The 72,089-nt window shown below is 36.3% G+C and overlaps 3 protein-coding genes across 3 annotated transcripts; all 3 read left to right on the top strand.

The window, feature by feature from the left end:
- Window positions 1-26,246: 26,246 nt before the first annotated feature.
- LOC110114012 (premnaspirodiene oxygenase-like) lies at window positions 26,247-28,216 on the top strand. The gene is made up of 2 exons (XM_020846761.2): window positions 26,247-27,165; window positions 27,528-28,216. Exons 1-2 carry the CDS (start codon window positions 26,275-26,277, stop codon window positions 28,149-28,151), a joined length of 1,515 nt encoding a protein of 504 aa, XP_020702420.1. The 5' UTR covers window positions 26,247-26,274; the 3' UTR covers window positions 28,152-28,216.
- Window positions 28,217-42,061: 13,845 nt separating this feature from the next.
- Window positions 42,062-44,253, top strand: LOC110114006 (premnaspirodiene oxygenase-like). Its single transcript, XM_020846755.2, has 2 exons — window positions 42,062-42,952; window positions 43,572-44,253. The coding sequence occupies exons 1-2, from the start codon at window positions 42,062-42,064 to the stop codon at window positions 44,178-44,180; spliced, it is 1,500 nt and encodes a 499-aa protein (XP_020702414.2). The 3' UTR covers window positions 44,181-44,253.
- A 2,801-nt stretch (window positions 44,254-47,054) lies between these two features.
- On the top strand, window positions 47,055-47,873 carry LOC110114008 (probable xyloglucan endotransglucosylase/hydrolase protein 25). The gene is made up of 2 exons (XM_028695049.1): window positions 47,055-47,321; window positions 47,407-47,873. Exons 1-2 carry the CDS (start codon window positions 47,055-47,057, stop codon window positions 47,602-47,604), a joined length of 465 nt encoding a protein of 154 aa, XP_028550882.1. The 3' UTR covers window positions 47,605-47,873.
- Window positions 47,874-72,089: the final 24,216 nt, after the last annotated feature.

The following is a 72,089-nucleotide window of genomic DNA, read 5'->3' as shown; positions in this document are numbered from 1 at the left end:
ATTACAACCCATATTTGCATAAAATAAAGTGGCCGGGCACCACTACCAACAATCCGGATTTCTAAGCCTATGACAGAAGCAAATGACTTTGAGTGGGATATTGGTCTTTAGGTCTTCAGTCTTCTTTGTATCACTTCTCCTTGGATTCCTTGGATCTCCCTCCTTGGACTCCTTAGATCTCTCCTCCTTGGACTCCTTGGAAATGTCCTCCTTTGACTCCTTGGATTCGTCGTGGCTTAAATATCCAAACGAAGAGACAATTCCCCCTTCGTAGGGGGTATTGCCTTTTCTCTTTGGATATTTAAAGCCATCCCGCTCGATCTCCCAAATGGAGGAAGACTCTCCCCTATGAGGATGCCTTCTTCTTTTGGGATTCAAGTGGGACAAGAATATCCCAACTCAAAGTTGCATTTTCACAACTCTTAACAAATTTTACAAATATTACATCCATTGAATAAAAAGAAATTCTAGACTTCATGCATGGTTATACTAATAAAAATCACAAGTAGTTTATATATGAAAATAAAATACACCCATTGAACCTGTGCCAAGCCATGCTCTTACTTATGAGGGCTAAACAGTCCACCTATAGCAGTTATAATTATTTTAGCCCTCATTTATTTAGGGGGACTGAGCAAGCACCTGCATAAGACAATATTAGAAATCATGACAGTGCCCCCCTTTTTATTAGCTTGAGCATGGCCTCCTGCATAGAAGAACATTATATATATATATATATATATATATTTATATATATATGACGTTCCTATCATAGGGGTAAATCTAGTGCTCATCACATCATTCACAGAGTGCATAAAAAGTAAGCAAACACACCAATCCAATTTCATACAGCATGTAGTGAAAACCATCAAAAAGCTCCGGCACACAGTAGAAAAATAAAATCCAGCGGCCTAACCTAGATCTAGAAGTGGTGCCCTAGCAAACAATTCTATGTGTGTGTAAGGCTGGTGTGGCTGGGATAGGTCCTAATTTAGGTAGTTGGTTAAAATTGCCTACAGTTCAGGTTTGTTATAGGCCAGAAAAGGAAATTTTAGTTCAAGTCAAAGTTTTAATAAATTAGGATCCATTTTAGTAAATTTAGTTTATTGATCAATTTTAAAAGCTTAGGGTAATGATATTTAAAGTTAAAGTGGTATTAAACAATTTTAGAAAGTCTCGGGTCCTCCTTGGAACTAGACTAAGGGTCCAAAAAGTCACTATGTGAAATGGGCTAGGTTTGGGTCTCCTAAAACCTTAGGAAAATACTAGACCTTAAGAGGAGTAGTTAGACAGGTAGTAGGCTGGAATTTGAGTTTTCTAGGCAAAGTTATGAATTTCCTAAGTTTCGGGCCTTAAATGAACTACAATTGACCAAAATATTGACTTTCTAATCTAGGCCAGCTCCTGGAAACCTAATATTTTTAATAAATACTAGACCCTAATTGGAGTCTAATATAAGTGAGTTTTCCCAATTTGGACTTTTCTACAATTAGTTATGAATTTTCTAAGTTCAGGGTATTTAAGGGAATTTCTAAATTTCCTAATAAAGGGCTGTTTTTATTATTTTGCTCCAAATCAGCTCCAAAATGATTGGAATCACTCCCAAAGGTCAGGGATGACCTGAGAAAGTGATCCCAAATGTTTGAGGAAAATTTAGGATTTTTAATAATTTTTAATGAATTATTAGGGGAAAATAGGTAAAATCCACCTATGGTCAAATTAGGGGTCAATCTGAAGTCACACTAGGGATCCATATTTATCTAAGGTCAATCATTAGATTCTAGTCAGTTTGAGGTATTATGGGTAATTTTCTGAACTAAAATGGATTTATTGTAATTTTCAGAAGGTCTAAGAGCCCTATTTAGCAGGTTAATTATGGTTGGTTAATTATGGGGTCTAACAAGCCCTAAAAATTCTTAGAAAATTCTGGAATGTTTCAGATGTTACTAAGTTTAAGTGTTGAAGTTTTCATGTCAATACGTGGTCTATTTTAGCCCCTAGAAAATTTCTAAGTTCGCTAGACGAGTCCTTAATTTTTGTCCTTAAGGTGTGACTACGTTATATGGGTTTAAATGGAGTTTTAAACTAAACCTCAAAGTAATAATGCATGGGAAACATATAAAAGTAGTAAACACACCATGTCCTTAGATCTAGGAGAGCCTAAACTAAGTGCTCGTGGTGCAACCTACACATGAAGGCTACGAAAAAAAAGTAAGTACGACTAATGAAGGGACCCGTGAATGATTGGGACTCAACCATTCACTAGTCCAACTCCCCCATGATCGCTCTTCATGCATAGGGCCCATGTCTAAAATTTCATGGGTAGATCTCTCCAAATTAGAGATTTAATAATATGTATAGTTTTAAAATAAGTTAAAATACATATATATATATATATATATACAACCATAAAAAAAAACTTTTTATATTTAAATAATAAGAATAATAGCAATAATAATGGCAATAAAATTAAAATAAGAGTAAAACAGTTAAATAGTATAGTAGTAATATTTAATAATATAATAATAGTAGTAATAATAATAATACTAAAAATAATAATTAAAATATTAATAAAATAGTGATTATCCACTATTTTTAAAATATTTAAATAAATAAAATTATTTTCAAATACAAATAATTTTAAAATAACGGGGACGAAAAACCGAGCGATTCGATATATTATATGTCGAAAGCGGAGCGAAAACGGATTTTTGGTGATTTTTTGATTGAAAACTAGCTTAAAATAAATTTAAAAATAAATTTAAATGATATAAATAGGTGGCGGGACCCGCGGGACATGTGGCGGAGCAGGATTGGGTCCGCGGCTGCGGCCAATTATTAGCGGCGGCTCAATGATTGCCACAATCATGCGGCAATCAAGCCGCCTCCCACTTATCCACGTGGGCAACGAACGGCTGACGTCAGATCCGCGCGACTGCAAGGAGAACGGCCCAGATCGAGCCGAATCCTGGGGTTATCCGCGGGATCGTCCAATTTATCGGACGGGATCTCCGTCCTACCGAATCCGAACCGTTAATCATGAAATCAACGGCTTAGAACACCCTACGCGTGCAGCCAGCCGGACCGAAACTAATAGGAAAAAATGGGGGATGTTTTATTTTGAAATAAAAATTATGAAGAGAATCAATGGGGGATGTTTTATTCGAATTAATAAGTGCTAATGACGATGCTAATTAACCCTAAGTGTTCTAACTAGGGTTTGAGATATACCTCAATCCACACGGTGGATTTGGTCGATCTTGGTCTTGTTGGACTCGTGGACTCCCCAAGCACAAGTTCCTAGTTGACGTCGAGCTCCAACTCTCCTTCGATCGAGCGGGATTCTCCTTGGAAGGGTTTCACGTTTGGGTTCGCTGGAGGATCGATGCCGGCGGGGTCTGGACGTCGGGATTGGGTTGGAAAAGGTGAAGGAAGGTCGTGGGAGCGCTCTTACAAAATCTCAGAGCCTGGGGTCGTCTCTTGATCAAGCAAGAGCAAAAAGTGCTTCAATTGGACTTAATTGTTCCTATTTAAACGCACTAGACCTAGAGTGGACGGTCTGAATCGAATCTCCTTATTATTTGGAGGGAAATTGAGTTGATTCCACGGGATTTTGAATTCCAAAACGTTTGGAGACTTTTAATTCCCTTAATTAGTATTTAATTCCAATTAAATGGGCTAATTTTGACCTATTTAGGGCTTGGGTTGACCAAGTCAATGGCTGACCTGGTCAACCCAGTCAAATGGGTCAAGGGGCAAGGGAATTAGCCCATGCTATGGATTGGATTCGATTTGGGCTCTTAGTGGGCTTAATGGGTCAATTTTGACCCATTAAAACTTGGGTTGACCAAGTCAAAGATTGACTTGGTCAACTCAGTCTACCATGCCCTGGTCTGGGCAAAATCGAGGTCAACAGTAGATGGACTGAAACACAACTTGCTCAGCATTAGTCAGCTTTGTGACAAGGGCTTCATTATAAAAGTTTTGGCAAATTCATGCATTATCAGCTTAAATAATAATACTGTTTTGTAGGGAAAATGGATCAACAATGTTTACATGCTTGATTTAAATAACATTGAATGTGCTGCTTCATTTTGCTTAAAAACTGTTGTTAATAATTCATGGTTGTGGCACAGGAGATTATGTCATTCCAGTATGAAAACCCTTAGGAAAGTGACCCAAAAAAATCTAGTTAGAGGTGTCCCTGAGCTTAAGTTTTCAAAAGACCACCTTTGTGATGTTTACCAATTAAGAAAGCAAGTCCACTCTACTTTTTACTCCATTAAGGACATTAGCACCTCTAGACCTTTAAAAGTCTTTCACATGGATTTTTTTGGACCCATTAGCACTGCCACCTTGGGAGGAAAAGTCTATGGTTTTATTATTATCGATGACTACTCGAGGTTTACTTGGATTAGATTTTTGTCACACAAAAATGAGTCTTTTGATGAGTTTAGAGCATTCTTCACTTAGATTCAGAAAAAGCTAGGTTGTGATATCTTGACCATCCGTAGTGACCATGGGGGAGAGTTCAAAAATGAGAGATTTGGAGATTTTTGTGAGGACAAGGTGATTAGCCATAACTTCTCAGCTCCTAGGACCCCTCAGCAGAACGGGGTAGCTGAAAGGAAGAATCAGACCTTAGTGGAAGCCGCGCTAGAGCCATGCTTGCTGAGTATTCACTTCAAATATACTTTTGGGCTGAAGCGGTTAACACAGCTTGTTATGTGTTGAATAGGGTGAATGTTAGAGCCAAATTAGATAAGACACCTTATGAGATCCTTAAGGGTAGGACACACAATCTTTCCCACCTTCTTATCTTTGGTTGTAAGGTTTTCATTCACAATAATGAGAAGTCTTACTTAGAAAACTTTGACCCAAAATCTGATGGAGTGTTCTTAGGATATTCTAGTGTTGGAAAGTCTTTTAGGGTGTTTAATAAGAGGACTTTGGTGGTGGAGGAAACTACTCATATAGTGTTTGATGAGTCTGATCCTAGAAAGTCTAGAGTTGAGGATGATGATGATGTTGGAGAGATTACCAATGGAGTAGAAAATTTAGAGAAGAGGGTAGAGCACCAGAACACTAAAGGAGTATGAGATGTTATCTAAGGAGTAAAAAATGTAGATCTGGATGAAAGGGCTGAACCTTCACACACTTTGCATAGAGATTGGAGATACTCTTCGAATCACCCTAAAGATCTGATCTTAGGAGACCCTTCTAATAGAGTTAGGACTAGACATAGACTTAGAAAGGAAGTGAACCACTCTGCCTTTATCTCAATAACTGAACCCACCAACATAAACCAAACCCTTTCTGATGAGTATTGAATCTTAGTCATGCAGGAGGAGTTGAACCAATTTGTTAGGAATGATATTTGGGAGTTTGTAGAAAGACCTAAGGGATAAAGTGTAGGTGGAACCAAGTGGGTCTTTAAGAATAAGGTGAATAATTCTAGAGTGGTGGTTAGGAATAAGGCAAAATTAGTGGCTAAGGGGTATAAACAAATAGAAGGGGTAGATTTTGGGGAGACTTTTTCCCCTGTAGCTAGATTGGAAGCCATTAGAGTGCAATTAGCATTTGCCTATTATAAGAGATTTAAGCTTTTTCAAATGGACGTTAAGAGTGCCTTTTTAAATGTGGTAATAAAAGAGGATGTGTTTGTAGAACACCCCCAAGGTTTTGAGAGTTCCCAATTTCTAAATCATGTTTTCAAATTAAAATTGGCCTTATATGAATTAAAGTAGGCACCCAAAGCTTGGTATGAGAGGCTTAGCACATTCTTACTAGAAAGACAGTTTGTTAAGGGGAGTGTAGACAACACCCTTTTTTTGAGGAAAGTAGGAGATGATTTACTCATTGTTCAGATCTATGTCGATGATATACTTTTTGGATCTTTTGATAAGAGACTATGTGATGAATTTTCTAAAATAATGAGTAGAGAGTTTGAGATGAGTATGATAGGAGAGTTGTCTTACTTTTTGGGATTTAGCATAAGACAATTAGATGATGGAACCTTTCTAAATCAATCAAAATACATAAAGGATATCTTGAAGAAGTATGAGATGGATAAAGCCAAGCCAATTAATACTCCCATGACCTCTAGTGTTCAGTTGGATAACCCAAGTGGGAAGTCTGTTGATCAAAAGAAGTACATATGGATGATTGAATCTTTACTTTACCTGACAGGTAGCTGACCCGATATAATGTTTAGCATTTGTCTTTGTGCTAGATTTCAAGCGGACCCTAAGGAATCCCACCTGACTGCAGTTAAGATAATTTTTAGATACCTTTTAGGGACCAAAACTTAGGAATCTGGTACCCTAGGCACAACACTTCTTTTGAGATTATTAGATATTCTGATTCTAATTTTGCAGGATGTAAGGTGGATAAAAAAAGTACTTCTGGAACTTCTCAATTCATAGAACAGTCTATAGTCTCTTGGTCTAGTAGAAAGCAAAACTCTGTTGCACTTTTCACTATTGAAGCCGAGTACATTGCTTTAGGAAGTTTTGTGGCCCAAGTCCTTTGGTTAAAACAGCAAGTACTGGATTTTGGATTACCTGTAGGCACCATCTCAATTCTTTGTGACAACACTAGTGACATCTGTATTTCTAAGAATCCTATCCAACATTTAAGGACTAAGCACATTGACATAAGGCATCACTTTATTAGAGACCACGTGACTAAAGGAGACATTGAGTTACACCATGTGGCAACTAAGAATCAACTGGCTGACATATTTACTAAACCACTGGCCTTCGACACTTTCAACACATTAAGAACCAAATTGAGTGTGATTGACATTAATGCATGAACTTAATTTCTAATGATTTTTTTATCTGTTATCTACTGGTTACTCTGCTTTATCTTTTGTTAGTTTTTTAGTTATTTATTTTTTTAATTGTTTTCATTGCTTTTTGATACTTTATTTTTTTGTATGCCTTAATTTATTTTTCTAAATCATCGCTGAATTGATATCTTATGCCTTATGTTTATCTTTTTGAAAATTTGTAGTCAATGTTTAGCATCTCTAAATCAGTTAAAGGATAAAAACACCGATGATTATGTCTCTTTCTCTAACCTATTTTGATGGTGAAATTTTCTTTTCTAAACAAGAGCTTATCTCAAATTAACAACTTGATTTTACAATTGATATCTTTTCTACCTTGCTACAGTAATCTAGCTTATATTATAATAATCAATTTTTTTTTTTACTTCAAGATTTCTCGTTATCCAGTCAATGCATCTCTCATATAATTTTTTATTATATTTTGTGGTTTGTTCTTCCATATATTAGAGAGTGAGTTTTTCTTCTCTAATATCTAGAATATATACTCACAACTAAAAATATTTAAGAGTTTTATGGAAAAGAATCTAGCTTGCAAAAAATAATAAAAAAAAGTGGCCAATGATGCCAAAAGCAAAAGCTGCACAATGACACCAAATTGTGTGTGTGTGTGTATACACACACACACACACACACAAAGTGTATCAAAAATTAAAAGATGCGCAAAGTGCATCATTCAATGGACAAGAGGTATAAAATGAGCCCATCAAAAAGCAAGCTATCTTCATTTCTTCCAACTCTTAAAACTTAGAAGATTTCATGTATAACTTGAGATTTTCAAGGACTTGATTTTGAATTTTGCGATTGTAATAAACTACTTTGTTACATTATTTTCTAAGATATTTTTTTGAATTCAAGTCTTGATCGGATCTCTTTTTCTTATCCAATGTATTTTTCTTAGTTAAGCCTTTTGATTTCAAAAGACAATTTTATCCTAAAAGAAGTCTGAGCTTAGGGTTAACATGAACAAATATTTTTCTATTTTTTGGATTTTTGATGCTGTTAATTCATTAACTTATACATTTTTAAAATCAATCACATGGAGACTATATCATGTTCATGCCTTAATTTAAAAAAAAAAAACTTTATTTCTTTGCTAGTTTGTATGCCTCTTTCGTGTTTTGTCGTTATTATTTTTAGTTGAATTTATTATTTTTGAGCCTTCTATGTTCATCTCCATCCTTCCTCTGATTTCAAAATTTTTGTCACATCGTCCTGGACAATATCGTCCTGGATGATCTGCTCATCTTTCTTCAAAAACTCCATCTGCCGAATATTTTGACTTTTCTGCTCTTCATCATCCTGGACGATCCATTATTATCCTTGATGATATGATCGTCCACTACTACAATCATCTTGATCGTCCTAGCCGATACCTTTTCATCCTGACCGATGTGTTTATTGGTAATCATTACGTCTGATACACTTGTTTGTCCTGGACGATACACATTTCAGCATATTAAAAATCTATAAATTCGCCCGGGATGATTCATTTTTGGACAATCATCCTTGACGATCTACTATTCATCCTGGACGATACACATGACATATGATTTAAAATGTTTTAAATTTGGCCAATATGATCTATTTTTTGAGCCATCCAGCCATTTGTTTTCACACCAATCTCTGTATTTAGTTTTCTATTTCATGTTCCTTGCTTTTTTCTGCTAATGGATGACGGCAAGCGTTCTCGTCACACGTTTGGAAGCTCCTTGAGGGCCAAGCTGGACCCTCAATTTTAAGACGCAGACGATTAGACTTCCTACCACCGATACAAAGATTGCAGCATTACTCTCTCCAGATCAATCAATCCAAACCACCTCTCCTATCCGGTACTTAACCTATTCACTCACACCTCTTTATATTTTATAATCACTCTTGTAATCCCTTTTAATTCAGAAATTCTCTTTGAATTTTATGCCAACCTCCGAATCAATTCTGCCTACACTGCTCTCACCTCGTATGTGAATCGATGCCCTATTGAGATCACATACCAGGATTGTGCAGAATCGCTACTGCTTCCCCCCACTGGGGATAAGCTGCATACCCTGGTTTTCGATCCTGATTTTAACTATGCTACGGCCAATCACTTTCTTCATCACCCCAATGCCCCTTTTATGTTGGAGAGACTAGCTCTTTACTTAAATATGCTAGGACGATCCAGCACGTCTTTCACACCTCTATGATTCCCAAAGCCGGCGACCGAATCCATATCACTCCCCTTCTTTCACTCACCACTTTTTACATCATGGACAATCATGAATTCAATGCAAACGACCTAATCTTTCACTACATTGAACATTTAACTACAATTTCGAGATCCAGGTCATAGAAGGAAGCCCAATCTTGCTCTAGGACACATCATTGCATATGTTCTAGAATCAAAATACAACCTTCAATATCCTGCTTCTCCCGACCTTCAGCCACCCTTCTACTCAAATAGTTTCTTCAACGTCCTTCACAGTACTCATCTCCACCCAGGGGATGAGGAAGCTCAGGGGGTCGAGGAGGAGGAGACTCCCGCTCCTCATCCTGCACATGTTACTCTCCGCCAGCACTCTCAGCAAGATTAGTTGGTGGAGAGATTTGATTAGTGGGAGGCATGATTCGAGGCCTACGTTGCAACATAGGAGCAGTAACATAATGAGGAAATTACCCGCATGCAGCACCAGCACGACCAGGATATGGCCTGGTTCGGATCTCAGTTTACCACATTAACCAGTTACTTTCAGCCACCACCACCTCCTCTGTCTGATGATCAGGGTCCCTCATTTTTTAAGTTTTTTTTATTATTAAGTTATTTTTCTATAGTTTGTTTTTCTTATGGTTGTTTTAGTTTCTGTTCTATTTTTTAGTTTTCACTTCCTTTTTATGATGTCGAAAGGGGGAGTAGTCTGCTGTACCTTGTACTTTGATTCTGAAAAATTAGTAAACTGTTTTTCATTACACTGTTTTTCATTAGACTGTCGAAACTGCTTAAACTTTTCTAATTATGTTTTTCATCTTAAAAAAGGGAGAGATTGTTGTAAATCAAAGTTTATGAATTAGACTTTTGATGATAGCAAACATTCATAATTATCTGCGACTGCCTTGCCTGCTAACTTTTTAGGTCCACAAGATTGAGTGCAACTCAAGCCAGCTTAAGATTAGGTAGATTTAGTTTGAGTCAGTTTGTAATTTTTCATTTCTTGAGACCATTGTAAAAGTGGTTCCTGATGCTAAGTAACCTTGCACACACACACTTGAGGGTTTTTTTTTATCATTTTCTATTTCGAGTACATCATCCTAGACGATGATCATATCAACCAAAACGATCAGACTAAAAATAAAAACCCTAATTAGGGCATCCTGGTTAAGGTAGCCATCATTAACCACATCGTCCTGGACGATCCTTATATCGGCCATGACGATAAGCTCAAATCAGAAAGAATCAGCTGCCAGATCTATTTAGGTAAGATTTATTTTTGGACATCATCTAGGCCATTCCATTACATCGGCCTGGATGACTTAACACAATTATATCTAAATTAATCTGGTAATTAAGAAAAATAATTAAGGCTTGATTGATATGATCACATCGTCCTGGTTGATCACAGGATTGTTCGGGATGATCAGTTAAAAAATCCTTGGTTGCTCCTGGACGATCAAACATCGGCCAGTTCTTTTCTGAGCAATGTTCTAGACAATTTTTCTTAGTTTTAAACTAATCGTCCGGGATGATCATGAGATCGACATGGACGATCAAGCTAATTTTGGATAGTCCAGACCTCCTTTCCGAGCGATTGTCTGGACGATAATCTGTGATTTAAACTAATTGTACAGGATGATATTTTATTTTCCTAGATGATATGAACAAAATTTCTACTGATCGTCCCATGTCGTCCAGGCTGATTGAGCTTAATTCTACCGATCGTATAGGACGATAAAAATATCGTCCTGGATGATAATGTTCGTTCTTGAATTTCTATTTAAAGGACCCAAATTTTCTCATGCAAAAGACCTTGAATGCTGCTGTCTTGAACTAAGAGAGCCTAGGGAGAGGGAGAGGGAGAGAGAGAGAGAGAGAGAGAGAGAGAGAGAGAGAGAGAGAGAAACTTGTGAGGGGGAGTTTGTGAGAGGGATTACAAAGGTTACTCCAAGCAAGGTTCTAAGTCATCTTCTCGGTTCTTCATCCTTTATCCTTGGGAGGTTCTTGGGAGGTCTACTTCAGCAAACAGTCTGGTTCTCTACCCGCTTCAGGAGGAAGCAAAAGGAGTTGGTTCTCTGTCGCACCGAGGTTGGTGAAAATGAGTCTGTTGTACAGGCTTCTCCGCCTAGCTATGGGATCTAAAGGAGAGACACTTAGTTAGTGCAATACTCAGAGGATGCCTCCGAGGAGTGGACGTAGGTCAAGATTTGATCGAAACCACTATAAATTCGGTGTGATCTTTCTTTAATTTTTTTTCCGCATTTATTTTTTCGTACGTTGGTTTCCTTGTGGTGATTTTGGTTTGGCTTTTTTTTTTTGCAAAAGATTTTTTAAAATCACCAATTCACCCCCCTCCCTCTTGGTTAGACTCGAGATAGTTCTTAAGGGCTTAACATCCCTAACGAACTTTCACCGATAAATTTGAAAACCTCTGAAAAATGATTAATTTCTGCTGAAAAATTCTGCCTATAATAGATGATTTTCCTGTAGTGTATTGAGAAAGAATTATTTGATTGTATTGATAATAAAGTAAACTCTTTCAAAATAAAAGAGTATGTATTATTATTCCATGTCAAAATAAATTATTGTGGCATATAGGTATAGAGTTTAGTGTCCAAGCTTTAGATGAAAATATATCACAAACAAAAATAAGAGAGAAGGGTGGAATAATAATAAGACACTAGAATTTTTATGTGAAAACTTTGAAATGGGAGAAACCATGGGGCCTAGCATAGCTAAATGATTCCACTAGTATTTGTCATTGATTATAAATGATATCCTTCCTTACGGTAAGGTGATGGCTCAATGTAGTATATATATATATATATATTGTATAAAACATATTATGTTGTTTGAGTTTGAATAATCCATATGACATGAGAACAGTTCTCAAGAGAATATTTGCCTGTTCATTTGGTCGATAGGAAAGTAGTTGGGCGTCGAAGGTCATGGAGGACCATAGTTGATATGTGATATAGGTCATAAGGATCATAGTTAGGAACAATTATTACATCCTCCGACCAGACGTAGAGGAACGTCCGGTCGGAGGCAAATTCCCGCCAAAAAATGAGTTGTACCGAGTAAATACCGAGCAATGCCAAACAATAACGAAGAATACCATCATTTGAAGACCCAATACCGAGTTATATCGGGCTTTACCGAGCAAATACCGAGTTATAACAAAGTTGTACCGAGTTTTTCCCAGAAAAACTCGGTACAACTCGGTATTTCTCGGTACAGCTCTGTATAACTCGGTATTGTTCTTCATAGAACGGTATTTTTTTATTATTATCAAATAATACCTAGTTGTACCGAGCAAATACCTAGTTTTTGGACGGAAAATTGCCTTCGACCGGACGTTCCTCTACGTCCTTGCACCGAACGTAATAAAAGTTCCATAGTTAGGCGTATGAGAGTAGAAGGACAATAGTCAGGCGACTGAGGTTAGAAGGACCATAATCAGGTGATACGGGGGCAAGCTAATGGTTACTACAAATAGATCTAGCAAGAAATAGTTTGATATAAAATAATGAAAGTCCCCTACATATGTAAGTATACATGCTAATCATGTCGTAAAGTTATAGGAAAGATTGTTGATCTCACGAGGAAGTGTTCTGCTTTATTACAATTAAACTACTACTGTCTAATATAGTTGTACAAGATATCCTACTGACTAAAAATGATTCTTTTTGGGTTTTTGTCACATAATGGGGACTTGCAACATAAAAAGGTACAAATATAAACAAAATATTTTTGTCTAAGACTTTTAATTTTTAAATGTGGATCAAAGCATATCCTTAGATCTCTATTGAGCTTGTTGGAGTCAAATGGAAGGTTTATGGCCTTCCTTGAATTATAATTCTCCATAAAACCTAGAAATTTAACATCTTATGCCTAGGTATGCTAATATTTCATTTTAGTACTCTTATTTATTCCAATATTTTTCCATTGAGGCAATATCACACACTAGATATTAACTACACACATGGCCATTACATGTATTAAATTAAGAATTGAAGATATTGAAAACATCTGTAAACTAATTTAAGGCATGAGAGTCTAAATTAGTACTTGCTATGTGTTTACATCATTAGCCAAAAACTCAAAAAATTTGTCAAATACAGATATCATAAAAAAGTAAACACATATTTATTTTATTCATATAAAAATATATAGTATAATTAATATGAATAAATGCCACAAGAAAGAATCAATTTATATTCTCCACAATCATTCTTCCTCCAACAATAGGATTGCTTACACTACACAGACTCAGATCTCCAATTGAAGGTATCTTGCCCTTCTCTAGCTTCCCTTAGATTTTATTCTAAGGCAGAACTAAAGAAAGTCACTATAAAGTATAATACTCAACTAAAGATAATAAAACACTGATAACACACTTTCCCTCTGAAACAAAAGAATAGAAAATTGATTTTATAAAAACTGCAGAAATGACCTCAGGCACTGCAGCACTCATAGTGTGGGCATTGTAGCATTATAAAATGAACTAAAGTCAGTGATGTTAGGCATACTCCATTGTAGTGTTAAGATAACCTAGCTCAGTTAATAGTTGAATCGATGTGCCTTATAGCTGAGTTAGTCAATCTTCTAGGGCGCTGATTTTACCTTAAGTTCTCAAGCAATCGGCACTGCAATGTCTGAATAAGGCACTGATGCATTGTAGATGACAAGGCTATGGCATAAAATATGTGGGCACTGCAGTGCTCTTTCAATAATTATGAATATTTTCCTTCTCCTGACATTTCCTAAACTAACAAAACTAAAATAACACATTTTTATTGAATTTTAAAATAATAGATAGTACATAATTTAAACTTAAAAAAATTCCCTAACTTAAATTCTTGCTTGTCCTGAAGCAATGGTAAAATCACCTTTAATTAGTTTAATAGCCAATGTAAAACTTGATAATTTAAAATTACTAAATTGTAAAATTATATATATATATATATATATATGTTTATGAGTAATTTGGAGTAATCAAAATTATACTTCTAATTTGAAAGTTCATAATAATTATCCAAGTCTATTACCCTTGGTATTGCTTACATTAATCCTATCCACTATGAGGGTATGTGTAAAATTGGCTTCTGGTTTCAGAAATGAATAATATATTTCTTAGGGGTTAGTTGTATTTATAGCTAAATTGGAAGTTCTTTAGTGTACTTTCATATGTATTAGTACACTCACATTATCCCATTTAATTTAAAGTATTTGGATGCCTATTGACTTAAGCTTTTACTAATACTAATGTTTAATGTACTCATCGTTTTCCTTTATCATTTTTTTTTTTTTGACTTTTTATATTTTTACTTTTTTCATACTTATCAAGTATATATTTAGGAGTAAGCATTGAATTTTGTAAGAGTAAGCATACAAATAAGATGCACCTAAGTTAATAATAATAATAAAGCAACTTTATTAAATAGAAATCTCATATACCATATATGAAATACAAAACCGAGATAGTTATCTTTCAGAAAACTCTAACAATATTGGGGGCCTAATAAAGAAGAACCGGTGAAGATAGCAATGCTACGATCACACATAGGAAAAACTACTTGGCAAGGCTTTGATTAGAAGGCAAGAGCCTGATGAAGGTCTACCAACCAAAGATCTGACACAGAGGCAGTCGGTAATGAAACGAAGGAAAACAACCTTCTTCTCAAAGGCGAGGAAGGATGCAACCATTAAATAATTGATAATCATTTTATTTATACATATAGTGTTAAACCATAAGCAATAAAGTACAATTCTTGATAGTTGTAAAGGTTAAAGCCTATAACGGACCTTTGGCTTTCTCTATATATACTAGATTCCTCTGTACACTTTTACATAGAAAATAATAAAATGTTTTCCATTACAGAAACTCTGTCGTATTCTATTCTCCTGCTTGCCTCATAGCTCTTTGCAGGCTAACATGGTATCATAGCTGCATTGAGGTTTGATCTTTCCTATTTCGTCTTTCATTTTTTTTCAGTACCTGTTAGCACAGTCCAATAAAATTGTTACATGTGTACCTAAGAATACATTTTCTTATTTTTAGCCCTCTATTTAAATAGCCACTGTACTAATCTTGAGATAATGAATAATTGCTTTTTCCTCTTCTTTGTTTCTCTGGTTCCGCGTGGTCTCCTTTCTCCTTCTTGATCTTCAGCCGTTCTTGCACTTTCATGGTATCAGAGCTCAGGAATGGCAGAACAAGACTCGATGGCTTCACACCCTTCTCCGACCACCAACGCTGCCCACCACTCAGATCTTGTCATACCCCAACCCCTCAATTTCCTCATCTCCATTCTAAAAACTCTCGTTCCTACTCAGCTCTCGACCGACACTTATGCCATTTGGCGTTTTCAACTTCTTCAACATTTCTCTGCTAATAGCTTCGCCGATCATCTCACCGGCGACTCTACGTGCCCGTCAAACACCTCCTACTCCAAATTCAACCTCTGGAAACTCACTGATCGCAATTTAATCTCTGCCCTTCTCTCGACCATTTCCTCCTCCATCCTTCCCTACGTCCTTTCCGCGAACACTACTCAAGAAGTCTGGCAGATTCTTGAGCGTCGGCTTCAACCGTCAAATTGCTCAAGGGTGATTCAGCTCAAGAACGAGCTTCATAATATTCAAATGAAGAAATCCTCCATGCAACAATATATGTCTTAGGTAAAGATTCTTGTAGACAACATTGCCATTGCCGGCTCAAAAATTGACTCCGAAGACATCATCATCTTCATCTTGAACAGACTTCCGTCCACATACAATGCCTTTAAATCCGCCATTCGCACAACCCTTAGCTCGATCAATCTTGATACCTTCTATTCCCTCCTTTGTAGTGAGGAAACTAATATTAAAACCCAGCAACAAAAAGATCTTCTCTCCATCGCTGACTCGACGGCTCTCTTCTCCAACCGCAACACTAACTCCCGGGGCCGCAATTTCTCACAGTCCTCCAAAAGCAAGAACCCCTTCGCTCGATCCCCTCTCCCCTCCTCATCTCAGTCGCAAGGCCCGAACAGCAACTCTGACCGTCCCGTATGCCAAATATGCGGTAAAACAAGTCACTCCACCTTAAATTGCTGGCATATATGTAATTCTAAATATGCACCCACATCTTCTTGGTCGCCGCGTGCTATGTTCACCCAAAATATGTCCATCCCTTCTTCCGACTAGGTTCTTGATTCCGATGCCTCAGCTCACTTGACTCTAGATCATACGAATCTTCATCAGTCTTCTCCCTATCATGGTTCCGACACAGTCTTCAACGCTAATGGCGCAAATCTTCCCATGCAGCACTCCGGACAAGGCTTATTGCCCCTACGCGACTCGGCACGTAAGTTGCGACTCTCTAATTTGCTTCATGTACCCTCCTTATCGCATAATCTCATTTATATTTCCAAACTTATCGCGAACAATAATGTCTCGATCTCTTTTGACTCTGCTGGTTTTATTATAAAGGATCCACAAGACCAACGACCTCTTCTGTGTGGTTGTCTTCATAAAGGGCTATACAAACTTCAACCCCACCCGTCCCGGCACCTATCGCTCTTCAAGCTCAGACGTCTTCCAATCAACTCTGGCACAATCGCCTCGGCCATGCAACCTCCTCATTGCCTACTCGCATCTCTAGTCAATAACATTCCTACGCTTTGTAATTTCAATTCTTCGCCTTACATTTGCATTTCTTGTAACACGGCTAAAAGCCGTAAGCTACCATTTAATAAAAGTTTGTCTCTGTCTGCCAATCCATTTCATCTAATTCATGCCAACGTTTGGGGTTCGGTACCACAACTTTCTTTCAATGGATTTTGATACTATGTCGTCTTCATAGACGACTGTACTAGATTCTCGTGGCTGTATTTGTTACATTCCAAAGACGAAATCATAACCAAATTTAAGAACTTCTGTCTAATGGTTAAGAATCAATTCAATACCCAATCCAAGATTTTCAGGTCCGACGGTGGCGGTGAATTTACTAGCCACTCATTCACAGCCTTTCTCAACGACTCCGGCATCACTCATCAAATAACTTGTCCTCACACTCCCGAACAAAACAGAATGGCAGAACAAAAACACATACACCTTCTTGAGCTTACCCAGACTCTCCTTCACACCGCTAAACTTCCTCATTTCTTCTGGGCCGAAGCACTTTCTACAGTGAATTACCTAATCAATAGGCTCCCATCAACTGCTCTCCAACTACAAACTCCATTTTATAAGCTCCACGGCAACCATCCCAACTACGCCCACCTACGCACCTTCGGATGCCTGTGTTTTCCCTGGCTAAAATCATATACTCATGACATGCTCTCCCCTCGCTCCCAAGAATGCATATTTCTTGGATATTCATCCCTTCATAAAGGCTACCGATGTATCAATATCCACACTAACAAAATTCACATTTCACGTCACGTTGTTTTCCATGAACAAATTTTTCCTTACTGTTCCCATATCCAACCTCTCACTGCATCTCCCCATCAAACTATAATCCCTCCTCGGCTTCTTACGCCCACTCCAGTATCCGTCACTCCCTGTCCCAGCCACATCCCAGCCACATCCTCACACTCCTCTGTCCTAGCCACATCCACATCCTCTATACCCAATTCTCCTTCTATCATGACTCAACACAACATTCCTCCGTGCACTCAGCCCGTCATGCCTTCTCTTCCCCCGGCTCACACATCAATTCTCTCCTCCCATCACATGCAAACAAGGCTTAAGTCTAGCATCTCCAAACCCAGGACAATCCTCAATCTACTTGCCACCACTGAATCTGTTACCCATCCTACATCCTATAATCAGGCAAATCAACATCCGCCCTATCAGAAAGCAATGTCCCAAGAATTTATGGCCCTTCAATGTCAAGGAACATGGTCTCTAGTTCCTCCACCCCATGATAAATGACTGCTCGGCTACAAATGGACGTACAAAACTAAGCTTAATCCGGATGGCACTATGGCTCACTATAAAGTGCGCCTCGTCGCTCAGGGCATTACTCAAGAGTATGGCATAAACTACACGGAAACGTTCAGTCCTGTAGCCAAGATTACCACTATATGAATCCTCCTTACGATTGCATTGAATCGTCACTGGCCGGTCTCCCAATTAGACATCTCGAATGCCTTTCTTCATGGCGACTTACCAGATGACATTTACATGAAGAAACCACCTGGATTCCCTGACAAAATGCTCTCGAATTTCGTATGCGAACTACACAAATCAATTTACGGCCTCAAACAAGCCCCACGTCTTTGGTTTCAGAAACTCACCTCCTTCCTTCAAGCTTTTGGATTTGGGTTTAGTCATTCTGATCCCTCCCTCTTAATTTACCACCGCAAACATATTCAACTATACATACTGATCTACGATGATGACATTTTGCTTACAGGAAACAATCAAGAATGCATTGCAGATTTTCTCAATCAACTACAATCCAACTTCCAACTCAAACAACTGGGAGCAGCGTCACTCATTCTAGGCATACAAATAACAAAGTCCCCGTCCGGCCTCTTCCTCTCACAGCAACATTACGCAGAAAATCTGCTGCACACGGCAGGCTTCTCGGATTGCAAACCTGCCACCACACCCATGGTTCCGCCGTCCACAACCAAAACCGTCTCAGATCAAATATATGACAACCCGCAGCTCTACCGTAAGCTCGCAGGCTCTCTCCAATACCTAACAATCACTCATCTAGATATCGTGTTTGCCATCAACAACATCTGTCAACGTATGCACGCGCCATCCCAACATGATTTTCTAAAACTCAAAAGACTTTTGCGATATGTAAAGGGAATTATCTCCTTCGGCCTTCCCCTCACCACCGGTAATCTTCAACTCAACACATTCACAGACGCCGACTGGGCGGCTGACCCTGTAGACCGGAAATCCACCTCCGGGATATGCACCTTTCTCGGCCACAATCTCATCTCCTAGAGGGTTAAGAAGCAACCAACCGTCGCCAAGTCCTCCACCGAAGCCGAATACCAGGCCCTCGCCTTCGCCACCTCTGATGTTATCTTGCTTCGTCGATTACTCGCCGATTTTCAAGAGCCACAGACCAGTCCTACCACCATCCATTGTGACAACACTTCGGCCATCGCCCTCGCCAACAACCCCGTCTTCCATGCCCGCACTAAGCACATCGAAATTAACTTTCATTTCATCCGACAACATCTGGACAATGGTTCTATTGCACTTCAGCATGTCAGCTCTTCTGATCAAGTCGTTGATATCCTAACCAAGTCATTTACTGCTTCTCGCTTCCAAGCTCTCTGAAACAAATTAACCATTTGAGAAATGAATTCTTAATTTGCAGGGGGCTATTAGCACAGTCCAATAAAACTGTTACATGTGTACCTAGGAATACATTTTCTTATTTTTAGCTCTTCATTTAAACAGCCACTATACACTCCTGAGATAATGAATAATTGCTTTTTCCTCTTCTCTGTTTCTCTGGTTCCACGTGGTCTCCTTTCTCCTTCTTGATCTTCAGCCGTTCTTGCTCTTTCAGTACCCTCACTGATTTTCCATTTCTTCTTCTTTCTCCACTGGACCCTTTAGTGTTCAGTAATGGAAGGCTCTACAACTTCTCAACCCACCGTGGATTCAAACCCTTAATCTTCCACAATCAACATACCGCCTCAACTCAAATTATTGATTAGCAACATCAAGAATCTCATCCCAACTCTTCTCACCGCAGATAATTACCCAATCTGGCGGTATAAAGTGTAGAACTACATGCTTGGCAATGATAGGGCCTTCACGTCAACCTTTCCTTCTCATATTAGATTGTTAGGCTCTATGATTCCTATTTTATACTAACCGAATGTCACCTAGGATGGCTCTATTTCTCCTATTTTTAAATCTTTCACTTCCCTTTTTTATGCTCTCTATGATTTGGTGTCTTGGTTCAAAATTTTTTGGCACAAGTAGTACTCTTTGAGGTTCTTTGTCTATGTTTGGATGGCGATTTTGAGGTAGCTTAAAACGTCTGACTTATTTATTAGGAGGTCCATTGTTGAACTTCCAGGGTGATGTTTCTACCAAAACTTTTTTGAATCTCACCACCACCTCTTCTTTGAATGTGATTTCTCTTTTTTGGTGATTTCTTCACTCTTACCTCCTTTGACTGCATTCCTTTTAAGGCCTACTTTGCTGCAAGTTTTTAATTTTCTGGATAATTCCTTACATTTGCATGCTTGGGAGAAAAACTTTTGCTTCATGGTGGTTTGCTGCTCTGTTTGTTTCATTTTGAGAGAAAGGAACAATCAGAATATTTCTGGTACTTGGAAAAGTCCTCACCATGTTAGTTTCACTATCAAGATTGCTATTTGACTTAAAATTAAGGGCTGGAAGAAGTATGCTTAGATTTATGAAAAGTCTCTTGAATTTTTTTGATGCTGTGGTATTTTTGAATGACCGGATTTTGATGGACATTCTATTGCCCTATTTGGATCCCATGGAGGGCCTCGTGCCTTTTTGCGCTTGTTGGTTTTGGCTGGTTTTTTTTTTTTTTGGAATCTGGGATATGCTGCTGTTTTGCCTCTTGGATGGTCGTTGGTTGGAATTTTGCTTCACTGAGGTGTTTCAATTGCTCACTCGAGAATTACAGAAAGGTTTTTGGATGGACAATGATGAGTGTTGGTGTACCCAGCTTCTACTTGGATAGTCTTTTCGGCAACCAGGAGAATTTGATGCTCTTTATGTTTGTTGGACATTTCGATTTTGTTGAGCATTATGAGTTCTCCCTGCTCTTTGAGTCGTTTTTTATTTTTTTCTCCTTTCCTTGTAGTTTTTCCTAACAGGTTTTCTATTTTGTGCAACTACCTTTTTGTTTTGGTTAATTGATGGTTTCTTTTCATTTATACCTGTAATTCTGTTTTTTCTTCATATTTTATAAAATAGGCTTTGGCCTCAAATTTCTCCAAAAAATAGAAAAAGTTGTCAAATAGAAATTATGGTTGCGATTTCAAAATCAATGTAGTAAGAAAGCTATCTCAAACAAACCCTTAGTCATTGAGCTAATTTTAAGTCGTCAGTATTGAATCAAGTTGCCAACTGCCAAGCCCACACTATAAATTGAATCAATACGATGCACAAGCCGGTTTCAAGTTGGTTTATACAATCTCAATACAATTCAAGCTGGCATTGAGGTTTCGTTTGGTAAGATTTTCTTACTGCTTCTTAAAATATATTTTTAATAGAAAAAATTTAATGTTTTAACTAGAAAGCTGCTTTAAGAAGAAACCGCCCCAAACAAAATTTGAAACAACTCAAAATCAAATTATTCATACCTTTTTCGCATCAATATTCATGCTCAAGTACAGTCTTATTAAAGTAGTTTAGTAATTGCACAATTATTATAGAAACGTATGTTTTACTGTTTCATATTATAAAATTTTTAAATAAGAATTTTTTTTTTGTTGCAGATAATATATATAATTATCATAATTTATTTTTATTCATAAAATTTAAAAGAGATTTATAAACAATATATAGCCAAATAAAATTATGATAATTTTCTTTAAAATAAAATAATTAAAAATTGCGACTAAATAAAGTCCTTGTGGGCGAATAATTATTACGTCCTCTGACCGGACGTAGAGCTACGTTCGGCCGCCAATAGCATGTCGTCACGTGCTCTTACAAGTGCGTGGCCCGATGACTTGACCCGGAGCGGAACCCGAGAATGCTATGTTCGCGATTTTCTCGGTATTGCTCGATATTTGCTCGGTATTTGCTAGGTATTGCTTTGCAAAAATGAGAAATACCGCTCTGTGAAGACCAATACCATGCAAATACCGAGTTGTACTGAGTTTTTTACAACTCGGTACAACTCAGTATTTGCTCAGTATTGCTAGGAATTTGCTCAATATTGCTAGGTATTTGCTCGGTATTGCTAGAAAAAACTCGGTACAACTCGGTATTTGCTCGGTATTGCTAGGTAATTGCTCGGTATTGCTCGGTATTGGTTATTGCCGAGGAAAATCGACCAATACCTAGCAATACCGAGCAATCTTGGGTCCGTTCAGGGTCGGGTTGTCGGGGCGCGCGGTAAATAATGAAAACGCGTGGCGCGATTCTACTGGGGGCCAAACGTAGAGTTGCGTACGTTCACCGGACCAAATAAAAGTTCCTTGTGGGCACGTCTTCACCTCGGTTTATCGGTCGCTAAAGTTGACTTTTAATAATAATATTTTATCTGTATTTTTGCAATAGTACCCATCCCATCGCTCATATGGGTGTGATTAGCGTTGATAAATATGATTATGAGAGGAGTGTGACAGGTCTCATCTTGCTTGATAGCTACACTATAACATAAATATTTAATTAATAAATACTTTCATAATTGGGGTAGTTTGGCCTGCTTAAAAAAGTTTTGATAAGTAAAAATAATGCAAAATATTTAAATTTTTTAAATTAATCGTAAAGAATGTAAAATAATTATTTATGTTTTTTTTTTTAATTTGAAGTTAATGAATGCATTATAAAATTTAAAGATGATGATACTTAGTGGCCTAAAAATGATAGGTAGTTGTGATGATCTGTAGTGATGGTCGGTGATGGCCACTGGCGACTAATGTGATTAGCACCTCCGCAGTGATTAAGAGTAGCAAGTGATGCTTGGTCGACAATGGTGGTCGGCGACAGTGGTTGTGGTCGTCGAAGATTTCCGATAACAATAGCAGAGATTTTGCAATAAATTTAGGAATTGACTAAATCTAATGATTTTTATATATGTGTGTGTGTGTGTGTGTGTGTGTGTGTGTGTGCAAGCAAGATATTCAAAAATCTCGAGTCACGAAGCCCGGTAAACGCCATTAAGGCCAAAAAATGAAAACCAAAGCACACAAAAAATAAGGAGACTAGAGAGGAGAAGCTTCCCTGAGGCAAAAATGACGTCTAAAACCATCATTGCAGCAAACGCCGAAGTAGGGGAAAAACCGTGGCAGAGCGAACATCTCATTAATTCAGGAACTTGTCCTTGAAAATTTTCATATATATATATATATATATATATATATATATATATGATTTAATTAGGTATTATAATTCATCCCCGAATATAAGACCTATATATGTTTGATCAGAAATCAACAATTTACTATATGAGTTAAATTTTAGACCTAAATCAGGCACCACTCAAACTTGTCTGTACCATATCCAACCCTTTTGATTTGTTACTATATTGATCATATGTGTGTGTATGCACTTGTGCGCGCTTCTGTGTGAGTATATCTATCAACATGGTATATTTAACCCAAATGTGATTTGTTTAATTCAATCATTAAAGACAATAGGTTCAATTTTATATTTTCAAGTCAATCTAAACCTAACTTTGGGTCACGTTTGTAGACCCAAAGCTGACATGAATAATGATCAGAAGAACTAAAACCCATTATGGGCAAACCGTTGCCGACGATTGCAAGACATGCATTAATTGATACTTAGCTGTGAACTTACCTTTTCTCCATTTTGCGGCATGCATGTGTCACATCCTCCCCATTTTGATGAAGAATGAGCTTCATAACATTTCGATGAAGAATCAATCAATGTTATAATACCAATACTAGTCAAATCTTGTATAACCTTACCTATGTAAAATTTCATATTAGTGACACAACTCATGTTCCATTTCTTTTGATGGAAATGGATATCTTGTTAAGGATCTTCAAATGATGATCTTGAGATCCTGTTGTGACTTGATTTATTCTGCTCAGTTTCACTCTACATCCCATAAGAATATCAATCATACCACTCTCATCTCCATTAATAACGAAGCTGATGTGCATTGTTGACATTTATATTGTTACATGACATCATAATAAATTTAATGCCCATCATCATCTCTACAATCAATGTACGTTATTACAAATAAGATGGTCACTCATCATCAATGTCAATGCTAGTTCCTACAAATGATGCTTATATCGACATCATGCATGGACACTAAGGTTTATCCTCATTTCATTGGTCTCTAGTCTCCCTTTGTATAAGAAGAATGACCAAACATAACACAAATATTCTCTTGAAGGAAACTCTAATACCTCATGATTCCTTCAACTTCCATCATGGAAGCCATCCTTCATAATTAATGTATATACTAAAATTTGAAGGAACGAAGAGAATTCTATAATGTAGAATGGTTGACTTCATATACAAACAATTATGCCAAAGCTAGTGCCTCGAACTAGTTTGAGAGCACATAGACCACAGGCTCTTTCACATGCAGTACACACTCTTTCTCATGACAAAGCTTGGTGCAAATAATAGAGACAAATTTTCCTCTTCTTATATTCACCCAGTGGAGATATTTTGTGTCCTAACCCAACCACTATAATCAACAAATAGAACAAGTCATATTGTGTTTGATGGGAACAATCAAACCCAAGATCTATTTTGGAGAACTAAGGTTAGAAGGACCATAGTCGAGCGGCCAAGGTCGAAAGGACTATAATTGGCTGACTAATGGTGAAGAAATCGTAGTGTCTGAAGATATTGGTTGGTGGGTGATGGTGGTCAAAAGAACTATAGTTATGTGACATAGACTGACAGTCTGTAATCAGTAATGGGTCACGAAGATAAGAAGGAATGTAGTCATGCAGCTGAGATTGAAGGGTTAGCAGTTGGGTGATTGAAGTCAGAGGGACCATAGTAGGTTGATGGTGGTCTAAAGAACTTGATTAGCGGGCGACTGTGGTCTGGCTGAGGCTCGGCTATTGTGGCCTGATGGAGGTTTGATGGAGATGGTCGGGCAAAGGTACAGAGGCGATTAATGATCGACAAGTCTAGTGACGGTCAGGCGGTCAAGCGGAGGTAAGGCAATGGTCAGATGGTTATACAGAGGTTTGGCAACGATTAATGGCTAGGATAAGGTCCGATGGCGGTCAGGCCGCTAGGCAGATGTTAAGTGATTGTATGCGACCATATGGATTCCTAATGGTTGTGGCCGAATGGAAGTCCAACAACAATGGTTGGGTTGAGGTTCAACAATAGCGGCCAGGCAGTGAATGTTCACCAGAGATTGTGCGGGGGTGGAGCTCTAAATGTTCTAATCCTTAGTAGAGTCTCTAGCCCAATGTCCATGCCTTCTCCTTCCAAGGTACCCTTCAAGTAGATAGTAAGAGTATATTTATAGATTTTGAGAGTGACATGCTTCATAAATATGAAAATGATTCAGAGCAAATTTGAAAAGCTTTATCAGTTGGCTCATGCTAATTCCCCTAATCATAGGCCGTTTGTTTTGTATTTAAATATTGTAATGATGTTGAAATTGAGTGATATTAGGCTTGTTGGATTCATTTTGTCGACCCGCTCAATTCGACTATAAATATGCCAAATTTAGAGATTATTTGATTATGCAATTAATCTTTTGAAGCTTCAGTCCACTGATTTGAGTCCATTTGGGCTCAGATTGGACTGATTTGTCTCGTTATGTTCATCTCATTTAGGTGTTCAATTTGATCATAAGTTTGCTAAAATTTGAGTTTGGATGATCCCAATTTTAATTTTGAAAGTTTTTAATTCAGATATGTACGTACCAAGGTGCACGTTGAATTAAGAGATTTTTCGACGACGTATCAAATAAAAATTGTACATTTTTTATCATCTTATTTTTTATCATTTTAAAATAAAAAAATTAAATAATTATCTTTTAAATATACCCATGCCAATCTCAAGCACCATTAAAAAAAATAAAAGGAATAGTCGAAGCATATAATTTATACCCCACCAGAAAATATTCTAGCTCCCGTCCCTATCCATAAATAAATACTCTAATTATTATTCTTTAACTATTGATGCAAAAAAAAAAAAAAAACTTCGATATCAGCTCAGTTTATAAGCCTTTAAGTATTTCATATATCTGTAAGAAGGACACGGAGTGCTTTTGTAAGCAACGTATGTATTAAATATGCTTTTGTGAGCATATTTTAATTGGAAAAGAAAACGATAGGAGTAGCAGTGCTGTGTAATTTTTATTGAATTTTAAAGTTTAATGTTTCATTTTTTTATGGTAAAAAACACTACGAAAGGACATGACTGATGACTCGCCCTAAATTTTGTCTTATAAACGATTTTTGCGTTGATTTTTTCTTTATAAACGAATGGTTCAGCTGAGCTCTAGATAAATTTATTTTCTACCAAAATAAGTAAAAAAACCAACTATAAAATGACTAACTTATGACCGATCAATGCATCCAGTAACATTTGTGCCATGGAATCACCACTTCTCTCCATCCTTCTTCCTCCAATTTTCTCCACTCTCTTCCTAATTCTCCTCATAAAAAGGTTCACCCTTCACAAAACCACTAATCCTACAAACCTCCCTCCAGGCCCATGGAAGCTCCCCATCATCGGAAACTTGCACCAACTATTAGGTGAGCATCCACACCATAGGCTTCAAAACCTTGCCAAAACCTACGGCCCTCTCCTCCACCTTAAGCTCGGTGAGATCAATCTTATTGTCATCACATCTAGAGAATTTGTTTGTGATATTTTCAGAACTCATGACCTCAAATTTGCTGCAAGGCCTGAGTTAATGGCAGGGAAGATAATCTTTTACAACAACAGTGACATTGGCCTCGCACCTTATGGCAAAACATGGTCAAAACTACGTAAAATATGTACTGTTGAATTGCTTAGCTTAAAGCGAGTTACATCCTTTAAGTTTATAAGAGAGGAAGAAGGAAATAATCTTGTGGAGAAGATTAGGATGGCAGGGAGATCACCTGTGAATTTGTCAGCGATGCTTTTATCACTTTCAAATGAGACAATTGCAAGGGCTGCATTTGGCAAGGGAAGTGCACAACAACAGAGGTTTTTGTTGGCAATGAAGAAGATGCTTGAGTATCTCTCCGGATTCAATGTGGTTGATTTGTTTCCTTCTTGGAGTTTTCTTGGTGAGATTAGTGGATTGAGGCATGGGATGGAGCGAGTTCACATGGAAATGGATGGTGTTTTAAATGAAATAATTGAGGAGCATGAAGGGAAGAAGTTTGATGGAGATGATACAAATGAAGATTTGGTTGATGTTCTTTTGAGAATTAAGAGAAGTGGAGAGATGGATTTATCTCTCACGATGGAAAATGTCAAAGCTGTCTTACTAGTAAGTGCTTAATTGAAATATAAATTTATCGGAATATTATGATATAAATTAAAAAAATGATAAACCTTTTTTTATTCTCTTAATTCATTGTTCATTACTTATTCTTTGATTTCTTAACTCTTCCAATTGACCTCATCTTCTATTTTTATAATAAATGAGATTATTATTACTTAATATGATCAATTATTTAGCATTATTTGATTTTAATCACAAATAATAGTTATATCTTCTAATTAAATGTGACTGAATATTTTTAAAAAATATATATTGTTATAAAAGTAAGCGACTAAAAATAATGAGTGAACATAGCTCAAAATTGAGTCTTGTATTAGCTAACTATTTATTTTATATTTTTTTCCAAGGATTTATTTTTTGCAGGAACTGAAACCTCATCTACTACACTTGTGTGGGCTATGACAGAGCTCATTCGACATCCAAAGGTTATGCAAAAAGCTCAATTAGAGGTAAGAAAAGTCTTAAATGGAAAAATAAGAATAGAAGAGGGAGACATACACAAGCTTCTATATATAAATCAAGTTATCAAAGAAACTCTTAGATTACACCCTCCTGTCCCTCTCTTGGCACGAAGATTATGTTGTGAGACAGTTGAATTAGCTGGCTATACAATACCGGCTGAAAGTCGGGTTGTGATTAATGTATGGGCAATGACGAGAGATCCAAACTATTGGGAAGATCCTGAGATTTTTCAACCAGAGAGATTTGAAGAAAAAACAATTGATTTTGGAGTAGCAAACTTTGAGTTTATACCTTTTGGTGGTGGAAGGAGGATTTGTCCAGGGATATCTTTTGCATTTGCAAGCATGGAGCTTTGGCTTGCACAACTACTCTTCTACTTCGATTGGGAACTTCCGGGAGGTAGGAGTCCTCAGGAATTGGATGTGGATGAAGCATTTGATCTAACATTAACTAGAAAAAATGATTTATGTTTAGTTGCAACTTATCATGATTATCTTAATCTTTATTGAAGCCATTAAGCATTTCTATTGTGTGTACTGTTATGTTCTTCAATATAACCTACAATTTTTTACCATGTTTTTCTTCTTATGTTTTTAGAAGATTCTTTTTCAACCATAATTTTAAATATGCTTTTCAATAAATATTTTTTTAAAGACAAACTTTTAAAAAAGCTATATAAAAGATGTCATCTACTTATGTGTTATTTTTTTATTGACTATTTTTTCTAACAAAAAAACAATCGAAAAGTTGTAAAGCCTAAACCAATTATATTTAAAATTCAAGATATTAATTGAAGCATCACATAATCTCCAAATCTTATATGCATATACTCAAATCAAGCGCTATAATGAGACAAATCCAACAAGTTTAAAATCGTCTAAATTTGATATTATTATGAGACTTAAATGCTAAAAAAATGACCACCCATTTTAAATAAATAATATATTTAGAATGCAAAATTAAAAAACAAATAAATCAAAATTCAGGGAAAAAAATGATCTTCTTCTTGCTCTAATCGAGGTAAAAATTTCAAATATACTCAAATCACTATACTCTTATAGAATTGGAAGTGTATAAAAATGCAAAGTGAAGGAACTTACCTCTATCTTTGGATGGTGGAAAGGCCTGGTGGTTGGAATTTTTATTCGGTCCTCCCACCTGACGTTGCTCTACATTCGGTAGCAATTAATATGTCGCCACGTGCTCTTACTCTGTACCGCGCGGCCCGACGACCGAGCAATACCGAGTGATACGAGCAATACCGAGTTCTTTTAGGTATTACTCGGTATTGCTCGGTATTGATCTTCACAGAGCGGTATTTCTAATTATTGCAAAGCAATACCTAGCAATACCGAGTAATACCTAGCAATACCGAGCAAATATCAAGCAATACGCAAACATAGTAATCCCGGATTCCGGTCCGAGTCGGATCGTTGGGCTGCGTGATAAAGACTAAGAGCACATGACGATATATTATTGATTACCGAATGTAAAGCTACGTCACGTGGGAGGACCGAATAAAAATTCCGATGGTTGAAACTACTTTTCACTTCCCAAAGGATCCAGAAAACAAAAACAAAAAAGCTTAGCTGTCTATGTGAAGAACGGCTCAATAATTGATCTCACATGCATGATATGATGTTTTGTTCATAAAGTAAAAATAGGAAAAGGATAGCAAAAGCAGGGCACAAGGAGGATAATTACTAGGTGCGATATAAATATTAAAATTTATAATTATAGTTAAAAGTAGAGAGAACTAATGATTAAAAAAAAATATAATCATACAAAAAATTCATTTTGATCGGACACAAATATCGATATAAATATGAGTGGTAGACTTTAAAATTTAATTTGGGACCATCTAAACTCTGATTTCAATAAACTTATAGTCAAACAAAACATCTTGAAGACACGAAACCAACAACCCCAAAATTGGTTCAATAAGAGCACAAATGAGTGAAAATCAATAGCCCGAAGTACATTTGAAAGCTTCAAAACATTAATTGGATAATCAAATAATATCCAAATATGACATGCTTATAATCAATTGAGAGGCTTGATGAGACAAATCCAATTAGCCTAAGATCGTCAAATTCTAACATCATTAAGATTCTCAAATATTTGATAAATGCTTCATGATTAAGAGGATCATTATAAGCCGTCTGATGGAGCACTCCAATGATACCCTTAATCTTTTTCATATTTATTAGCTATGTCACTTCCAAAAAATTATAAATGGTCTCTCATTCTTTACATGAGAGAGGATGAGGAGAGAAGGCTTGAGAGCTCTCTTGCACTCTCCATTCAATGCTACCATCGTCGGAGTTCTACCCGACCACCATTTGCAGTCAGAATTCCACCCATTCTCCAACTATCACCGAAACTCTTTTCGGATGCTACTAACATCGGATATCCTCCAAAATATTATTGTTCGCTAACTACAGTCCTTTCAACCTTTGTCGTCTGCCGATTACAGATCTTTCAACCACATTCGCCCTCCCGACCATGGCCCTACTAAACAAACAAACACATCAACACTCTCTTAAGAGTTGTTGTTATGTTATTCTCCAACTATGTATTGTGTGCTATATAATGTATATATCGAGCCAAGGCATTCTCCCAAAGGAAGGGACTAATTTGTAATCAATTACAAATACTAGTGGATTCATTCAAGCTGGGTCAGGCCCTGTGATTTTTCTCTCTTTTCAAGTTTTTCAATATAAAAATTTTGCTCTCTTATTAATGATATACCATACTCTTTTTTCTATATATGTACTAGATCTTCGTATAAAGCTAGGACGATAACTTTTATTTTTCTCTACTGCCGAGAATATTTCATGAAACAACAACATTTAATATCGCGTAAGATCCCAAACTAAAAAAATCAACATGCCCATTTCACTTTTCACTTTAAAATCTTAAACTTACTTGTGCTATAATAATAAAAATAGTGGAGAAATATGAAATATTTTATAATAATAACATAATGAAGCTCATGTAAATTATTATACAAATATAAAAAACATACTTGTAAAAGTAAGTGTTAAGAATTCAAATCTTCAAAGACCAATACAACACATTCCAAACACCTCCCAATAAAACTATCGAATGTAGTTAACACTTGATTTTGATTTTTTTTTTAAAAAAATTGGGTCTTCATATTTGTAAATTGAAATTTTAAATTAAATATTTTTAAATGTTAAAGTTTTTAAAAGCTAAATTCGTTAGGCCTGTCGAAGTCAGTAATTAAAAAATTATAAAACATTCATAAATATTTAAGTAATTTATAGAATTAATAAATATTATTTTTTATAATTATCATCTAAGGGGGTGAAAGTTATAAAAAATATTAAATAAATTTAATAAAATTTTAAGTATTTGGAAGGGATAATATTTATTTTATGAATTTGGAAAGCTCAAATTAAGTCATGATTATTCAAACTAGATGATATTTTCAATTTCCATTATTAATAAGAATGTTTTGATTTTATCTCGATACGGCACAAATCTCGAGGCAAAATCAAGCCGGAAACTTCAAAAATTTCAGAACCTTGTATATATATATATATATATATAATAAAAATTTATCTTGATCGGGCACGAATCTCAAGGCAAAATCAAGTCGGAAACTTCAAAAACTAAATCCGGGATCACCTGAACTCTGATTTCAGCAAAGTAATAGTCAAACTGAGAATCTCAGAAATACGAACCCAACGACACCAAATTCGACTCAATCCAAGCCCAAATGAGTCCAAATCAAGCACCCGAAGCGCTGCTAGAAAGTTCAAACCACAATTTGAGTTACCAAACGGTTTTGAAACATGATGTGCTTATAATCAAATCGAGCGGCTCAACGAGGCAAATCCAACAAATCTGCCCGACGCCCAAGTGACGCCAGAATTCTGCCCGACTTTAAAAAAACGCCGGAATTCTACCCAAGTGACGCCGATTTCTGTCCGATCTCCAAGTAACTCTGGAGTTTTGTCTGAATACCATTTAATGTCAGAGTTCCACCCGGTCACCAACTTACGTCAGACTTCTATCCGATGTCGGACCTCTGCTCGTCGCCAAATTTCTACCCGACGCCGGACTTCTGCCCGTTATCGAAATTCTGTCGGACATCTATCTGATGCTGGATTTCTATCTATTGCTAGACTTCTACCTAACGCCATTCTTCTAACATCCATTATCAGACTACAGTCCTTCCGACCTCCGTCGTCAGTTGACTACAGTTCTCATGACTTACGTCGCCCACTGACTACAGTCCTTCCGACCTCCGTTGCCCGATGACTATAGTTCTCCTGACTTACATCGCCCACCAATTATAGTCCTTTCGACCTCCGTCACCAGCCGACTACGGTCCTCTTGACTTACGTCACCCACTGACTACAGGCCTTTCGACCACCGTCGCCCACCGATTAAGTTCTTGCAGACATACATTGCCCACCGACGACAGTCCTTCTGACCTCCGTCGCTAGATAACGGTCTTTATGACCTCTGTCTTCCGCCGACTACTATTCTTCTGACCTCCATCACTAGACTATGGTCCTTCTGACCAAACGAACAGTTCAATAGTATACGGCGTAGTCTCCCGTTCAATGGGCAATTAGCTCCTCGATAGCCAGTCGCCCATTGAACGGACGACTATGCGTAGTTTTAATTTTTTTTACGTGCTTAATCACTTAATTAAGTCACTAACAATGCTTAAGATGAAAATTTCTCCAGAAATTATTTCAGCATTTTGTTTTTCACTTTATTTGGATAATTCGATCTAATTCAAGTTAGATTTTAATTTTTTTTTTCACTTTACGTATTTATTTAGCTTAAATTTTTCAGTTTATTTTGTTCAGTTAAATATTAAGTTTATTAATTAGCTCTTTTAGGCTTCATTTGGGACAGCTTTCTTAATGCTTTCTAAAATCAATGAAAAAGCTATCACAATTGAAACCTTAATTTCCTCATGCGTGTATAAAATTCGAGATTGAAGTTTAGATATGAGCAACCTGAGCCAAATCAAATGAAATCTTATTTTTTTGGATATTTTGAAATTGAGATCTGATATTTGAAAATAGAAAATTGAAAATAAAAAAATTTTAAATGTTAATGTTTTAAAAACTCAATTTCATTATGCATGTCAAATTGACAAGTCATTACAAATTCAAATACATTCAACAAATTCGTGAATTTTTAAATAAATTATATTGTTTTCTTGATTCTTAATTATATTGCTAATAAATGATGTTTACAAGTACACAAATTTAAAATTTTATTTAATGTTATTAGTCAATTTTAAATTAAAATTTAGTGATTTTCCCTTAATTATTAACTAGCTAACAAATTAAGGTTTTAATTATATCAAATTCTGGAATCTTTTTTGGAATTTAAACACTAGTAACTAATTTGGTTGTAAAATTCTATCTTTTCATAATTTAAATTTCTACTATTTTAAACTAATTAGTTGTCAAATGCTTTCGTAAATAGTTTTAGAGATTATTTGGCATATAATACATCCTCATAAATTAATTCAAAAAAATTTAGATAATTTGATATTTTAAATAATTGAAAAACACTTATTATTTTATAAGAAACTAAAATTGCCATATAATTCTAATAAATTTTAGTTGGTTTAGTTTGCCAAGTTCAATGTTCAATAATTTTTTGAAATTTATCTATTATTAGTCTATTTCTTGGTATTTTTATATGAGAATAAAAATTTACAAATTATCAAACTGCCCTTGGTTATTCATATGTGTTGCGAACTGGAATATCTATGGCAGTAGAGAGATAAGGAGCTTAATGTCTTAGCTTCGAATGAAGATTCATTAGATATACAGGTAAAGAGACAAGGGTGTGAGAGTAATAAGTGACATCAAGATTTTTATGTGAAAACCCTTGCAAAGGGGAATATCCATGGGGGTTGGAAAAATTAAATTATTTTAGTAGTGTTTGTAGTTGATTACAAATGGTACCCTTTCTCAGGGAGAAGGCCTTCACATAATGTGTCATATAGAGTACATTAAATAGTTGGGGTTGGAAGAATCTAAGGATAAGGGAGCCTTTCTAAAGAAAATATTGGCATTGTCTTTTGGTTGGTAGATTGTATTTGGCCGACATTGGTCAGAGGTATAGTCGATGGGCGATGATGGTCGGAGGTACCACTGTGTGCAGGCGATAGTGGTCGGAGGGACCATAGTTGGAAAGTGGTGGGGGAGGGGGCAACATAGGTTAGGGAGAGCATAGTAAATTGGCTACAGTGGTTGGGGAAATCATAGTTGGCATTGGACAGTGGTTAGAGAGAACATAGTAGGTGGACGTCGAAGGTTGAAGGGATCGTAGTCGGCCAGAGGTAGAGGTTGAAGGGACCATTGTCGATAAGCGATGATGGTCAGGGGAACCATAGTCGGCAGGAAACGGTGGTCGAAGATATCATAGTCAGTGGGCTACAGAGGTCGAAGCAATCGTATTAGGCAGGTTATAGAGGTTAGAGGGACCGTAGTGGGTAGGCTACGAAGGTAGGAGGGACCATAGTCAATGGACAAAGGAGGCCGGAGTGATGTGTTGATAGAAGCTAGGTGAACGCCCGACGATGGTTGACTGTAGGTGGAGGTCTAATAACCGAATAAAATTCTAGTAGTGTTTCGAGGTCGAGCGTTAGTTAAATAATGGTTTGATGGAAGTTCAGTGACGGTTGACAGCCTCGCTAGCTTTGGTCCAAGTATGACTTCGGTCGGCACCGGGCATTTGTTTATCAGCAATCGGTGGTCGGGCAGTGGTCAGGCGAGGGTCGGTGAAGGTTCAGCGACGGTCGGAAGAGGTTTGACAACAATGGTGCCTAGGTGGAAGTTTAGATCCTTGAAGCCACAGTGCACTTTCCAATCTCTGGCTAGAGGTCCAAGGTAAAAGCCTCCTCGTCATGTGGGATGTAGGGGTCTATTTATTTATTTTTTAGAGTTGTAAGCCCATTAAATATGAAGAAGATCAATGGTGAATTTAGTGTGCTCCATTGGACGACACATATTGATTTCCTTGATCATAGAGCATTCATCAAGCATTTGACTATAGTCATGTTCTATTTGCATACCATTTATCTTTCAATTTATGCTTTAAACCTTCCAAATATGTTTCGAGCCCCTGATTTGGACCGATTTGAGCTCGGATTGGCACATTTTAGTGTCGTTAGACTCGTCTCTTTGAGACATTCATTTTCACGGAAGGTTTGTTGAAATTGGAGTTTGGATGATCCCAATTTTAACTTCATAAGTTTCTGACTTAAATATGTTTTAGATTCGTGTCGGATCAAGACAATTTGGGTGACGTATCAATATGATTATGGATTGCAACACATAGGTCATTAGCTCAATGTTAAGTATACTCTAATTTTTATTGATTTATTTAAGATAATTTTTATTTTTTAATTAAAATATTTCTTTTTTAATTGATAATTATAAAAGTACAAACAAAATCTTAGGTTGCATAAAAACTTTGTTTTAGTAATTATGCATTTGGATTTTTTTTCTTAAATAAAAATACATTTTCTTCAAATTTTAAAGCCAAAAATCTTTTTTTTTTTTCATTTTCCATAAAAAAATGCTAAAATAGAAAAATCAATTTTCATGTACAATATTAATGTTCAATCCTTATTATTAATTTTGAAAATCATCATGAATGATTTTGTACACATTCCAAATTATTTGATTTTAATTCACTTGATAGTTTTTATTATTAATGTAATATTCACATTAATTATGAAAAATATCAAATTAAAAAAAAAATCTAAAATTATTTGGGAGTGATCATTGCATGCACATGGGCATATATATATATATATATATATATATATAGAAGTGTTTGTTTGGTCTGAAGAACCATAGTCTGGTGACGGAGGTCAGAGAATCGTAGTCGGCGGGCGACGGAGGTTAGAAGGACTGTAGTCGCTGGGCGACGTAAGTCATCAAGACCTTAGTGGGTGGGCGACGGAGGTCAAAAGGAATGTCTTTGGTGGGGGACGTAAGTCAGGAGGACCGTAGTGGGCGGGCGATAGAGGTCGAAATAACTATTGTCGGTCGGTTACGTAAGTCAGGAAAACCGTAGTCGGCGAGGGATGGAGGTCGGAAGGACTGTAGTCGGTGGGCGACATAAGTCAGGAGAATCATAGTTGGCTGGAGACGGACGTCGAAATGACTGTCGTCTGATGATGGATGTTACAAGAATGGCGTTAAGAAGAAGTCTATTAATAGATAAAAATCCAATATCGGATAGATGTCCGGCAGAAGTCCAATAAAGTGCAGAAGTCCAACGTCAGGTAGAAATCAGATGAAGAGCAGAGGTCTGGCGTCGGATAGAAGTTCGGCGTTAGTCGGTGATCGGATGGAACTCTGACATTTGATGGTATTCAAGCAAAACTCCAGAGTTACTTGGAGATCAGATAGAATTATGGTGTCACTTGGGTAGAATTTCGGTGTTGTTTGAAAATCGGGCAGAATTCTGGCGTCACTTGGGGGTCAGGAAGAATTATGGCGTCACTTGAGTAGAATTCTGGCATCACTTGGGCAAAATTCTGGCGTCACTCGGGCAAAATTTTGACGTCACTTGGGCGTCGAGCATATTTCTGGCATCACTTGGGCGTGGGGCAGATTTCTAGCATCACTTGGGCTTCGGGCATAATTTCAGCATCACTTGGGAAGACTTTCAGCGTCACTTGGGTGTCGGGCATATTTTTTGCATCACTTGGGCGTCAGGCATATTTCTGGCATCACTTGGGTGTCGGGTAGAATTTCAGCGGTGGTCGAGGAGAAGTTTCTTCCCTTCTATCCTTCTCTTTTTCTCTTCTTACATCTTTTCTTCTTCTTCTTTCTTTTGTCCCCTCTCAAGAGAAATGAGGGGTCTATTTATAGATTTTGGAGTGGCATGGCTCGTAAATAGGTGAGAAATCAGGGGCAAAGGTGTAGTGGTTCGGATGGACGGACGATATTGAACACTTGATCGTGGACAATTTGTCAGATATTTAGAGGTCTTAATGATATTGGAATTCGACAATCTTGGGCTCGTTGGATTTTTATTGTCAAGTCCTTCGATTCAACTATAAGCACGTCATGATTTGAAACCATTTAGTAACTCAAATTGTGGTTGGAACTTTCTAACAGCGCTACATGTCCTTAATTTGGACTCATTTGGGCTCGGATTGAGTTGAATTTGGTGCCATTTGGTTCATATTTTTGAGACGCTCAATTTAACTATAAGTTTGCTAAAATTGAAGTTCAGGTGATCCAAATATTAATTTTTGAAGTTTTTGGCTTGATTTTGCCTCGAGATTCGAGCCCGATCAAGATAATTTTTGGATGACATTTCAGTTTCCTTTGATTTTCGAACATTAAAGCTCCAAGAGTCCAAAATATGTGTAAAAAACTTTGAAGATTTCTTCATGTGATTCGAAATCTGATCTTTTGTGTAAGAGCCACAAATAGCTTTAAATATGCTGAAATTAAGACTGGAAGGAACATCGAAAAACTATCCCGACGACCCCAAAAATGTCTGATTTGGCATTTCTAGGTCAAAAATTGGACCCGAAATCACGTAGGCAGTTGGGCCGACTGAACCGGCCGGCCGGACGCCACTGACGTTGCTGGCGGAGTGGAACCGCTCGTCGGGCTAAATTGCCTGCTCCGTGGCTTGCCCACGGTCTTCTCGCGACCCACCTGGGGCCCGCCCTGGACCTCTATGCCGACCAGCCTGAACACGCCTGGGTCAGATGCGTCGACCCACTGGCGCCTATTGCCAACGCAAGGCCTGCCCGCGGCTCGCCTCTAGCCCACACTGTTGGCCCGCCCATGGCTCGCCTCTGGCCCACACTATCGACCCGACCGACATGATTCTATCGCCATTTAGCAACCAGGAACAGTTTCAGACCTGCCGATGGCGGTTTCGAAACCACCAGCTTAATGTATTAATTTTCTTTTCATCCAAAAAATCTCCAAAAAATTCAAATAAATCTGGAAAAATCTAAAAATTTCTAAAAATTCTGGAAACTTCTCTCTTCCCCCAAAAAATACTCTAAATACCCCCTAGGGCCAGCAGGGAACTTTCATATTCTTTTTTTATCCCTCTGACTTTCTTAAAGTTGAGGCATTCTGTTGTTTTTTATTAGGTGACTTTCCTTACTTAATTTAGTGCATCTCCTCTTATACAGAAGTTAGAATTTTCCCTTCTTTTCCCTTCTTTCTCCTATAGTCTTCTTCTTACATTGGAGGCATTTAACTATCGGAGATAAGCGGCATTCCCGTATCGAGCTTCAGTGCTCCTCTCTTGTGTAGAAGGAGATGTTTTCCTCCTTATTCTTTTCTTACATTCTTCTTCTTATATTGGAGGAATTCCACTGGCATAGATAGGCGACATTCCCTTCTCAAACTTTAGTTCCCCTCTCTTGTGTAGAAGGAGTCGCAATAAGAGGCTATCTTCTTAATAGACAGCCCTTGATAGAAGAAGATCAATTACTGCTTGTATGCGAGGGTGATTTGAGAAGATCTGGCGATAATAGTGTCCGGGAGGAGAACCATAAGTGATGAGTAGACGGGGATAATTTCAATGCCATTTGAGCGGAAGTCTGTTGGTAGTCATTGATTAAGTGGAGAGTTGAAGGAGAGAGTTGGAGGGTGTGTTGCAAGTAGCAATCGAGTGATAATTTGATGATGGTTGATATAAAGTAAAGGACCGCCGACAAATATCCGATGAAGGGCCAATGATGGCAGTAGTATAGTGGAATTTTGCTAAGGCAGTATGCATCCATACGGAAGTGTGCCGACATTAAATATGTTTGATTCAAGGAGACAAAGCAGTGTACGATGTTAGTAGTTTGGTGACACAGATATAGTGTCAACTGGGTTGATGCCTGATGAAGATCAAATTATAATCTTTCTTTGAATAGAAACTTATAAGAGATTCTTCAATGTGCAGCAGAGAAGAAGTCAATAAAATCTGTCAAAGATATTTGACCTTTTTGAAGTTATTTGTTATTTGATGACTTGTACATACGATACAGATGTACTTTAATTTCAGCTTCTAGTGAAAATAAATATACACTTCAACTTGATGTACAATTTTGCAATGTAACTCCAATGATATTGCATATGAAGTTAAGATTATTGTATGAGCTCGATGTATTTTTCATTCGAAATGAACTTGTCCTCCAAAGAAAACTAAGTTGTTTTATGCCTCTTTGAGATATGCTTTGATATATATATATATATATGACTTCCGTGCTCTTTGATATGTTTTAGCCTGCTAAGATTTTTGTATGCTTATACCTTTTGAGATTTTTAGGCCTTCAAAGATTTTGTATTCATGTGTGAAAGAGGCGGAGAGAATTCACCAAGGATGTATGACCTTTCCAAGGTTGTATGTCAGAGTATTGCTCGATGATGTTAACCTATATAAAAGAGGTTAAGAGAATCCACCAAGAATGTATGAACTATCCAAGATTGTATGTAAGAGCACCGCTTAATGTTGTTAACCTATATAGAAGGGGTCGAGATAATCCACCAAGGATGTAAAACCTATCTGAGGTTGTATATCAAAGCATTGCTCCATGATGTTAACCTATATGGAAGAGGTTAAGAGAATTCGCTAATGATATATGACCTATCCAAGATTGTATGTCAAAGCATGTACCGCTCAATTGCGTTAACCTATATGGAAGAGGCCGAGATAATCCACCAAGGATGTAAGACCTATCTGAGGTTGTATGTTAAAGCCTTGCTCGATGATGTTAACCTTTGTGGAAGAGGTCGAGAGAATCAAACAAGGTTGTAAGACCTATCCGAGTTTGTATGTAAGAATCCTGCTCGATGACATTAACATATGCGTAAGAGGTCGAGAGAATCCACAAAGGATGTAAGAACTATCTGAGGTTATATGTTAGTGCTCTTTGCTCGATGACGTTAACCTGTGTGGAAGAGGTCAAATCGAATCCCCGTGTGATCAATTTTTCTTTGATTGTGAAGGCGTGAATGCCGGATTTATCCTGAATCAATGGTAAAAAATGTTCTATTTTTAGGACGTTACTAGCTTTTTGAGGTTAAGATTAAGACCTTGCCTAAGGAGTAGAAGTCTAGATATGGACTTTATAAGCTTGTAATTGAACGAAAGAATCCTTGCATTTGCTAAGATTTTTATGAAATATCATCTTGATATTGAAAGCATTGAAGGATCTTTTTTAAAACTCTTAGGGCTAAAATTTTTCACACACACAAACACACACACACACGCACACACACACACACACACACACACACACACACTTTTACAAAATTTTAACATGATAAATAATATACAATATACTCTTAACAATGACCAACATAAGGATTTCAGGTCAAAGGGACCGTAGTGGGGTGCCTAGTTTCAAGGCCTTATAGCCAAGAGACTATGGTCTGAAGATCTTGTTTGACAGGCGATAGAGGTCAGAAGGACCGTAGTCGAGCGACAAAGGTCGAAGGGACTATAGTCAGCTTACTAATGCCAAAGGGATCATAGTGGTGGTGGATGTTAAAGGGACAATAGTCAGGTGATAGTGTTTGAAGACTATGGTTGGTGAATTTTAGTTGGGTGGCTAAGGCTGATGAACTATAGTTAGTGGGTTAGGAAAATCAGAAGGTCCGTAGGCATGAAACTGATGTTGAATGGATCATAGTCTGGTAATTGATGTTGGAGGGACCATAATAAGGTGATGGTGTTCTGAAGATCTTGATCGTTGAGCGACTGTGTTTTTGTTGAGGGCCGATGGTGGTGGCCTGATGGAGGTTAGATGGTGATGGTCGGGAGATAGTAAAGAAGTGGTTGATGATCAAATGGTCAAGAAACTTTTAAGCGATAGAGAGGAGGTCAAGTAGTGGTCAGGTTGATGGACGGAGGTTTGGCAATGATTGATGTCCAAGCTAAGGTTTGGTGGTAGTTAAGCAGACAGGTAGATGTCAAGTGGTTATTTGCGATCAAACAGATGCCTAACGGTTGTGGCCGAATGGATGCCCAACGACAATGGTTGGGCTGAGGTCTAACAACAGCGGCCAGACAGTGAATGTTCACCAGAGATGGTGTTGGGGTGGAGCTCTAAATTTTCCAAGTGTTAGTTATCTCTTGAGTCTCTAGCTCAGGGTCCAAGCCTTCTCCTTCCAAGGTACCCTTAAGAAGATAGTGAGGATATATTTATAAATTTTAAGAATGACATACTTCATAAGTATGGAGAAGATTAAGAGAAAAATTGAAAAGCTCCATCAGACGGCTCATGCTGATTCTCCTAATCATAGACCAATTTTTTGTGTTTAAATATTGTAATGATGTGGGAATTGAGTGATATTGTGCTTGTTCCATTTGTGTAGTTGAGCCGCTCGATTCAACTATATATAAGCAAGCCAAATTTCGTAATTATTTGATTATCTAATTAATCCTTTGAAGCTTCGATCCCCTGATTTGAGTCCATCTGGATTAAGATTGGACTGATTTTGGTCTTGTTTGGTTCATCACTTTTAGACGTTCAATTTGATTATAAGTTTGCTAAAATTTAGTTTTAAATTTTTAATTCAAATATGTACTTATCAAGGTTTGTGCTCATTTAAAAATTTTTTTGGTGACGTATCAATTATAAATTGTACATTTTTTATAATCTTATTTTTTATCATTTTAAAGTAAAAAATTAAATAATTAATTTTAAAAAAATTACCAATGTTAATCTCAAGCACATATAAAAAATAAAATGAATAGTTGAAACATTTAATTTATGTTGCCACGAAATAAATTTCTAGCTGCACTCCCTTTCCATAAATAAATACTCTGATTGTTATTCTTTAACTATTGATGGAAAAAAAAAAAATCTTCCATATTAGTTTAGTTTATAAGCATGCATCCAATTTAGTATTTCATATATTAGTAAAAGGACACGAGTCCTTTTGTATCCTTTTGTAAGCAACATATGCATTCATATATCCATTTAAGTATTCTTCTTCTTCTTCTCTCTCTCTCTCTCTCTCTCTCTCTCTCTCTCTCTCTCCCTCTCACTCACTTTGTTTTCTTCCATTGGATTTTAGCTTTTTTCCTCACGGGTTGCTTATTAGTGGTAGATAAAGTAATATCAGAGATCTCTCTAAGGGTTGCCCCATGTGAGCTTGTTTTAATAATAAAAAAAAAAGCATGTGACACACATTTTAATATATAAAACCAAATGATGTGAGCTTGTTTTAATAAAAAAAGCAAATGGCTGATGACTCACCCTAAATTTTGTGTTATAAAAGATTTTTGCATTGATTTTTTCTTATAAACGAATGGTTTAGCTGAGGTATATATATATATATATATATTCTGTCAAAATAAGTTAAAAAAAAATTATAAAATGACTACCTTATGACCGATCAATGCATCCAATAACGTTTGTGCCATGGAATCACCACTTCTTTCCATCCTTCTTCCTCCAATCCTCTCCTCTCTCTTCCTAATTCTCCTCATCAAAAGGTTCACCCTTCACAAAATCTCTAATCCTACTAACTTCCCTCCAGGCCCATCGAAGCTCCCCATCATCGGAAACTTGCACCAACTATTAGGCGAGCATCCACACCGTAGGCTTCAAAACCTCGCCAAAACCTACGGACCTCTCCTCCACCTTAAGCTCGGTGAGATCAATCTTATAGTAATCACATCCAGAGAATCTGTTCGTGATATTTTCACAACTCATGACCGCAAATTTGCTTCAAGGCCTAAGTTAATGGCAGGCAAGATAATCTTTTACAACAACACTAACATTGGCCTGGCACCTTATAGCAAAACATGGTCAAAACTACGTAAAATCTGTATTGTTGAATTGCTTAGCTTAAAGCGGGTTACATCCTTTAAGTTTATAAGAGAGGAAGAAGGAAATAATCTTGTGGAGAAGATTAGGATGGCAGGGAGATCACCTGTGAATTTGTCAGCGATGCTTTTATCCCTTTCAAATGTGACAATTGCGAGGGCTGCATTTGGGAAGGGAAGTGCACAGCAACAGAGGTTTTTGTTGGCAATGAAGAAGACATTTGAGTATCTCTCGAGATTCAATGTCGTTGATTTGTTTCCTTCTTGGAGTTTTCTTGGTGAGATCAGTGGATTAAGGCATGGGATGGAGCAAGTTCATATGGAAATGGATGGTGTTTTAAATGAAATAATTAAGGAGCATGAAGGGAAGAAGTTGGATGGAGATGATACAAATGAAGATTTGGTTGATGTTCTTTTGAGAATTAAGAGAAGTGGAGAGTTGGATTTATCTCTCACGATGGAAAATATCAAAGCAATCATACTAGTAAGTGCTTCATTGAAAAATAAATGTGTCGGGATATTATGATATAAATTATATATTAGGAAATGCACAGATCCAATTTTTTTGAAGAATATACAGATATAATTTACATTAGAATATCCTGCACGGTCAAATTTCTAAATTATGCTCATTCAATCGAAATTGAGAAAGGAAATGCTTAATACATCTATAAATTAAATAGATTTCCAATGAGGTTATATTATTTATTTTATTCATTTAAAATTTTGTTTTAAGTCAAACAATAAAACGTAATTAAAAATAACAAAAATTTTGAATTAAAATATAATTAAAAAATGAAATACCTTTTTTTATTCTCTTAAGTCTACGCTCATTACTTATTCTTTGATTTCTTAACTCTTCCAATTGATCTCATCTTCTATTTTTAGAATAAATGAGATTGTGATTACTCTGTATGATCAATTATTTAGCATTATTTGATTTTAATCACAAATAATAGTTATTTCTTCTAAACAAGCGTGACTAAATATTTAAAAAAAAAATACAGTCATTATAAAAATAAGCGAATAAAAATAATTAGTGAACATAGCACAAAATTGAGTTTTGTATTTTGCTAACTTTTTATTTTTATATTTTTTCCTAGGATTTATTTCTTGCAGGATCTGACCCCTCATCTACTACACTTGTGTGGGCTATGACAGAGCTCATTCGATATCCTAAGGTTATGCAAAAAGCTCAATTAGAGGTAAGAAAAGCCTTAAATGGAAAGGTAAGAATAGAAGAGGGAGACATACACAAGCTTCTATATATAAATCAAGTTATCAAAGAAACACTTAGATTACACCCTCCTACCCCTCTCTTGGTACCAAGATTATGTTGTGAGACAGTTGAATTATCTGGCTATACAGTACCAGTTGAAAGTCGGGTTGTGATTAATGTATGGGCAATGATGAGAGATCCAAACTATTGGGAAGATCCTGAGATTTTTCAACCAGAGAGATTTGAAGAAAAAGCAATTGATTTTGGAGTAGCAAACTTTGAGTTTACACCTTTTGGTGGTGGAAGGAGGATTTGTCCTGGGATATCTTTTGCATTGGCAAGCATGGAGCTTTGGCTTGCACAACTACTCTTCTACTTTGATTGGGAACTTCCGGGAGGTAGGAGTCCTCAGAAATTGGATGTGGAGGAAGCATTTGATCTAACATTAACTAGAAAAAATGATTTATGTTTAGTTGCAACTTATCATGAGTAGTCCATCCATGGTTACCTTAATCTTTGTTGAAGCCAATAAGCATTTCTATTGTGTGTACTATTATGTTCTTCAATATAACCTACAAATTTTTACCATGTTATTCTTCTTATGTTTTTAAAAGATTCTTTTTCAACCACAATTTTAAATATGTTTTCAATAAAATAATTTTTTAAAGACAAACTTTAAAAAAAACTTCAAAACAACAACAAAAATTTGAAATGAGGTCATATCAAGAACTTGAAGCACCATAGAAAAATTCAAGATATTAATTGAAGAATCACATAATCTTCAAATCTTATATGTTTATACTCAAATCATTAAAGCACTTTAATGAGACAAATCCAACAAGTTTAAAATTGTCTAAATTTGATATTATTAAGACACTTAAATGCTAAATAAATGACCACCTATTTTAAATAAATAATATATTTAGAATGCAAAATTAACAAACAAATAAATCAAAATTCAGGGGGAAAAATGATCTTCTTCTTGCTCTAATCGAGGAATGAATTTCAAATATACTCAAATAACTATACTTTTATACAATTGATCTCACATGCATGATATGATGTTTTGTTCATAAAGTAAAAATAGAAAAAGGACAGCAAAGGCAGGGCACAGAGAGGATAATTAGTAGGTGCAATATAAATATTAAAATTTATAATTATAGTTAAAAGTAGAGAGAGGAAACTAATGATTAAAAAAATTTAATCATACCAAAAATTCATTTTGATCGGACACAAATCTCGACATAAATATAAGTGGTAGACTTAAAAATTGAATTTGGGACCATCTAAACTCTGACTTCAATAAACTTATAGTCAAACAAAATATCTTGAAGAGACGAAACCAACAACACCAAAATTGGTCCAATAAGAGAACAAATAGGTGAAATCAATAGCCCGAAGTACATTTGGAAGCATTAATTGGATGAATCAAATGATATCCAAATATGATTTAATTTGGGACCATCTAAACTCTGATTTCAATTAACTTATAGTCAAACAAAATATCTTGAAGAGACGAAACCAACAACACCAAAATTGGTCCAATAAGAGAACAAATAGGTGAAATCAATAGCCCGAAGTACATTTGGAAGCATTAATTGGATGAATCAAATGATATCCAAATATGACATGCTTATAATCAACTGAGCGGCTTGATGAGACAATCCAATTAGCCTAAGATTGTCAAATTCTAACACCATTAAGATACTCAAATATTTGATAAATGCGCCATGATTAAGAGGACCATTATAAGCCGTATGATGGAGCACTCCAAAGATGCCCTTAATCTTTTTCATATTTATTAGCTATGTCACTTCCAAAAAATTATAAATGGCCTCTCATTCTTCACATGAGAGAAGATGAGGAGAGAAGGCTTGAGAGCTCACTTGCACTCTCCATTCAATGCTACCATCATCAGAGTTCTACCCGACAACCAATCGCGGTCAAAACTTCCTCCCATTCTCCAACTATCACCGAAACTCTTTTTGGATGCTACTAACATCATATATCCTCCCATATATTGTTGTTCGCTAACTACAGTCCTTTCAACCACCGTCGTCCGCCGATTACAAATCTTCAAACCACATTCGCCCTGCCGACTACGGCCCTACTAAGCTAACAAACACATCAACACTCTCTTAAGAGTGGTTGTCATGTCATTCTCCAATTATGTACTGTGTTTTATACAATGTATATATCAAGCCAAGGCCTTCTCCCAAAGGAAGGGACTCATTTGTAATCAATTACAAATACTAGTGAAAGCTTGGCCTTGTGGATTTTCTCTCTTTTTAGGTTTTTACTTGTAAAAAATTTGGTGTCTCTTATTAATGATGTACCATACTCTTTAATTTATATGTGTACTAGATCTTCGTATAAAGCTAGGACGATAAATTTTATTTTTCTCTACCGCCGAGAATATTCCATGAAACAACAATATTTAACATGCCCATCTCACTTTTCACTTTAAAATCTTAAACTGACTTATGCTATAATAATAAAAACAGTGGATAAATATGAAATATTTTATAATAATAACATAATGAAGCTCATGTAAATTATTATACAAATATAAAACACATGCTTGTAAAAGTAAGTGTTAAGAATTCAAATCTGCAAAGAATAAGTTCGGGTGAACATTATATATGCTAAAGGATTATTCCATAATAATAAATCTAATAACTAAGTATAAAACTCCAACAACTTGTAATCGTTCAAACTAGGAAGACAAATCTCGAACCAAAGACCAATACAACACATTCCAAACACCTCCCAATAAAACTATCGAATGTAGTAAACACTTGATTTTGATTTTTTTTTAAAATTGGGTCTTGATATTTGTAAATTGAAATTTTAAATTAAATATTTTTAAATGTTAAAGTTTTTTAAAGCTAAATTCGTTAGGCCTGTCGAAGTCAGTAATTAAAAATTATAAAACATTCATAAATATTTAAGTAATTTATAGAATTAATAAATATTATTTTTTATAATTATCATCTAAGGGGGTGAAAGTTATAAAAAATATTAAATAAATGGGATTTTTACATACATAACACTTAAAACCTCTCTATTTACTTATCTAACACCTAAACTTTAATATTTACTCTTCTACCACCTAAAAGCTCTATCCCTCCTCAAATATACCACACCGTTTCTCTCCCGTCAGAACCAACCCCCGAAAGCTGTATTTCGCGCGGGAATATCTTCTCCGATGATGCGGCGGTGGTGAGAGGGTGTGCTAGCCTTCGATGATGTGGCGACTGCCGCTCAGCCTTCTCGGGACGTTAGGCATCGGCCTCCTGTTAGGCATCAGTCTCCAAATCTACTTCATCCGCCTTCTAATTGAAGCTTCATGATGACTTGCTCTTCAATGGCCAATTCGCTGCTGCTTCCTATATTTGCGTGCGCTTTGCTTGTTGCTACGCTCGCCGCCGCAGGAAGCTTCAACAATGACTTCGACATTACTTGGGGCGACGGTCGCGCAAAGATACTCAATAATGGGCAGCTTTTGACTCTTTCTCTCGACAATGCTTTAGGTTCCGACTTCCAGTCCAAGAGCGAGTATCTCTTCGGCAAGATTGACATGAAGCTCAAGCTCGTCCCCGGCAATTCCGCCGGCACCGTCACCGCCTACTATGTAAGTAACATTCTCATGCCGTTAGCTCCATTAAGAGCTCGAAATTCATTGAACTGATGGTGTCTACTGCTTCGTCTGCGCGCAGTTATCGTCTCAGGGGCCAACACATGATGAGATCTATTTCAAGTTCCTTGGGAACCTTAGCGGCGACCCTTACACATTGCACACCAACGTGTTCACGCAGGGGAAGGGCAATAGGGAGATGCAGTTCAAGCTCTGGTTCGATCCCACCAAGGATTTCCACACCTACTCTGTTATCTGGAATCCCCAACAAACTATGTAAGCCAACAAAAACTATCGCTTTTAATTAGATGCTACCTTTGATATGAGAACTTTGAGAAATGCATGCGCAGATTCATGGTGGACGGGACCCGGATTTTGGGGATGTATGGCTTTGATGCTATCAAGTAGCGGCCGTTGATCTGGAGGAGGCCGATGCCTAACGTCCCGAGAAGGCTGAGCGGCAGTCGCCACATCATCGAAGGCTAGCACCCCCTCTCGCCACCGCCGCATCATCGAAAAAGAAATTCCAGCGCGAAATACAGCTTTCGGGGGTTGGTTCTGACGGTAGAGAAACAGAGTGTTATATTTGAGGAGGGATAGAGCTTTTAGGTGGTAGAAGAGTAAATATTAAAGTTTAGGTGTTATATAAGTAAATAGATAGGTTTTAAGTGTTATGTATGTAAAAATCCCTAAATAAATTTAATAAAATTTTAAGTTTTTGGAAGGGATAATATTTATTTTATGAATTTGGAAAGCTCAAATTAAGTCATGATTATTCAAACTAGATGATATTTTCAATTTCCATTATTAATAAGAATGTTTTGATTTTATCTCGATACGGCACAAATCTCGAGGCAAAATCAAGCCGGAAACTTCAAAAATTAAATCTAGGATCACTTGAACTTCGATTTCAGTAAACTTACAATTAAATTGAGCGTCTCGGAAATATGAACTGAACGACACCAAATTCGACTCAATCTGAGCCCAAATGAGTCCAAATCAAGGACCCAAAGCACTGGCAGAAAGTTGGAACCACAATTTGAGTTACCAAATGGTTTTGAAACATGATTTGATTATAGTCAAATCGATTGGCTCGACGAGGTGAATCCAACGAGCCCATGATCGACGAATTCCAATATCATTAAGACCTTCAAATGTCTGACAAACGGTCCACGATCAAAGGATTCAATATCAGCCGTCCATCCGATGATCCGAACCACTTCACATTTGCCTCTGATCTCTCACCTATTTACGGGCCATGCCATTCCATAAATCTATAAATAGACACCTCCTTTTTCTCGAGAGGGGACCAAAGCAAGAAGAAGAAGAGAAGAAGTAAGAAGAGAAGAAGAGAATGATAGGAGGGAAGAAACTCCTCCTCGACCACCTCCAAAATTCTGCCCATCGCCCAAGTGACGCCCGAAATCTGCCCGACGCCCGAAATCTGCCCTACTCCTATGTGACGGCGAAATTCTGCCAAAGTGACACTGGAATTTTGCCCAAGTAACACCGGAATTCCACCCATAGTCCACGTGACGCCAGAAATCTACCCGACGGCCAAGTGATGCCAGAAATCTGCCCGACACCCAAGTGATGCCAGAAATCTGTCCCACACCCAAGTGATGCCGGAATTCTGCCCGAAGACCAAGTGATGCTAGAATTATGCCCGATGCCCAAGTGATGCCAGAATTCTGCCCGACTTTCAAACAACGCCGGAATTCTACCCAAGTGACGCGAGAATTCTGTCCGATCTCCAAGTAACTCTGGAATTTTGCGTGAATACTATCTAATGCAGGAGTTCCACCCGGTTGCCGTTTAATGTCAGAATTCTATCGGATGCCAGATCTCCGCTCGTCGCCAAATTTCTACCCGACGCTCGTTATCGGACTTCTGCCAGTCATCTATCTTATGCTGGATTTCTTTCTATTGCTACACTTCTACCTAACGCCGTTCTTCTAACATCCATCGTTATACTACAGTCCTTTCGATCTCCGTAGCCAGTCGACTACGATTCTCCTGACTTACGTCACCCACCGATTACAGTCCTTCCGACCTCCATCGCTCGTCAGCTAATATTCTCCTAACTTACATTGCCCACCGACTATAGTCCTTTTGACCTCCGTCGTCAGCCGACTACGATCCACCTAACTTACGTCGCCCACTAACTACAGTCCTTTCTTCCTCCGTCGCCTGCCAATTATGTTCTTGCATACTTAAATCTCCCACCGACTACAGTCCTTCCAACCTCCATCGCTAGATAATGATCTTTTTGACCTCTGTCGCCCGCTGACTATGATTCTTCTGACCTCCATCACTATACTATGATCCTTCTGACCAAACGAACACTTCAATCGTAATTCTTTATATTCTTACCATGTAATATACTCCATATGATGTACACCAAACCAAGGCCTTCCCCCCAAGGAAGGATCTCATTTGTAATCAACTACAATACTAGTGGATTCATTCAAACTAGGCTAGGCCCCATGGTTTTTCCCCCTTTTTCAGAAATGCTACAGCCTCCCTTTATTTGATCGCGTGCCAAATTTTTTTACAAAGTTAAGACATTAAATTTTATATTTCTCTACCTCTGTGAATACTCATGGATGCATCAGTTTGGCGCCGTCTGCGGGAAGGTGGTTCCTGATTGGGGGTAATTTTTGCCCCAAACTTAATAGATCGTTCATGTCAACTTCCTAACATCAACTATTAATGCATCAATTTCATGGTGATCAGATACGGACTGGGGGCAACTTTGACTCCAACCGTGGTCAAAAAGATCATCCAATGCTTTCAATATCAAGATGATATTTCAAGAAAATCCTAGCAAATGCAAGGATTCTTCAGATCAATTACAAGCTTTATACATTCCATATCTGGACTTCTACTCGTTGGGAAAGGTCTTAATCTTCACCTCAAAAAGATAGTAACGGTCTAAAGATAGACCATTTTTTTACCTTTAATTAGGGATACATGCGACATTCTCTCCTTCGCAATAAAAAAAAATTGATCCCAGGGGGATTCGATTCGACCACTTCCACACAGGTTAACGTCATCGAGCAAAGAACTCTGACATATAATCTCAGATAGGTCTTACATCCTTAGTAGACTCTCTCGACCTCTTACGCATATGTTAAAGTCATCGAGTAGGGCTCTGACATACAACCTCAAATAGGTCTTATGTCCTTGGTGGATTCTCTCGACCTCTTCCACATAGGTTAATGTCATCGAACAAGGTTCTGACATACAATCTCGGATAGGTCTAATTACATCTTTGGTGGATTCACTCAACCTCTTCCACCCAGGTTAACGTCATCGAGCAGGCTCTAACATACAACCTCGGATAGGTCTTACATCCTTGGTGGATTATCTCGACCTCTTCCATTTAGGTTAATCTCATTGAGCGGTGCTCTGACATACAACCTTGGATAGGCCATACATCCTTAAGGGATTCTCTTAACCTCTTCCATATAGGTTAACATCATCGAGCAATGTTCTGACATACAACCTCGGATAGGTTTTACATCCTTTGTGGATTATCTCGACCTCTTCTATATAGGTTAACATCATTGAGCGGTGCTCTGACATACAACCTTGGATAGGTCATACATCCTTGACGGATTCTCTTAACATCTTCCATCTAGGTTAACGTCATCGAGCAATACTCTGACATGCAACCTTGGAAATGTCATAAACCTTTGGTGGATTCTCTCGGCCTCTTCCACACATGAATACAAAATCTTGGAAGGCCCAAAAATCACAAAAGGTACATGCATACAAAAATCATAGAAGGCTAAAAAATCTCGAAGAGCACGAAAGACACATATATTAAAGCATATCTCAAATAGGCATAAAAAAAACTTAGTTTTCTTTAGAGGATTAGTTCATTTCAAATGAAAAATAAGTATCGAGCTCATACAGTAATCTCAACTTCATATAAAATATCATTGGAATTATATTGCAAAATTGTACATCAAGTTTAAGTGTACATTTATATTTACTAGAACCTGAAATTAAAAGTTATCCGTATCATATGTGTAAGTCATCAAATAACAAATAACTTCAAAAATGTCAAATTAACATATTTTATCGACCTCTTCTCTATTGCACATTGAAGCATCTCCTACAACTTTATCTTCAAAGAAAGATTACAATTTGATTTTCATCATGCCTCAACCCAGTTGACACTATATGTGTGTCACCAAACTACTAACATGGCACACTGCTTTGTCTCCTTGAATCGGGGATATCTAATGTCGGCACACTTCCATATGGATGCATACTGCCTTAGAAAAATACCACTGGACTACTGCCATCATCGGCCCTTCGTCTGATATTTGTCGACGGTCGTTTACTTCATATCAACCATCATCAGATTATCACTCGACTACTACTTGTAGCACATCCTCCAACTCTCTCCTTCAACTCTCCACTTGACCGTTAACTATCAACAGACTTTCGCTCAAATGGCGTTGAAATTACCCTCGTCTACTCATCACTTTTGGTTCTCCTCCCAGACACTATTATCACCAGATCTTTTCAAATCACCCTCGCATACAAGCAGCAATTGATCTTCTTCTATCAAGGGTTGTCTATTAAGAAGATAGCCTCTCATCGCTACTCTTTCTACACAAGAGAGGGGCATTGAAGCTTGATAGGGGAATATCGCCTATCTATGACAGTTGAATGCCTCCAATATAGGAAGAAGAATGCAAGAGAAGAATAAGGAGGAAAATATATCCTTCTACATAAGAGAGGGTCATTGAAGCTCGATAGGGGAATGCCGCCTATCTTCGGTAATGGAATGTCTCCAATGTAAGAAGAAGACTATAGAAGAAGAAAAGTAATGTATTTAAAAATTGAAACTTCTACATACGGAGATGGGCCTTGAATTTTAGTAGGGGATGTCGTCTACAAAAAACAACGGAATGCCTCGACTGTAAGAAGATAGCATGAGGAGAATACAGTGGATGGAGAAAATTTTTTCTTCTACACTGAAGAGGAGCACTATATTTAAGTAGGAAAAGTCACCTAAGAAAAACAGCGAAAGACCTTTAGAGCAAGAAGAAAAATGGAGGAGAAAGAAGGAAAAAGAAGGAAAAATTCTAACTTCTGTACAAGAGAAGGGGCGCTGAATTAAGTAGGGAAAAATATATACTAAAAAATAGTGGAATGCCTCGACTGTAAGAAAGTTAGAGGGATAAAAGAAGAAGGAGCAAGTTCCCCCTGGACCTAGGGCATATTTATAGTATTTTTTGGGGGAAGAGAGAAGTTTCTAGAATTTTTTTGGAATTTTTAGATTTTTCAATATTTTTTTTAAATTTTTTAGAGATTTCTTGGATGAAAAAAAAAATTAATACATTAAGCTAGCAGTTTCGAAACCGCCAGCGGCCTGGCCAAGACTGTGTCCGGCTGCTAAACGGCGCCAGAATTACATGGGCCTGGCTATGGGGGGGGCGACAGCGTGGGCTAGAGGCAAGCCGTGGGAGGGCCTTGTGCTTGCCACGGGCGCTAGCGGGTCGGCGCAGTGATCCCAGGCTCGTTTGGGGCGGGTCGGCATAGCTGGCCAAGGCAGGCTCGAAACGGGCTGCGAGAAGGTCGCAGGCTAACGGCAATGCGGGCAATCGGGCCAGATGAGCGATTCCACTCCGTCGGCGGAGGCGGTGGCGGTCGGTCGGTCGGTTCAGCCAGCTCGGCTGCCTATGAGATTCCGGGTCCAATTTTTGACCCGAAAATGTCAAATCGGACGATTTGGGGTCGTCGGGACCTTTTTTCTACGTTCTAAACTCAATTTTGACACATTTAAAGCTATTTTTGACTCCTACATGGAAGATTGGATTTCGAATCACATGGAACATTCTTCAAATTTTGTTACATGTATTTTTTAACTCCTGGAGCATCGATGTCTAAAAATAGGAGGCAATTGATATATCATCCAAAAATTCTCTTGATTGGGCACTAATCTCAATGCAAAATCAAGTCAGAAACTTCAAAAATTATATTTGGGATGACCTAAACTTCAATTTCAGCAAACATATATATAGTCAAACTGAGCGTCTAGGAAATACGAAGCCAACGACACCAAATTCGACTCAATCCGAACTCAAATGAGTCCAAATCAAAGAACTGAAGCGCTGTTAGATTGTTCCAACCACAATTTGAGTTTCCAACTGGTTTTGAAACATGACGTGCTTATAGTCGAATCGAGGGACTTAACAAGACAAATCCAACGAGACCAAGATCGCCGAATTCCGATAGCAATAAGACCTTCAATTGTTCTACAAACTATCCACAATCAATGGATTCAATATCGGTCGTCCATCCTTGCCCCTAATCTCTCACCTATTTACGGGCTATATCACTCCAAAAATCTATAAATAGACCCCTCATTTCTCTTGAGAGGGGACCAAAGCAAGAAGAAGAATAGAAGAAGTATGGTGGAACATATGGTGGATATGGATAAGTAGGAGGGGCACCATAAGGTGGGGGTGGGTAGTAAGGGTAGAAAGGAGTACTATGCATGGGATATGGTGAAGGAAATCAAGGGTCTGGTGAGTAGAACTGCGAGCTACTGGCTTTGGTCCATGTTTATGCAATGATCACTCCCAAATAATTCTAGATTATTTTAAAAAAAAAATTGATATTTTCATAATTAATGTGAATATTACATTAATAATAAAAGCTATCAAGTGAATTAAAATCAAATAAATTAGAATGTGTACAAAATCAATAATGATGATATTAAAAATTAATAATCACGCATGAACATTAATATTATACAGGAAAATTGATTTTTCTATTTTATCATTTTTTTATGGAAAATTTAAAAAAAGGATTTTTCGCTTTAAAATTTGAAGAAAATGTGTTTTAATTTAAGAAAAAAAATACAAATGCATAATTACTAAAACAAAGTATTTATGCAACCTAAAATTTTGTTTGTACTTTTATAATTATCAATTAAAAATGAAATATTTTAATTAAAAAAATAAAAATTAACTTAAATAAATCAATAAAAATTAGAGTATAATTAACATTGAGCTAATGACCTATGTGTTGCAATTCATATTCATATTGATACGTCACTAAAATTGTCTTGATTCGACACGAATCTAAAATCATATTTAACTCAGAAACTTCTAAAATTAAAATTGGGACCATCCAAACTATGGTCCTTTCGACCACCGTTGCCCGTCGACTATGGTCCCCCTGACTATCATCGCTTATCGACTATGGTCCCTTCAACCTCTACCTCCGGTCGACTACGATCCCTTCAACCTTCGACATCCACCTACTATGTTCCCTCTAACCACCGTCCATTGCCAACTATGGTTTTTCCAACCACAGTAGCTAATCTACTATAATCCCACTAACCTCTGGTTTTTCCCCTTTGCAAGGGTTTTCGCATAAAAATCTTGATGTCACTTATGACTCTCGCACCCCTGTCATCTGTATATTTAATGAATCTTCGTTCGAAGCTAAGACATTAATCTCCTTATCTATCTACCGCCATAGATGCTCCAGTCCTCAACACATATGAATAACCAAGGGCAGTTTGATAATTTGTAAAGTGTTATTCTCATATAAAAATACCAAGAAATAGACAAATAATAGATTAATTTCAAAAAAATTATTGAACGTTGAACTTGGCAAACTAAACCACCTAAATTTAATTAGAATTATATGGCAATTTTAGTTTATCTAATAAAATAATAAGTGTTTTTCAATTTTTTTAAAATTATCAAGTTATCTAAATTTTTTTGAAATAATTTATGAAGATGTATTATATGCCAAATAAACTTTAAAACTATTTACGAAAGCATTTGACCACTAATTAATTTAAAATAGTAGATATTTAATTTATGAAAAGATAGAATTTACAACCAAATTAGTTACTGATGTTTAAATTCCAAAAAAGATTCCAGAATTTGATATAATTAAAACCTTAATTTTAGCTAGTTAATAATTAAGGGAAAATCACTAAATTTGAATTTAAAATTAACTATTAACATTTTTTTAAAAAAAATTGACTATTAACATTAAATAAAATTTTAAATTAGTGTACTTGTAAACATCATTTATTAGCAATATAATTAAGAATCAATAAAAACATATATTTTAATTAAAAATTCACGAATTTGTTGAATGTATTTGAATTTTTAATGACTTGTCAATTTGACATAGCCAATGAAATTGAGTTTATAAAAAAATTAAAATTTAAATTTTTTTATTTTCAATTTTCAAATATCAGATCTCAATTTCTAAATATCCAAACAAAAAAAAAAACAAAAAAAAAAAAGATTTCATTTGATTTGGCTCTAGTTCCTGATCATATCTAAACTTCAATCTCGAATTTTATACACCCATGAGGAAATTATGGTCACCTTTGTGATAGCTTTTTCATTAATTTTAGAAAGCATTAAGAAAACTGTCCCAAATGAAGCCTAAAAGTGCTAATTAATAAACTTAATATTTAACTGAACAAAATAAACATAAAAAATTAAGCAAAATAAATACTTATAGTGAAAAAAAATTAAAACTCTAACTTGAATTAGATCGAATTCTTCAAATAAAGTGAAAAAGAAAATACTTACATAAATTCTAAAGAAATTTTCATCTTAAGCATTGTTAGTGATTTAATTAAGTGATTAAGCATGTAAAAAAAATTAAAACTACGCATAGTCGTCCGTTCAATGGGCGACTGGCTATGGAGGAGCTAATTGCCCGTTGAACGGGCGACTACGTCGTTTTTCCATTTTTTTTAATCGGATCGAAAACAAACCTACCCCTCTGACTTCTTCCACTTGTCTTGTCCGGGCTGCGTGACTGTTTTGCCAAGAGCTTAAGTTTTTTGTTTTTTCTTTAAATTTTATTTTGTAAATTTATATGTATAATATTTGCTTAGATCCTAAAGCTCAACACTTCAATCATTTATAATTGAAGAAAATTGAAGTTTTAGGTTAGGTGCATAGAAGAAAAAAAAATGAAGTTTTTATCTCTACACTCCAACCTTTTATTTTGCATAAACATTTAGGGATTATTTTCCTGAAATGAAATGTTTGAGTTATAAATTTTGCATGAATTTTTTAGTTTTATCTATAGTATTATTTCATTTTTTAGGTGGCTTGAAGTAGTTGTCGTGGAGTGCTTAATGTTTTTTAGATAGAAAAATGTGATGGCTTAAATATGCGTCATGAGTTGTTTATGAAATTCCTAATTAAAATTTATAATATTATTTTGACTAGGCATGTTAACTTATTGAGTTCGTTAGTTTTAGGTTTAAAATAAATCATACGGATTTAGAAGTTCAAATTTGTCAATATATTGATTTTTTTTCAATATTTCATGAATGTAGAGATTCAAAATGAGTGGGGGACACCAGCTATTATACTCTTATATGGTGGGGAGTTGTCTTTAAATGCGAAATTTTAGCCTAGATTTATTGGTGGTAATTGTTGGCCCTTACAAGTTTCATTCATGTCAAATTTATATCGGCTTAACGATAGGGTTCTTAGAGTGCTCAAGTACGATCCTTCAAGGTTCACAACATACATTGTGGTTTGTTTTCTAGTACAGTACAAATTCATCTCTTGACAAGTTGAGGATGATGAAGCATGTGAATTTGCATTGTCATTGACTGTTGCTGAAGTTCTTATTTTGTATGTGGAGGTTGAGCAAATTCCAATAGATTGTAGTTATGATGAATATCTTTCCACTCAAACTCGTGATTCATTCTTACTGGAGCATAGAGATGAAATGCAAGATGCTTTCGTGAGGATCTTGCCAATGCAAAAACATACACATTGGGTATGTTTGTAATTAAAGAAATGTTATTTTGATCATTTATACTACCGTCTTATTGCTATTTAATTAATGCTATGTAAGCATGATGTAGATTCAGATGAAACTAATATGAAATTGATTTACCTGGTCCTTCAACACATTTCAAACCAACTTCTATTTTAGAAGTTAATGTTGTTAGATCGTCAACTCCTACAATTGATGAAGGTACAAGACAATGAATAGTGGTTCAAGTGATAAAGGGAATGCAAATTTCGATGTATGGTTAATGATCTCAATGTTAGTAATATGGTTGATTAGGATAATATCAATTTGATCATTCATGATTACTATGTAAGGACTAGTAATACAGAGGAAGACATAATTGTGAATAATAAATATGTTGAGATTCCCAGGAGTACCTACCACTGGAATAAGGAGGTTGTGTTTGATGATTTCGATCTATTTAGTTTGACAAATAAGGAATTTATAATTCCAAATGAATTGGTAGAACATATGTACTTTCACCATAAATTAGAACTACAATTCTCCTTATAAGGTTATACCATAAAAAATAATGTTAAATTTGATGTGATTGCTTTGAATTAACAGAAATTCACAGTTGCATGTATACAATATGATAATTTATTGCTAGGTGTCATTGGCATTTACATGCAAGCCTAAGTAAGAGATTGGATGGTGTCTAGAACATATCTACCATCAAAGGGAAACATGAATGCATAAATCCTATTTTGCATCATAGGTAATATAACTCACAGTTCATTAGTTTCCTCATTATTCCAACCTTAAAAAAGCAGATGGATATAAAACTTAGGGAGATAATTAGCAGAGTTAAAGATAAGTTTAACATAAAAGTTTCATACAAGAAAGCATGGGATATTGTTGAACATATTACTGTATGATATCACCAGAATTTATCCAAACTTCTATGTGTTAATTCGATGGTTGACAATCATCCAACTATCAATCATTTAGAACTCAATCTACACTTCAAACATCATCCTGCACCTATCTACTATCGCTTGGTCTCCATTCAGACTTCAAACATCCAATCTTCAATCAAACTGACCATACATACAAGTAATTTAAATCATCAAGTCTATATCAACCTATAATCACTTGAAGCTACAGCCCTATATTATAGATAAATGCTCAGTATACAGCTCAGCTCAATGCACTGGCACCTAGTGACCATTACTTGATTTTCTTTATCCCATCATCAATAATTACCTAATTGATTATCATTGATGTGGATTAATTATATTCAACTAATTAAATCTAGAATTAAGTTCAAATCTAAAATTCCAAACCAAAATTTAATGTTAAAGACCCATGTCCTATAACCATTTATGTGTGATTTTTCAATGACCTCAAAACCAATCAAATAACCCCAGTTCATGATTAATCAATTGCATATTGATTAGACATGTCCTTAGGGTCAACCCTCCAAACGTGAGGCCAATTTGAGACCTATTACCCCACCTTGATTGAAATCCAAAGGTGACAAAACCTTTAAATATTTATAGCCTATATCATTAGATCTTCCACCTTGTGCAATTTGGCCTTGGGACCTTCCCCAAAAGCCTTGACCATTTCCATAACCTTTTTTTTACATTTTGAACAAAAAAAAATATATTCTTGTGGACCCAGGTTGACCCATAGTTAACTAGGGTCCCAAATGACCAAAATGCCCCTTACGGGAAAAAATTATAATTTTGTTTAAACTTCAACTTGGCCAATACACATCAGACCTTAAACCTCTTATAATATATTCAAAACTCTTAGGAATTCATTGAACTCAAATTCAAGCCTTGGCCATGCATGGTTGACCAAGTCAACTCATGTTGATCAAATTGTCTCTTAAGGGCCTCATTGGGCATTTTAATCCAAATGGCTTTTCCTTAGCTTCAGACCACCTCCATTGATCTTAAATTACTCATTTGAACTTGTTGGACCAAAACCTAAACCATGGGTTGGCCTAATTGACTAAGTCAACTATGGTTGACCAAATCAACCATTCATCCACCCAATGTCAAAATAAATGCTCCAACCAATTTCAATCCAAGTTAACCACTCAAAATCATTAAATTGTATATTCAAAACATGTCTCTAAGTCAAATCCCCCTTGATTTTACTTGGTGAACCTAATTGGAGGGGTCAAAACCCACCATATTCCATGCATTTAACCAGGCCCCATTCCTTTGGCTCTAAGCACTTGGCTACTCACCCAAACATCCAATTATACTCTCTTGAATGCCTATCATGACCATTGACTAGTTTAACCTATCAAATGGTAAAACTAGCTTCCAAATGAGCATAGCTGGCCAAATCAAATTGGAAATTCTACCCCTCCATCAAATCCTACTCTAATCTACTATAGAGTAACCCATTCCCCTCCCAAATCAATATAGCCCCTAAACCCATGTCTAAGAAATAATTTAGCCTAATGAGAAAAATAATAAGTGGTCCTCTCTTCACATGAGCTAAGGAGTCTGTCTCAAGCACCAGCCCTACCCCTGGCTTCTAGTGGCCTTGAACATGTGGCAAGCATCCAATGTAGAGCTCAAATAAGTCTCAACCCTCCATTTCAAAAGTAACATGTTAAGTGGGAAAAACTTGACCTAATGCATACATTCATTCATACTGACTTCTCTAGCAGCCTCCATCTCTCCAAACTCTTTTCCTCACTCCTCTAGCTATTTCCCTAGCTATTCGAAGACTTTCCCCACCAAATCAAAACCTCTAAACACCATTTTGATAAAGAGAGAGGGTTATAGTGAGAGAAACTAAAGTTTGCAACCAAACTTTTAATCCAGCTAAAATATGATTTGCGAGTCTTTTGTAAAGTTGTAAAGGATATCACTAGAAGCAAAAGGACTCAAAGATCATCAAAATCCAAACATTTGTTAGTGAGCTGTTTGCACTTTTAGCTAAGAATTCAATTTGAAACTTCTAAAAATCTATAATGTATGGAGCCTCCAAACTCTAAGCATTTGAAGACTAGGACACCATGAGTTTATGTTTCAAATTTTGTACAGTTTAGACGAGTTTTTTGAAAGTTACAAGCATTTGAAATTTTTGGTTCAAATTTAACTAACACGACCCTATTTTATCAGCGTCGTCCGATCAGCCGATCAAATGGCCAAGACACTACAAGAAAATATATCATTATCGATGGCTTTTTTTTTGGCAAAACTAAGCGAATTTCTGATGGTAATGAGGTTTTTTGGAGGCTTTTCAGGTGATTTTTTTCACCGGTATAAACCACGTAGGAAAATAAAACTGGTGGTTTTTTTTTACATTAAATAAAAAAAATGTAGTCGTCGTGTGGCCGCGCAACCTCCCACGACCGCACAACTGCACGACTGCCTTGCCCGCTTGGCTACCCCACTGCCCTGGCTACCTCCTACACTGCCCGCTACCCTCCCACGTTGCCACATCCTGCCCGTGCTTCCTGCTTGGCTTCCCACTTACTATTGGATTCAAAGTGAGTATGCTTCAAATCCTAAACCAGTTTACTGGAGGGGAAAAAGTATTAAAATTGTGACATTTTTTATTTAAAATGTAATAAGGATAAGGCACTGGTAAGGCCGCTAGAAATTTTGTCGAAAATAAAGTCATTGGATATCACAAAATCACGTGCAGATTGCATTATTCGAACATGTGTCAATTTGTTCACGTGAAGCCACATTGCTCCATCTCCGTCGTCCATGCCCTGGAGCTTAATCTGACGGCATGGATCCATGCTGACATGGATATGTGGCGCTGATTCCCGTGACGGGTGTCCCACAATAATGCAGATGGGTGTCACACACGTAGCCACACATCTCCTCCTCAATTACTACTGCCGTTTTAATTCAAAATTGAATTAAAAGTTAAATTCAAAATTGAATTAAAAATTAAATTAAACAAAAATTTCATCTTTTCACCAAATTTATTGATTTTGATGTCATTAGAGAGGTCTTGAGAGCTAGTATTTATTAAAATTAATTTTAAGATGTTTTGGTAAGTCAATTGTGACATTTTTTATATTTGTTTGAAATTCAATTTTATCAATTTTCTCATAATCCAGCGTGGACACAATTTTTGGAGAAAAATTTTAAGTATCTTAGGCATCCTTTACCTTTTTCTTATGTCGTGATCCTCTCTGGATTGTTGTGGTGTGAATTTGCAAAGTGATGGATTTATTTTGGACAAAATTTAAAAAAAAATTATAACTCTCCAAATCTATAAGATCTAGGTGTAATTTTTTATGATGTGCTTGTATATGTGTCATGGTTAGTTGAATACAATATCAGACCCATTGATACACTAATGACAATTAGGACAAAAATTATGTAAATGTTCACATGACTTAGAAAATTTGTAGTAAATTCTACACACTCTCAATATGGGTGAAAATTTACAACATTAAACTTAGTGACATCATACACCTTAGGTTCAAATTTCACAAGAATCAAAGCTCATTACGTTTGAAAATTTATGAAGTAAAATTATCCTTTTTAAGTTTTTCTGAAACATAACAAAATACATTAAATTCAAATTAAATCCAAAAAATATAAACAAAAACATCAAACTGTTCATAATTCATCCCTTTACCTAGAAAATATAAAATTGCCATTACTAGACTTTAATTTTAATTTTAATTTAATATTTAGAGAAAATAATTTATTAATTAAATTAAATAATTAATAATTATTAAAAATCTAAAATAAATTTCAAACCCTTGAAAACACACATATAGTTCATCACTAACCTTTGGGCATGATTTTGAGGACTTTAGAGTGAGTTTGGTGCAAAATCACCAAAACCTCCTTAATTAAGTAATTAATTCATACAATTAAATACCAAAATTTTAAAAATTCATAACTAATCCTAAAAAATTTCAAATTGAGCTAACTCAAAGGTATTTGACTCTATTAATGGTTTAATATTTCTTTAAAATATCAAACTTTAATAAATCATTAAAAATCAAAGAGTTAAGTCTTTGGTAAACTTTAGTTACAAATTACATCAAAACTTTTAAAAATCATAACATAATCTAGAAAAATCCAAATCTAACAAACTTTGTATCATTTTACTCATATATGGTCTAATATTTATGAAAAATATGAAAACTCTAGAATTCAATATAAATTAAAAAGTTAAAATTACCCCTTTATTTAATGAATTTAAAATTTCAAAAATACAATCAATGATCAAAACTCCAAACATTAATCTAATAAGTGAAATCATAAGACCAACCTCAGAATACACATTAAGACTCCATTTATGATGCTTTTAGGAAGGACAACTTTGATCTGTGGGATGTGTGTCCTAAAGAGGCCTAGTTCCTCAAGCCCATTGTGACATTACCACGAATGAATTCAATGAAGTAAAAAACCATAAAATTTGATGATCATTATTTATTTAATTTAATTTAAATCATTAATACAACTACATTGAGCTACGGGGCTACGTGTCCTAAGGATGCCTAGTCCCTCGAGCCCACTATGACAATGCCATGAGCTGGTTGATGGCAAAATACATCTTTGATCTATTGAGTTAAATAAGCAACCTGCTAATTAATTAAAAATTATTATCCATTAATTTTAATCAATTAAATTAATTAAGTAATATTGATGTTATGCCTTATGATGTGTTGATTTTATCATTTTATCTATGAATTGATGCAATGGATGCTAGATTACTCATTGGTTAGGAACAATATGGATGCTAACAAGATTTTTCGTAGGTGGTTATGCTCATAAAGGGCTAAATTTAAAATTCACTAACAATTTTTTTGTATGTTCTAAATATAATAAGCACCCTCTCTGAAATTAAAAGAGCTTGACAAAGCAGAATTGTGCTCTTATTTGAGTAATTTAATTATATTTATGCATGGGATGATTTGTATGATTTTAATTAAAAATGCTTAGGTTAACATGCAGGTTGTCTAGGATCTTTAAAATTTTTAGCATGTTGTTTAAATTGTTGAGTTTTGAAAATTAGATTTAAATGAGATATTATTTATCCCATTATGATTAGCTGCGAAGCACACTTGACTAGGGCAGTAAAATTTTCCTTATATTGCATAAAAGTCCTTCTCTCTCCTAAACTAGCATTAGAAATATCTCTTTTGACTTTTATCATATAAATGAACTACAGGCATATAGATGAGCTACAGGAAAATGAGCTATTACCGTCGGACTTTCTGGTGAAACATTTTACGCTTGTAACACCGGCACACTTACGAGTAGAATATGTGCCAGTAAGTTAGCGACACAATTTTTGGTGTAATACCAACCGCAGAAATACTCGCACAAATTTCGTCGGCTTTTCACTAAAATTTTAAAGGTTTCTAGCACATATGCCGCTGGTAATGACAGTCGGAATCACCGGTGAATATTGCACTGACTTACTTCAACTCGAAGAAGCAATACCAGCATGATATCTGTCGATTATATAACTGACGAGTAATATGCTTGAAATTACGCCGCAATAAGCCCTATTTCAGCCAATCAGCCGAATGACTTCTCATTTATTTCCCTCTCTCGCATCCGAGAGCTGCGCCGACGCCCCGAGAGCCATTCTTTCCCTCTCGTCACTTAAGTCCAAGAGCTGCCCTGACGACCAACTAGCAAGCGTTTCTTCCTCACGTCCGAGAGCTACCTTTATCGAACCCTCACCGAGTTTCACCAAACGTAGCCCCGAACGCCACTGGTAAGAGAAGGTATTATCTCATGACCTTGAGTTTGGATGTTCTCATTAGACATTTTGTTTTGTTATTAATGTTCTCACTATCTATTTTCAAGAGATTGAATCTTAGCATATGCTTTTGCTTTTGTAATGGATGTTCTCACTAGACATTTGTAAGAGAATGTATCTTTGTGTATGCTTTTAATTTATTTTTGTTATGAATGTTCTCACTATACATTTGCAAGAAAATGTATCTTGGTGTCTGCCCATAATTTTAGTTATGGATGTTCTCACTAGATATTTGCAAGAGAATATTGTATCTTGGTGTATGTTTTTTGCTCATGATATTGTTCTTGTAATTGATAATATTGATCAGTAACAGGATGACAAGTTTTAGGCATTGAAGTATTTCCGGTGTATTATATCTGCCAAAAATACCGACAGATCGCACATCGGAATATGAAAATGAAAGAGGCGTTGACTGTTCCAATTTTTTTGCTGGTATTTTGCCAGAAGATCCGTCAAAAATATTGCCAGTGATTACTTTCCGACTCATGAATTACCATTAGAACAATTTGCATCGGAAATGCACTAGAAAGGTCATATTTCCCGTGGATTTTGATTGTTACCGCGGATTCCATCCACTGGTAATAGTGCATTTTCCTGTAGTGATGGAGGTACAAACCAGAACCTAAAAATATCCATAAATTCTTCCTAGCTAATCATAAAATTAAGCCTTCTTAGCCTTTATTTTAGTAATTTTTATTTATTATAAAAAAAGAACTCTGAAGAAGGGTTGTTCAACTCATTTATCCATCAATATAGGAACCTCCTTAGCTTCCCTAAAGTCTATTCCAGCCTCCTCTAGTTCAAGAAAACCCTAAACCAGCAAGAGAGAGATAGAATAATATCAATTTATCTCTTGATCCAGCCATCATCAGCTCTTAGAGTCTTCTGGAAATTTAAAAAGGATCTTAAAAGCTTTCAAACAAGACTAAAATCAAGACAATCTAACAACATGTTAGCAAGTTTTTTCCACGTAATATTTTATGATCAAACCCAAATTTATCCTAAATCTTAATGTGTAGAGCCTCCAAACCCAATTTAAATGATCATATCTTTCATTCCAACCATCCAAATTTGATGAAATTCGGATGGTTGGAATGAAAGATATGATCATTTAAATTTTTAGTTCATCTTGAAGTAAATCAGCATGAAGTAAACTCAAATGTCTGATCCTCTTTAAAATTCAGTTGGACGGTCTAGCCATTGCCACACACACCTTAAGTTGCTCCTGATATTTGAATGGGAAATCTTTAGAAAAATGAGGAGGCGACGTGGCATCATTAGGATCGTTCATGTTGAAATGTATGAATCGGATGATCCCGTGTCGATCCAACGTGTTGTTGACCTCATTTTCGTATGAGGTCACTAGGGACCCAACCAAACTCCAGATTGATCCTGACCCTACATCATCTTAGACCCCAGACCCTAGGATTCTCCAAGATTAATCTAAACCCTAGAATTCTCCTAGATCTAGACCTTAGGACTTATTCTAGATCCTAGGATCCTTCTAGAACCTAGACCTTAAGATTTATTCTAGGTTATAGAATTCTTCCAAACTCCATGCCTTAGGATCCATCTAGATCCTAAACTTCTTCTAGACTTTAGATCTTAGGATCTACTCGAGATCTCAGAACTTCTAGACTCTAGACTCTAGGATTTTCCTAGACCCTAGAATCCCTTTAGGTTCTATCAATTCAAACTTCAAACCAATCCTGACCTTAAAGCTAACCCAGATCTCAATTCAAATCAAACCTCAATCAAAATCCAGATTCCAGTCCAGCTCAAGATCTTAATCTCCAGTTCAAACCTTAATCCTGTTTATAATCAAACTTCAACCTTATCCAATCAATTATGATCCTCCAAATGATCATAAATGATTTAGATAACTCAAACTTAATTAATCAAACTCAAAATCTAGATCAAATCCAAAATTGAAACCCAAATCCTAAGTCCAAAGGCCCTGTCCTAAAGACCTTTTTTAGAGATTTTTCAAACACTTCAAAACCCAGTCAAATGACCTCTGATTCAGATTCTGTCAATTGCATACTGATGGGACATGTCTCTAGAGGCAACCCTCCAAATTTGAGCCCATTCTGAGATCTCTAACCCCAAAAACTAAATCAAAATCAAAAGGCTGTAAAACCTTTAAATATTTACAACATATGCCACTAGATCTACCACCTAGTGGATTTTGACCTTGGAGCTTTCTACAAAGTCTCCAGTCACTTCCAAACACTTAAACCTGACCCATTGAACATTAAACTGCATTTTGGTTGACCCATTTTGACCCCCAGTCAACCAGGGGTCAAAATCACCAAAATACCCTTAGGGGGGCTCAAATATAAATTTCAAACCAAATAAACTCCAAATCGTTTGCAACCACTTACAGCAAGTTTTAAATGTCAAACCAAACCTAGACCCAAACCCAAACCCTGGGACCAAGTCAACCTAGGTTGAAAAACCAGGCCCTTAAGGGGCAAAATAGGCATTTTAATCAATTCGACTTCTCCAGACCTGGAGACCACCTCCAATAGTCTCCAAATGTCATTTCAAATTGATTGAGCCCATTTCTAGACCCTGGGTCAACCTAGTTGGCCAAGTCAACCTAGGTTGATCAAAATAGGCTTTTTAAGGTCAAAATAGGCATTTTGACCAAATTGACCTTTTCAAACTATAGAACCACATCCAATAGAATCAAAACATCAAACCAAACTCGTTGAGCCCAAATTCGGGTCCTGAACCAACATGGTTGACCAAGTCAACCTAGGTTGACCTAAATGCCCTTTAAGACCCATTCTCAAAGTCACTTAAGTCTTAGGAGTAGAATTCGGGTTGTCGTTAGTAGTACCCGACCACTTTACTTTTCTATAATTCTAGGATGTAATATTAAAGGCACTTGCCTATGGACTTTCAGTTTGAATATTAATTACAAAAACTTAAGCTTTTTTTATTAATATTTGATGTTGACTGCGATTAGGATATGCCTGCTTTTTTTTTTAGTTTTTTGGCGATCATGCATGTCGATCATTGTTTTAGCCTGGAATCTGGTTGTATACTCTTAAAGACTTAATAATACTTTTTCTACTTAAACCAAATTAAAACATTTAAACTCACATAGAAACTCTAACGTTTTAAGAAGTAAGTCCGGGATCGCTGGGAGTTCTCATTGCATAGCCTTCATTCAAATTCAAGCCTTTAATCGAGTCAATCAGCATGCATCGCGTTAGCAACAAATTTAAAAATCTCTAAAACTTTAATTGTATTTATTTAGAAATCAAATACCCGACATAAGTTAAGGGGTCAATTAAGGATCTGCTCTAGATGTCGACCCCATTCCTTTAAATTTTTTTTAAATAATGTCCCTACCACTCAACATTAAAAGACCGGATACATATTTTCAAATCGTTTAGGTGGTTTAGCTGGCTCCCCAATCCAGGACGGGGTAAGACCAGATTTGCACTGCATTAGCTAGGTAAGGGTCACTTTTCAGTACCCAATTTAGACTTAGGTTCCGATGTTGGCTTGGGCCATAAGACCTCACCCTCCGGGAATTGAATCCCAATTTTCTAATAAAATTGATCACTTAAATATTAAATCAATTTCAATCAAATTTAAGCCCAACACTTAGGATATGTTGGGGTGTTTCTAAAGTAATTCAGAATCTCAAATCACCTCATACACTTCTTCCTTCGACTCCGAAAATAATTGTTCAAATTTGATCCAATCCCAATTGAAAATTCCAACCTTTACCTCCTTTGATATCTAGTTTTGAAAATCTTAAATAAAATTTCTATCGCTATTTTAATCGAGAGTATTCATAGGAAAATTCTAATTTTTCTACCATGTAATTAACTATGAGGGCTTGCGCTCGTAGGAGATTTAGTAACCCAAACCTGATTTTTAAAATTAATTTTTTAAAATCTCAATTAATTCTCTTTGGGATAATCAAACCCGGCGATCATTATCATCATTTTCAAACGATCGATAATGATTGATATCTTCTTTTTTCGGAGAGATATACCAATTATTATTGTGGTTTTAATTAAGAAATTAATGATCTTTAATCCATATTAGCATAGTCAAACACTCGATTAAAATTCCATTTTGATCCTTTGGGGTCAAAGGTGATTCTTTCTTGAGTTTGACTACGATAGTAAGGATAAAGTTAAAGTTTTGTAATCTAAACCAATTAGTGAATGATATTCTCTCCTTCTGAGATGGTATATCATTCTTAATGTCGTATTCGATTCCAAAACTAAAATTCAAATTTTTAACTTTCCCAAAGAAAATTAATACTTTTTCAAAACTATATTTTTCAATCAAACAAAAATGACGACTCCGTTGGGGAAAAGTCTCACTCTCTATCTTTAATAGTGGTGTAAATTTTATTGCATCGGTAGTTTTGACTACCTTCCTTCTGTTGGACCCTCTCCCATTTCTTTCTTGGGTGAGTGTGGCCAACTCAATTAAGACATGTCAAACGAGAGGTGAGTGTAGGAAACCTCTTCCAAGTCGGGCTTTGACATTTTACCTCCAACTTGATTGGTAGAGCTAAAGAGTCAAGCCAAAATCCTTCTGTATATGTTGCAAACTCGCATGCGAATAAATATCTAGCATGCTAAGTTTCACAATCTACAGAAGACTCATAAATTTCAAAATCAAAATTTCAATCCTTTAGCAAAATTCAAATCTTAATCGATCAATATATTCTATCATTACATATGAAATTATAACTCTTATAATTTGGTATGTGTGATAGAATATGGACTTTTTGATTCAAATTTGATTCTAAAGTTCGAATCTTTCTATCAAAGTCAAGTTTTGACATTTTACTCTTGAACATTTCGTCTGGGTGAAAGAGTCAACTCAAGGTCTCTAGATTTTCTCTTAATTTTTGTTAACCATTATGTTGAAAATAGAACTCAACATTTTGAGCTTCAAAGTAAAGGAAAATCTTTTAAATCAATTCTAATCGTTGTTGCCATGTGTCTTCTACGACGTTTTGTTGTAGTTGAACACATGCAATGGAAATCCAAAACTTTCCAGTCAATTCTGGGCTTTGACATTTCACCCTTAAATTACTTAGTGAGATGAAAGACTCAGGCCTAATTTCTTAGGATCTTCCTATAATTTTGTAAACCTCTATATTTGATTGAAATTCAATGTCTTGAGTTTCAAAATTTAAAGGAGATCCATTCAAACACAACCTTAAGTTAAAATTCAAGTCAAACTTTGATTTCAAATAAAACTTCAACCTTAAGTTTAAACTTATTTTCCACCTCAAACTTAAGTTCAATTTTGATTTCAAATGTGAGTCTAAACTTTGAAGTTTTGCCCCATGTTAATTGGTGTAGCAAAAGAGTCAAGTTCAACTCGTCAATTTTGTGAACCACCGTGTTCAGTGTAAACTGAACACGATTGAGTTATAAAATTTTGAATAAAATCAATAAATTCAAAACTCAAATGTCCTCTCAAATCACTAATTCAAGACACTTTCTTAATTACAGGAAATTAAGCACTCAAATGGCTAGGAAACTCATCTTTTCATTGAATAAAGATGTGCATGCAGAAGAAATTCTCAATGACAATTTAATTTAGTACGAGATGAAATTTCATAACCTCAAGATTTCAGTTAATGGAGAAAGAATCTTAGATCCTTCTGGAGGCACTCAAAAGGATGTCCCCTTACTTGAGGCTACTTTAGGGTTAGGAGCTGACTCTCCCATCTCAAAGATGGAGGTCGCTATTGCCCCTGTATCCTCTGCTCAGGAGGATAAAAACCATAAGTCAATAACGACAGAAGAGCTTCCATCTCAGTCTGAGATTGGGTCAAGTTCTAGCACCCCTTTCATTGACAAGAACCGGAAGAAGATGGATACCTTCGAAGAGTCAGAAAGAAAAATCTTCAGTCCAGAAAGGCCGCTGAGTCAAAAACCTTAGAGCAAGTCAAGTTTGAGGTCAATCAAGAGCTCGTTACTCCTTCTACGTACCTTCTCCTATTGTTCAAAAGAGGGAGATTATAAAGACGAGAGTACGATCTTCAATACCTCTTCTTGATTACTACACATAAAGACTCAAGCAACCAAGAATTGAGCAATCACCAGCAATAGGCCATAGGCCCCCAGTTGAGGGTTATGATCCGTCTACTCTACTAGAAGATGTTAAGGCGCGTTACTATACGTGTCCCACTACATCATCTGTAGAGGAATAGAAACCACTCGGGGTGCCACTCTCTTAACTACTAGTCTAGTAGGAATTTGAGAGGGGGAATAATCTAAGATTGTATCAGATAGTGATACCGTCAAAATTTAAATTTCGACGGGGTCCTATCGCGATAAATCTTTTGATTACAGTAATGTCGTGTCTTCTAGGGATGCTGCAGATCCTATAACAATCTCTTCTTCTAAAGAGATTGTAGGTTGATAAGGGTCTTGCCACCTAGACTTGCAACCTTTAAGGAAAGTTTCCAATTTCTCAAGTGTACTAGATCCAGATTTTCAAGATAGTTGATTCCTCTTTTTTAATGAAAATTGACCTCTACCTTAAGTCTTAAGCAGGAGAAAGTTGTAGTTGACTCCATCAAATATTTGAACACCCCTCCCTCCCACCACTTTTGTGGGTTGATTTAACTTTTGAATTAAAATCTACTTCAAATTTAAGTTGAATCAAGAAATGAAAATTTTTATCAATCATTTAGGAATCCTCTATCTTAATAGATGATTCTAGCATGTCTAAAATTTGTTCAATGATTTTTAACCGTCAAGTCGATACTATTTTCAAAAAATTGGGTGTGTTTTGAGGATTATTCTTCCTTGTATAAGAGAACGAATTTTCATCTCTAATACTTGAGATATAATCCCAACATTCAAAATAAAAAAGTTCAATCATTTTAAGGTTTTTTGAAGAAAGTGGAGCCTCTTCTAGGATTCAATTGAAATCAAAAGATGCGCGAATGCACCAAAAATTAAGAAGTGCACGAAGTGCACCAAAAGTCAAAAGGTACGCAAACTGCGTCACTAAAAAAGAGAAGAAAAGTAAGATGGCTTCCTTCCTTTAAATCCTTAGATCTCAAAATACCCGATCACCTTCAAGTACTTGACTTTGAAATCCTGAATTCAGATTCTTCAACATGTATGAACTATCTATCAGATAGAAGAAAATCATGCAAGAAAATTGAAAATATCAAATTTCTATCTTCAATTTAAATCCTTTAAAGTTAATTTTAATTCAAAATCTATACAAGTGCCACCCCAGTTTAGTTTCTACGAAACATGGTCTGGGTCAACAAAACCTAAGTTTTTAAACCTTTCAAGGTTAGTTGGAGTCACTTAGCTTCTCACCGCACTTACAAATTTGTTCCCACAAGTCGTTCCGACAAGGTCCAAATGGTTAGAGGGAATTTTCAATAAAAAGAGTGAATCTTCTACTCTTGATAAAAATCAAATTCTGCCCTTGAGAAATGTTTGTAATTCCTTTCACAAAGGCATCTCTTTCTTTAAGGCCTTTTCAACAAAATTACACTCTATGATGGGTCCAAGATCAGACCCATTAGAAGAGTATTTTACAATGCTGGGAATCGCCATTAAAAATCAAACCACGACTGATCAGAGTGCTCGGTCCAATTTGAGGAGTTCGAGGCCTTGCAGAGCTTTGTCTTTAAGGCTCAATAAAACTCAGAATCATACAAATCCTGATTGGTTGCTCGTGATAAGATAGAGCAACTTATAACCTTCCAAGGAGGAGACTTGGTCTAGGTTCTTTGGGTGCATATCTTAGCCTACTGAAAAATCAGTGGAGGTTGACCTAAATGCCCTTTAATGTAATTTGATTATATCATGATTGTAATATTTAAAGTGCTTTGAGAATGGGATTAGATATCCAATTTGGAATCCAAAGAGGTAGGGACATCCCTTAGGGGAGAGTCCCTCTCCATTTGGAGATCTAAATTAGGATAATTTTAAAATATCCAAAGAGGAAAGATAACACCCCATTAAAGGGGGAGTTACTTTTCATTTGGATATGCGGACCCGACAATCCAAGAAACAGCAGAGGGACGAAGAAGTGGATAACGAGAAGATCCATTCTCGAAGTCACATAAGTCTTAGGAGTAGAATTCGGGTTGTCGTCAGTGGTACCCGGCCACTTTACTTTTCTGCAATTCTGGGATGTAATATTAAAGGAACTTGCCTATGGACTTTCAGTTTGAATATTAATTGCAAAAAA

Source organism: Dendrobium catenatum, unplaced genomic scaffold (genome assembly GCF_001605985.2).
Source record: "Dendrobium catenatum unplaced genomic scaffold, ASM160598v2 fragScaff_scaffold_621, whole genome shotgun sequence".
NCBI classification, from domain to species: Eukaryota; Viridiplantae; Streptophyta; class Magnoliopsida; order Asparagales; family Orchidaceae; genus Dendrobium; species Dendrobium catenatum.
Note: the sequence above shows the minus strand (reverse complement) of the source record. Positions and strands in the feature narration are given on the sequence as shown.

What these genes read in the sequence shown, in the direction of transcription:
- LOC110114012 (XM_020846761.2), top strand. Translation starts at nt 26,275, where the DNA reads ATGGAATCACCACTTCTCTCCATCCTTCTTCCTCCAATTTTCTCCACT. An exon ending in ATGTCAAAGCTGTCTTACTA is followed by an intron (nt 27,166 to 27,527) that starts GTAAGTGCTTAA and finishes TTTTTTTCCAAG; the next exon opens with GATTTATTTTTTGCAGGAAC.
- LOC110114008 (XM_028695049.1), top strand. Translation starts at nt 47,055, where the DNA reads ATGGCCAATTCGCTGCTGCTTCCTATATTTGCGTGCGCTTTGCTTGTT. An exon ending in GCACCGTCACCGCCTACTAT is followed by an intron (nt 47,322 to 47,406) that starts GTAAGTAACATT and finishes GTCTGCGCGCAG; the next exon opens with TTATCGTCTCAGGGGCCAAC.
- LOC110114006 (XM_020846755.2), top strand. Translation starts at nt 42,062, where the DNA reads ATGGAATCACCACTTCTTTCCATCCTTCTTCCTCCAATCCTCTCCTCT. An exon ending in ATATCAAAGCAATCATACTA is followed by an intron (nt 42,953 to 43,571) that starts GTAAGTGCTTCA and finishes ATTTTTTCCTAG; the next exon opens with GATTTATTTCTTGCAGGATC.